The sequence below is a fragment of the Dendronephthya gigantea genome, unplaced genomic scaffold (genome assembly GCF_004324835.1).
Source record: "Dendronephthya gigantea isolate DGI-Jeju-01 unplaced genomic scaffold, DenGig_1.0 000155F, whole genome shotgun sequence".
NCBI classification, from domain to species: Eukaryota; Metazoa; Cnidaria; class Anthozoa; order Malacalcyonacea; family Nephtheidae; genus Dendronephthya; species Dendronephthya gigantea.
Window position 1 is genome coordinate 348,478 of NW_021163165.1, and position 72,089 is coordinate 420,566.

The window sequence follows — 72,089 nt, forward strand, 5'->3', positions numbered from 1 at the left end:
AAGAACAAAGAAAGTGGCCACAAGCCGTCCTTTCATTCCAATGGTTAACGAGTGGTCACTTTCGTTCTCATCGCAAATGACGTCATACCGCGTGTATCTATAACTGAACCAGTGGCAGTGAAGTGAACAGACAACGGTTCAGTGTAATCTATAGTTAGGAGCTTATTATATATCTCAGTAAAATACCCCTATCCTTTAACAATTAGACAACGAGTCCGAGTTGTTTATGAGCGAATAGTCAACGAAGGCGAAGCCTGAGTTGACTATTCGCTCATAGACAACGAAGGAAGGCGAGTTTCTCTGCCATTCGGGTGAAAACAAAGCGATCTTCTCTGCCATTCTGGTGAAAACAAAAGCAATCATAACAAAATATGGTGTGAAATGATTTAAAAGTGACCTGAATTTAGCAATATACTTTTATTTAGCGATTTATTTTGCAATTCAAGATCGCACGGCCGCAGCAAAACTAGTTGGGAGCGACATCAATTCAATAATAAACAAATTAACCAATTCAGTCCAGTCGCTTTGTAATAAACTAATGCTTTTGATGCACGATTTATTATAAAATGCGAGACACTTAGAACCATTGCTATTTGACCAAGTTTTCTGTTATGTTGTTGTTGATTTAAACTTTTATAGTAGCTGTTTAATTTTTAGGTTGCGTGAGTCAAAAACGGAAGTCAATCAATTATATTCATAAAATCCGTTTATATTAATTTTATAGTTGTTTATTTTATCAATAAATAAAGTTTTTTTCACCGAGATTATACTAAAACGTTAACATTCAATTAGTCGCCTCTGGCTCGGTGATTAAAGTATGTATGGAGCTTCTTTCCCTTCATCTAAAGGAATAGCGGATGTCTTTGAGACTTTAATGCCCGTTTACACTTGCGATGTTTGCTGCGATTTTATGCCGTGGATTCTTCCTTTGACATATGCGAACAACTAATTAGTTACGAATGTTCTGGTGTATAAGAGCCCTTATTTAAACATCAGCAACTGATTTACTCCTTCACATCTATCAAAAGAAGAAAAAAGGAACGTAAAATCGCAGCAAAAGTTGCAAGTGTAGACGGGCCTTTACCGGACAAAGTGACATACGTTTAAGATAGATCGGTCTTCCTCACGCAATTTTTAATCTCCTCAGGTCGACACAGAGCGAACGGAACGCGGTAACGCGGCGTGAATTTTCAGAGCAGTGAAAATGCCAGAGCAGTGAAAATGTAACGTTCAGTAATATACAAGTTGTATACATTACGATAGCACCACCAAATTGTTTGGATGTGTGTCCCTGGATGATGCATTTTCCCGCTGTGCTCTTTTATATTTCTTACTTAAATCCAAATTCACAAGTTTTCATAGCCATATGCACTGGCTCTATCTTCCAGGATTCGACATCCTATTATTCTTATATAGTATCAAGGTGATCAAGATACCTTTTCCACATTGCACAACCAACGCTATCTTTCCCTAAGTTGTTGCGCTTGCGATTGGTTAATCTGATAGACTTGCCGCATTTGATTGGCTCAAGTTTGTTTTTTTTTATTATTATTATTATTATTATTGGGTAAAATACACAGTTCTAGTAGCTACTACCAGCTAAATTGTTATGTGCATTACAATAAAAAGTCTATATTTAAACTATGATAACAATAAAAGACTACATTAAAACTATATATACTATAAGAAGATTACTACACCTAAGATAAAAATTCACTATACTTTAAGATTGCATAAGTAATTGGGCTGTTCTTAAATCGTTCTGTATTTGCCTTATAATTATAGTACTTTTGACTATTTAGTCTTGTTTCCCTCTTTCTAATTTCTCCAATTCTCTTTGGAAGTAACTTATGCAGTTTGTGGTCTTCATTCGACATATCCTTAATTAGGTCTATGCACATGCGGTCTCTCCGATTCTCCAAACTTTCTATTTCTGCAATATGAAGATTCTCATCATAATCATCATTCTTGTAAATTATCCTCAATGCTCGTTTTTGATTCCGTTCAATATCTCTACACTGTTCCTTAGTAATCCCTCCATGCCATACCTGAGCTCCATATTCCAGGACTGGTCTGATGACTGTGATGTAAAATTTTTTTAATTCATCAGGAATTGCACCATATGATTTTAATACTTTAAGAAGGAGTAGTCGTTTAGCAGCCTTTTTTACTATCTTCTCTGTATTTGTCTTCCACTTATCATCATCAATCCAAAGACCCAATAGTTTATACGTACTAACCCTTTCAATCGTGTGGTTATCAATTTTCACCGGTGGTATGACAGTTTTATTCCTTCTTAAATCGATGAGCATTTCTTTACACTTTTTCAAGTTTAATTCCATTTTTTGTTCCTTAGTGAACTTCGCAACTTGGCTCATGTTCCTTGTAGCGTTGCCAATGACATTACCTGACGTGTGATTTTTTATATCTATGATTTCAGAGATTGTGGTATCGTCCATAAATATTGATACATCATCGTCATCCTCATTACCTTCAAAATCTTCACCAGATACTTCTGATTGTTTCGATACTGAAGGAAGTCCATTTAAGTGCACAATAAATGCAACAGGTCCTATTTTGCTACCTTGAGGTACACCTCCATGTATAGTATATCTTTCAGATAACTCGTTTCCAAATTTCGTAACTTGACTTCTACCACTCAAATACGATGCAAGCCATGATATCAGTGCTGGTCGAATGCCAATTTTAGAACAATTTTCAAGCAATTATTATGATCAATAAGATCATAAGCTTTGCGGAAGTCTAGACATTAGCCTAATTACGAAGCCAGGGGCATCCAGAGCCTTCTGCCACTTATGGACCAAGTATATTAGGGCAAGAACGGCAGACGATCCAGGCTGTCCTCCATACTGTGCTTTCGAAATTTTTCCTTCAACATCCTCGTTTATCCATTTAACTTCATATGATTCTTGCAGCTTAGAAATTACACTTGTTAGTGCAATGGGGCGTAATTGTTCAGCGCTAGTACAAGCTACACACTTTGGGATTGGTATGACCCCAAATTCTTTCCAGGTGGTTGGGAAACACTTTGATTTGAGGGATTCATTAAAGATGTGCGTGAGTGGTATTGCGAAAGCCTCCGCAAATATCTTCAGGATTTACTGGGATCATTTAAACCAGATGCCTTGTTAGTTTTTAAGTTTCTCAATTTGGTCAAAACGGATTCTTTCGTAATTATGGGTAAGGACTCACCCGCGCCATATTCAAACCACCTTTCATGGACGTCGGGAAAATCTTCGGTCAAACTTGCAAAGAAATTGTTAATATAATTAGCAGTTTCCTTATCATTCATTGTAGCTTGACTTTCAGGGTCACTTAGGAAAAACTTTGAAGATTTGTTTCTGCCCGTTAATTGACTGATATTCTTCCACCATTTTGAGCTGTTTTTATTACAGTTGCCTAAAATCTTATCTTTATGCTTCACTTTTGCTAACCGGGTTTCACGTTTTACTTGGTTCCTAAGTGATCTGAACAATATAAGATTCCCTTGTTTAAATGCTTTGTTCCTCGCATTAATCAATTTCTTTAATTTTACGGTTATAAAGTATTTGTCGTTATCATGGATTTTGACAGTTTTTGTAGGAAAGAAATCATTTATCATAGTGTTAGTAGCTGCCAAGAACTCCTCAAGTTTGTCGTCGACAGTGTCTGCACAGATTACATTTTCCCATTCGTAAGAGGCCAAAAACGAGCGAAAATTTTCCAAAGCAGATGACTTTAATGGTCTTACAGTCACTTTCTTTGTTACATTGTTTCCTGGACGTTGTATTTGGGGGCACCAGACTACCATATTGTGATCCGCGGATGCTAGTGGGGCGATGATTTCGGGGTCTTTATAAAGGGATTTTATATTGGTAAAAATGAGATCCAAAATACTATTGTTTCTTGTCGCTTTATTAATTACCTGTTTGAGATTGCGATGGGTATTCAAAACTCTTGATCTAAACCCATTACTGCTTGGATTAAAATCTCCCGCAATAATAAGGGCAGTATCGCAACTTTCCAACATTAAGGTATCGTAACAGGACTGGAAATACTCGTAGAAGATTTCCAAGTCATTAGATGAGAGGGATGGTGGGAGATAAATACATGCTAAGGCGAATCGTTATATTTTTCTAGGCAACCACGTTGGTCTAGCGGTCATCCACAAACATTCAAATAATGAACTATTAAGATCATTTCTAATTTTCACAGAAATATTGTCATTAATATAGAGGGCAACGCCACCGCCACGAGTTCCCACTCTATCATTCCTAAAGACGTTATAGCCACCAATATGAATTGCTTCATTCGGGATATCTTCAGAGAGCCATGTTTCAGATACAAAAATCATATCTGATTTATGGTTTTCAATATGAACTGTGAATTCATCAACTTTGTTGAAAATCGATCTCGCATTGAGGACCATAACATTAGGGAGGCATCGAGGGGAAGTTACCTCGAGCCCTGCCTCAAGGGACGAGGGTAGAAGCTGTACGTAACAATAATGTAGCACTGAATTGAAAACATCGTTAAAACTTAATTGTTTTGGGCAAGCTTGTTGTAACTATTTCCATTATAACTAAAGATTAACACGAGCAAGTGGATTTTAAGATTTTTATTACTTGTTTTAGAAACGCGATAGACAACGATACAAACTTCAAAGCAGTAATGGCGGAACTGGACGCAGCCGCCGAAAAGGTGAAAAAGGACAAAGAGAAAGTTTTGCTTCATCAAGATCTTCCTCTTAGTTCGTCTTTGGCAGACGCGGGCTGGATAGCTGATACTCCCTTGAAAAGCGCGATTGAATGGTATTATTACGACTACGAGAACGCTATAAGTGCTAAATTAACGTCTACGCGAAGTTTCACACAATCTAATGGAGGTGAAATTATTGATTCCGTTGTCACAGATCGACGGGGTTATGCGTTGATAGTCCAATACCTAGCAAAGAACTTTACAGATAAAATTCGAACAGGTACCGGTTGTAACAATGTTATAGTATAGTCATTCCGATTAACCCTGGTGAATATCGTGGCTTATTGGTCTAATTGCAGGTTATCGTCCAACAGTACGTACTGCAACACATATAATCCAACAGCACTTGCTGGTTATTCATTTTCGTTTGATATTTCACACTTTGTATCTACAATTGCTTTAAAGGCGGCTTTCAACTTGAAGCGGCTTTCAACTTGAAGCGGCTTTCGGCTTGCGGCTTGAAACTCTTCGATCGAGGAAAAATTTTCACAAATGTTTTCCGCCATCTTACTAGCCAGTTGATGACATTTTTTGGCCAATAAGCATATGCTGTACTATAGCAAGTATAGGTGACTCTATGCTCCTCCTTCTGGCCGGTTGATATCATGTTTTTGCAGAAGATGTCTTATGTGCGATTTCGAGGGTGGAAAGACTAGTACATACTGCTTTCAGGGCAGGGAAGATGTTGTGTCGAAATGAATTTTCTGTCGAAAAGATTTTTGCCTACAGTAAATCATAGAAATATTCATATTTCATACGGCTTTATAAACGTCAAGATATTTATTATTAAAGATTAAGGTTGAAAATATACGACTTTACCTTCGATTAGTCACGTTCTGAAAAAAAAATGTTAATTTATTCGACCATTGTTCTTCTTCAAATTTTTAAAAGGTTGCAAAATCTGCAAATCTCACTTTTCGACACATTTTCTGCCAGGCGCGTTCCCCGCCTCGTTGTCACTCTGCGCGTGTCCTCCAGCGAGACAAAAATCACGCAATTAATTGATATAAAACGAAAACACGCGCAGTGGACGAGGCTGCATTATAAGCAATCATAGGTGGCCAATTAAATGTTGCAAGCTTTTATTTTAGAATTAATATTATTTATAATATAACATTTATAGTACGCGCGTGCTGATTGGTCGAGAAGCGTGTTTCTATAACTGTATAGAAACACGGGAATTTTCCCGCCGAACTTGACAAGCGAAGCGATGTAATGAGAATTTGTAATTGAATCGAATTATAATATTTGTACAAAATCTTTTTATTGAGTTATATTATTAAAGAAATAGAAAACATTTTTTCCTGTGTTTCTATACAGTTATAGAAACACTTGTGGGAGTTTGGGAGAACTCGAAATAACGTGGAAAAACTCGCCCTATATACGGGCTCGTTTTCCCACTGATTATTTCTCGTTCTCCCAAACTCCCACGCGTGCTTCTATAACTGTATAGAAACACGGAAAATGTTTTCTATTTCTTAAATATAAAATAAAATAATGTTGTTAAGCACAATTAATATGGGAGGATAAACATTTATGGGGAACATGCATTTAAAAGAAAAGCTATACAGGTACAAAAATCTCGACAAATTAAGGCGGTGTTACACTATACAACTTTCCTTCCAAGTTGTAATGCAATTCTACCCCTGAGGCATCTAAAGTTGTCAATCAAGAACATTTCTTACGATCTGCTAACGTTTTCTTAGCATTTCGAAAACTCTATACAACTTAACATCTCTCAAAATTATAGAATTGCATTGTAAGTAAAGTTGCATAGTCTAACATCGCCTTTAATGATAACTCAAATATTAGACCTAATTAATTCTCCCAAAACCTACATCCGATAATTGATTATTTATAAATTAATTAATAAATTATTTAATTTTCATTTACTATTCTTTTAATTTTTTACCAGGTCAAGCGGTGAGAGGAATTAACTATACTAATAATGGCGTAGCCGTTCAGACAAACGATGGTTCTGTGTTCACGGCTAAATATGCTTTGTGCACTTTCAGTACAGGCGTTTTAGCGGATCCTAAGTTTGTAAACTTTGTTCCTGAACTCCCTTCCTGGAAACGAAGAGCTATAAACAATATCCCGATGGGTTATTTTACTTTTGTTATCGTTCGTTTTGAGCACGTGTTTTGGGAGGACAATGAATATTTACTTGACGCGGGACGTATCCGTGCAAAGTTTCCCGTCATTTTCAACCGAAACAAGCGAGGAATCCAGCCAGGATCTAATCTTCTTATGTTTGTTGCTACGGGAGACGATGCCGTGCGCACTGAAATGCAACCTCAAAATACAACTGTGCAAGAGGTGATGGAGACATTGAAAGGAATGTATCCGGACGAAAATATCCCTTATCCCACAGGTGAGTACACTGATCGCTAGACTGGGACAATGCCCACGAGAATTAATAGACTAGTATTCTAAACCTCTCGCTTCCTTATTTTCCTTTCTTTCCTTTCGATTTCCCTTTATTTATGACCGCGAGACGAAACATTACCGAAACCGGGTCCGGGAAGATGCCTGGAACTAGGCTAGGGAATTAAAACAATTGAACTACCGGTAAAATTTTATGATTTTAACTTCCCCGTCTTAATATTTTATTCTCAATAATAACGATTCGCTTTGGGCAACTGTCTAAATTACAGCTGCATATTTCATCATGAAAGCATCAATCAGATTTGATTTACCGGCTCAGATTTGTAATGCTCCATTTATTGATTCTAGTTTTTCCAACATGAAGAATTGGAACATATTTAAATGTATTCTTGGCTAGGGTTATAGTTTGTCTATAGTTTGTATATTTTGTCAATTAAGGCATTTTGGAAAGGAGACAGCTAAACCGCTTTCGAACAACTGCCCCGGATTCTTGGGTTGCAGGCTTTTTTGGTCCAGTGCATTGGCCATCGCTTCAGCGGCTATTTTAGGGCTGATTAACACTAACCGATGCGATACGAGAATTTCCGTATCGTACTGTATTTAACTACACTGGCGGTCAAAAAGAACTGCTGAAAACAAGTTAAATTGCTCTCAAATGAACGTAACTGTCACTCTAACAATATATACGAGTAAATATAGACTATATTACATGCTAAGCTATATAGAATATTAATATTTTGTTGACCCTCCTTTGGCCTTATAATTGATAACGGCCTTACACCGGCGTGTCATACTTTCTGTTAAGGTGGTAATCTTAACGGTGAAAAGAAATTCATCCTATGGACAGTCTTTACAGCAACGCATAAATCATTCTTTTTTATGAATTTGTATCTAAACAGTTCTTTTTGACCGCTAGTGTACAATAAAAGATTGATTGTTACGATTCCTGTTACATACGATAATAACAACATTTGAGCAGTTCTTTTTGACCGCCAGTGTATAATTAAATGCAAGAAAACAATTGATTTCAGAGTGAACACAATAAAATATATTATCGAAGCTTTGCTTCACATTTCACAATTTATTTAACATAGGTATTATATACAATTCATGTCAGATATTCATTGCCCGAAATTGTTTCTTTTTCTGCTTCTTTCTGTATTAAAAGCCGTTTGTTCGAATGAGCGAGGCAAAATGTCATGCATAGCTGGAGTATTAGAGTATCACCATTCCACAGGCCTCATATAAAATCGTCTCAGTTTATCAACCCCCTGCAGTGATCCGGTTTCAGTCTAACTAAGTACTTATATAATGTTACCCCATGCATGCACGATTCCTTTCGACTGATAATATGTCTGTATCTTTTCTGTAGACGTAGTTGTATCAAAATGGGTGACAAATGAGTACGTACGTGGATCCTACAGCAATCCTGTCGTGGGAAGTACAAACGCGGACTTCCAACATTTGGCAGGGAGAGTTGGCAACCTATTTTTTTCAGGCGAGGCAACCTCAGAAAAATACTTCGGTTTTCTACAAGGTGGCTACGTGACCGGCCTGGCACAAGCTAAGGCAATCCTCAATTGCCTCAACGATAAAGAATGTGCTTCATACAAACCAGAACTGACTGGCGACGATGGTTGCAAAACTAGTAAAATGGGTCGCGGACCCATCGAGAACAGCGTATTAGTTTTGTGTTCCGTTTTAGCAGCGATTATGACTTCTTTAATAGCCTATTATTAATTAAACCTTTCTGCATCTGCATGTGACTTCATGCACGAAGTCAAGAAAACTATCTGGTCCACACTTTTTTACCTTTGCCGACTCATCATTTCTTACACTTTTTACTTAATTCATAAACAGAAATACTTTCGTATAACGTTTCGTAATAACTAGTTATAACACGTGCCCTCGTCAAATATAGCGAATGCACATGAAAGTTTCTTTAAGTTTAAACTTTAAAGCCGGTAAAACACAGGCTACTACCGAATAATATATTTGATATTTTCACAAGATCACCAACAAACTATAACCTCAAAAATTCAGACTTTCATACCGAGATTTAAATCTGTAAAATACGGTAAGAACTCGCTAAGATTCTTCATGGTCCTTACCTTTGGTCGAAGTTAAGCTCAGAAGATAGAAATCGGACCTCCCTATCTGTTTTCAAGCGAAGGATTAGAAAAACCAATTTGAGATGTATTGTAGCAGAGTAACATAGAAATTGAAAAACCATTCCCATCCGTATAAAAGGATAACGAAGTATAACCGACTAATGTATGATAGATCTCGTAGCACTTGTGTTTATAGTGTTTAGGTTAGATATAACATATAATAACTAATAGTAAGTGTCCTCAATTAGTAGGTCATTGCAGTAACCGGCTAGATATCTTTGACAGAGTAATAAAGTTTTCTATCTATCTATCTATCTATCTATCTACATTGTCCTCTAAAAGGCAGAATGAATACCCTTGAAACGAGGTTACCCTCTGATGTTAGCTTCTTACATTAAAACGTCTTCATTTATAACCGCTAAGACCTCCTTAAGCCTAGCGCGCAATATAGAGCTTTGTCCTATGGTTCCTTGTCAGTTGTCAAATATATCGTGCCCCAGGGCGTAAGGAGATAGCTCACTAGTATAGACCTTTCCACATGACGTCACATTCGGCATGAATACATGAATATATAATATATAATATATAATATATAATATATAATATATAATATATAATATATAATATATAATATATAATATATAAAATATAATATATAATATATAATATATATATAATAATATATAATATATAATATATATATATAATATATAATATATAATATATAATATATAATATATAATATATAACATATAACATATAACATATAACATATAACATAAAACATACAGCATACAGCATACAGCATACAGCATACAACATACAACATAAAACATACAACATACAACATACAACATATAATATATAATATGTAATATGTAATATGTAATATATAATTATATATAATATATAATACACGGTATATTGGATAAAGAGTTCGTCCTTGGAACTGGATAAGGACTATCACTGACTGATAATTTTTGAGTGTTTTTTCTTCAATTGCTTCGCCGAGTGGGTTCGATTCCTTAGTGGCAGTTACGGTATCGGGACATTATCACAGTTCCTATTTATTATATGAACATTTACATCGTGTGTACAGTTGGGAAAGGTTTTGTGCTTAAACAGTGGGAGATTTAGAAACTTTATATTGGTATATTTGTGCAATTTACTGTCTCTGAGAGTATTTTCGTACTTTTGTCCGTTGTCGCGCGTGCGTCGTCATTTTCAAAATACAGTGGTTGATTGCGCGTTTGCGCGCGTAAATGAGAACGATGTTGCAACCAAGAGGTCAAGATTTCCCTTGTCATTTGTGTGAAAGACGTTTTGGAACTGAACGCGGGCGATCACTACACCTAAAATGTTGTAGAAAAAAACACTCTTCCGGTGAATCGATGCCTGTAAACGATACAACCGTATCAAATTCTACAGCCAGTACTATTTCAACATCGTCACAGTCAACGCAGATTTGGGGATGCCACACGAACGATGACCTGAAGCAAATCGTAAATAGCATCTACGAGGAGATCGTCTTCTGGCGAAAAAATATTTTTATGCTACCGAGTGGAGCTGCCGGAAAAGCCTTTATTAAGGAAATAACTCGGATCATTGATGCTTGGAATAGTTCGGCAACAAACTTGTCTGAAATTTCCTTGAAACTAGTCATGATTATGCCAGCCGTTCTACTGCAGAAACCAAGATTTAAATCAGGATCTAAAGAACACTCACTTTGTTTGAAACGACGCCTAGAGTTGTGGGAACGTGGGGATTTTGACACATTGATGCGTGAATGTAGATCTATTCAGGCAACATTAAGATCCAACAAGAAGCCTAATATGAACCACCTATCTAAGACATTCGCCAGCCTCATGTTACGTGGTAAAGTAAACGCAGCCTTGCGCTTGCTGGATGAACAGTCATGCGGTGGTGTGCTACCTCTGTCAGATGAAGTGCTTGATGAATTACGACTAAAACATCCTAATGGGAAAGAAAGTAACCCATCTGTAATGTTGGAAGGTGAATTACCATTTGTGGATCCAGTGTTGTTTGAGAATATTGATGAGTCAATGATCACCAAGGCCGCTATGAACACCAATGGCGCAGCTGGTCCGTCAGGATTGGATGCTTTAGGCTGGAGACACATCTTGGTTTCTCGTAACTATGGCAATGCTGGGAAAGACCTCCGTTCGTCTATTGCCACCATGGCAAAGGTCCTTGCTACCAAGAAGATGGACGTAGCAAACAATCAGTCAAAAAGCCTTGAGGCCTACTTCGCGTGCCGTCTTATTCCTCTCGATAAGAACCCTGGTGTGCGCCCTATTGGAATTGGTGAAGTCCTTCGTCGCATCATCGGAAAATCGATAATCTACACCATCAAGCCTCAAATAGTAGCAAGCGCGGGACATCTGCAGTTATGTGCTGGCCAACAAGCTGGTTGTGAATCCGCTGTACATGCGATGTCGCACATCTTTGACGAAGAAGAGACGGATGCCATGCTACTGGTAGATGCTGCTAACGCCTTTAACTCTGTCAATCGCAAGGTGATGTTGCAACAACATCCAATACATCTGCCCAGCGATTGCGATCTACGCGTTTAACTGCTATGTTCAGCCATCTCGTCTCTTCGTTCAGGGAGGAAAGGAAGTCTCTTCATCTGAAGGGACAACTCAAGGGGATCCTATCTCGATGCCTCTATATGCTATCGCAATCACCCCCTCTTGAACTGATTAAGGATGACACAACCAGTTCCGTCCGACATGTTGCATTCGCAGACGACCTCAGTGGTGCTGGGAAGCTACTAGATCTTCGACGCTGGTGGGATAACATCACAAAACACGGTCCTCTGTTGGGACTATCAACGGGGTGATAAGTCTTGGTTGATTGTCAAACCACATTCGTGGAAGCAGCAGAAGAAATCTTCGCAGGAACAGATGTTCGTGTGACAGTGGAGGGCCACAAATATCTTGGTGGATATGTTGGCTCTGATGAAGGCAAACGTGATTACTTGCGTTCATTGGTGGACCGTTGGTGCAGCCAGCTTAGTATCTTGAGTGACATCGCTAAACATGAACCGCAGGCAGCCTATACAGCATTCGTCTCAGGTTTTCGCCATCGCTTCACGTACCACATCAGAACCATACCAGGTATTGAACAGGAGCTCCAGGCCGTTGACAATGTCATCAACAATAGATTTCTACCAGCCATCACCGACGGTCGACATCTATCTTCGCATGATCGGAAACTTCTGTCGTTACCTACACGTTTGGGAGGCCTTGGAATACCAGTTCTTCATGATTTGTGTACAACAGAGCATGAGAATTCTGAACAGGTGTGTCAAGAGCTTACGAGGAAAATCATCCATCAAAATGATGTTGAAGTTGTAAGCACTTTAGGAGAGCCTGTTCTGAACGTGCGTCGTCGTCTATCGGGACAGCGCGAGGCAAGGTACCGAGCCCAGCTAGAAGATCTGCGATCCATGATGACGGAGGAGGAGACCCGAGCAAATGACATCGCCCAGCTGAAAGGCTCGTCCACCTGGTTAACGGCTCTTCCGCTGGCTGAGGAAGGGTACGTGCTGAGTAAGCGGGAGTTCTTCGACGCCATCAACCTCCGTTATCGTTGGCAACTCAAGCGGTTACCATCACACTGCGCCTGTGGCAAGACGTTCACCGTAGACCATGCACTGTCCTGTCTGAAAGGAGGGTTCATCCACCGCCGCCATGATGAAATACGTGATCTTCTAGCAGCTACCATAGACGAAGTCACTCATGATGTGTCAGTTGAACCAGCACTCACTCCAACATCGGGCGAGCCCTTACCATCCGGGGCTAACACTGCTGATGACGCTCGTGTTGATATCGCTGCACGAGGTTTCTGGTTAAGAAGTGAAAAGGCATTCTTTGATGTGAGGGTATTTAACCCGTATGCCTCGACACACCGAAACCAGAGCCTCACCAGTGCTTTCAATAAGAACGAGAGAGAGAAGAAGCGCCAATATAATCAAAGGGTGATACAAGTGGAGCATGGCTCTTTCACACCTATTGTTTTCAGCGCTTTTGGAGGCTGTGGCAAAGAAACCCAACATTTCCTCACCATGTTGGCCGATAAGGTGGCGACGAAGCGACATCTGAGGTTGTCCGTCGTGATGAGCTGGCTGCGAAAACAGATCTCTTTTGCCCTCATCAGAGCACAAGTATTGTGCATTCGCGGATCACGTTCTTGGCGCCATGTAAATTCATCATCGAACATTGAACTGTCCGAACAATTATCAAATTTTAAAATGTAATATCTTTGACTATAATTGTAAACGTGTTGTGAAATCCGCTCCAGGATTACTTTTGATATGTGTAATACCTCAAGTTTGTAATTAAATATATGTCATTTAATTAACGTAGCATAAATTTTGCAAAAACGTTAATTTTGGGCAAAATAGAGAAATATTTACTAGTGTGAGAAACTGCTTCAAAATTGCTTTTGACCGCTATTTCAAGACATATTTCTATAAGGCAGTCGAATATTTCAGTTTCATTACCAAAATTTGATGGTCCAGCTTAAAACGTATATCGGTCAGTGTTGAGAAAAGAGCAGCGGATTCCGTAATATTTTTAATGTTATACTCTAGTGCGCAAACTGCCGTCAGTGCGTCTGCCCCACTGAACTATATAATAATTAATTGGAATTATTATATAGCTCAGTGGTCTGCCCCAGTGGTCTGCCCCTGGGAAAGTGGAGAATATTCCATTTGCTGTTTTTTTCTCAATCATTTTCGTTTTACGAAATTCAAGTCCTCTGTATATCATTGCTAGCACATTGTGTAAATACTGAGGGGTATAATTCGTGGAAAATCGAGTATTCAGACGTTAGGATTTGTCGCTTCAGTTCATAGTTCATAGTTCATAGGGATATAGTGGGACAATGATCAGCTTGAAGCCAACAGGTAAAGAAAGAACACACAAACTTTATAAATGTGATGTTTGTACAAAGAGATTTTCACGCCGTAGTCATTTGGTTAGTCATCAAAGAACGCACACAGGAGAGAGACCTTATGAATGTGATATTTGTAAAAAGAGATTTTCATATGGTAGTAATTTGTCCAGTCATCGAAGAATACACACTGAAGACAAACCGTATGAATGTGACATTTGTAAGAAGAGATTTTCACAGGGCGGTCATTTGGTTAGACATAAAAAAACACATGCTGGAGAGAGACCTTATGAATGTAATGTTTGTAAGAAAAGGTTTTTACAGGTTAGTGGTTTGGTTGGCCATCAAAGAACACACACTGGAGAGAAACCTTATGAATGTAATGTTTGTAGGAAGCCATTTTCACATGTCAATCATTTAGTTAGACATCAAAGAATACACACTGGAGAGAAACCGTATGAATGTGATGTTTGCAATAGGAGATTTTCACAGTGTAGCAGTTTAGTTAGACACCAAAGAATACACTCCCATTGGAGAAATATCCTAGGAACAGGATGTTGTTTAAATAGGATTTTTTAATAAATAAAGCAATTTAGGGAGATGGACATTTAGAAGGCAAGATTTCCCTAAAAACACAACAATGAAATGCATGGCTTTATGGATAAAAAATAGGCCGAGATTTACATGTGATTAAGAGCATAAATTCACTGGTTCCAAGATACCATTGCTAACCAAACTGGTAACATTAACAACCATAGGCATGGGTTGGTTTTAGCAATTATTTTTTAACAATATATTGTACCCTCATGATAGGATTAGCATCAGAAATTTTTTAATTTATCTTAAAGTGACTCTATACACGCCTAAAAACGATCAGGTTGATGCAACATTGATATGAACAGCATCGAACAATGTTGTGCTGCCCACATTGTTCAGAGTTGTTATCAACTTGGAACAATATTGTTGGAACTGAATCGGGTGTAACAATATTGTTCCAAGTTGATAACAACTCTGAACAATATGGGCAGCACAACATTGTTCGATGTTGATGCAACAACCTGATGAGTTTTTAGCCGTGTACAGTTTCTTGAATTTCAATAAAACTTCATGTAATAATGCATTATTATAATAAAGGCATATTATCTATCTGCCTGCTAAAATATTCTATAATGTGACATGTCCATATCGACATATTCTTTTGCAGAAAGGAGAAAATCTTTTCAAGACAAAAACTATTTTTTGCTCAACATTTGATTTGAACAGCTTTGATTATGGTAAGCAACAAATAAGGATTGCTTTAAATCTTACCAATATAGGATGCAATATCTCTACAAATTAGTCAAATGCGAAGCTGCACCCTCCAATCAGGTTCTAAGGATTATTTACCCCTAAAATAACTGTACAGCTCTTATTCGAAATTTGTTACAAAGAATAATGATCTAGAAATTACCATTAATCAAGTATCACTGCCCCGAGAATTTTGCCCCTAATCCAAAATTCCTCTGGGCCTTTTTCCTAAAAAATATGGCGAAGAAAAACATGTTTTACAATTAATGTATATTGCTGTGAGCTCAAAAATCGCGAAGCTTTTTTTAAAACCAGAATCGTAAAAGTTTTCTAGTATTCATACTTAGTTTGCAAACCGCGTCATCGCAGCGCTAAGAAGTGGAAAGTATACTGAGAATAGATGACTGGGTCTAGGATTTTTATTTTCCTTCAGTTAATATACAGGTATAAAAGCTAGACTCGAATTGTCCGAGAACGCGGTTATATTAAAGAGGTTCATTGTTAGAGCTATAATGAGACATGCACATTGCAGAATGTATTCTCATTAATTAAAAACATCCTTTTTTAGAGGTTCACCACAGTTAACGTCGTAAAATTAAATAAATAGATGCTGTTTTAAAGCAAAAACCGTAAGGTAAGCTTGAGCCATGCATGCATGCAGGTTAAACTGGAAAGTGATTCGTGAAATGTTTGTGGTAGATTTTTGTTGTGTTCTCCACAACGAGAGAAAATTCACCGCTTTATATAAACCAATAACTTTAATAATGAAGCTTTCTCTTTCACAGACAATCACAATTCTTTTACACTACGACTTGCTTTGCTAAGCATTATTCTTATCACCTGTCAATCACCACTAAATATAGATGTTCGATTGCTTATGTCTAATTATATTAATATTAATTATGGTTAATGTCAAATCCCTAGTTTTAACATAAATTCCCGACATGTTTATTGCATAGGATATGCGGACGTCTACTTGCTACTGAAGCTTGTGCGAACTTGTTTTTCAGCAAAAAGCGAAATTTGTATTGAAAATATTCTAAACACTACAAATAAGAGTAAATTTAATCCACTACTTTGGCCATGGATATGCCATAAGGGCTCATAATACAAATAATGTGAAGAAAGCCTTGTTTGTTGTAATATGATCAAAATTACTACTCCAATTAAACCTGGTTTTCATTATGTCATAATAATCGTAAAGTCGAAATATAGTTCGGTTTCACATTTTCTGTATTAAAATCGGTCATTGTTTACTGCCGACCCTGGTATACATAGAAACATTCCATTAAGCAAGGCGCGATTTTTTTCGTATATCATTTTAGTCGACCGATTTTAAACAACATATCAAACTGTTTTCATATATTCCGCTTGCAGTCTGCCGACTAAATTCTAAAATCCTAAAATCGTACGATCAAAATTGTTAATCGCGTCGTGTGCGCCTGGTGTTACATGCATATGTAGTACAATGGCAAAGCGACATTTTGCATGTGCTTTTCATGAGTCTAGCTTGTTCACCTTGGGGATGCAGTCGATCATTGTCTCTTCGCATTGTGGGTTTTTCTTAGACACGCTGAGTTTGGAAAGGGTCTCGCAACTGAAACTCCTCTCGCGATGATAAATAGCGAGTTTGAGCAAGGAAACGAAGTACGAAGACGAAGACGTGTTTCGGCCGAGGTAGACTGGGAGTAGTAGTCTTCGTCTTAAGTCTTCGTGCAGCGGGATGTTTGAATTGAGCAGTTCTGTCAAAGTTATACGACTACGAACACGGTACTAATTTTGTAAACATGAACAGAGCTGAATACGAGATGGCTATTTTAGCAATGTTTTCAGAAGATGCTTTGGAAGTGGAAGATGTTATGCTTCTTTACGGTTTAAAAATCTCAAACAACATATTCCATACAAGAACTATTTAAGATTTGGCTTGAATATATCTTACTTTGAAAACTTCGTTCTGACCACAACAAACTTTGTCAAAATATTCGTCCTAAACCAGGGCAACAGGACGAAGACGTTAAACCCTCACCGCTTACCTTAAGCGGAGTATGCGCAAATGATACGCAGACGTTGAAAAATTGTGAAGTTTGTCTTCGTCTTCGTACTTCGTTGCCTTGCTCAAACTCCCTAATATGCCACCCGTGGGTGTACATGACCATATCATTTCAATCGCCTGGTTTGTGATAATTTTGACGTAAGTATATGAAAATTTTTTTTAATTCCTGCCGTCTAAAATAGCACATCTGACGGCTGAAACTCCATATCATTTTTGTGGGGATGTGGGTGTGGGGTTGGGAATACGGAATGGCGGAAGCGGATTCCGGAAGCGGATTCCGCAAATGGGGATAAAACGCGGATTCCGCAAATAAGGATAAAACGCGGAATTGCGCAAGTGGGGGTAAAACGCGGAATTGCGCAAAAAAGATTAAGGAGCAGATAAAAACCCAAATGGGCAAGTTGTCGTCGACGACTCCCCTAAAGTGGTTGAAAAAGTTCAAACTTCAGCTCAACTGCATTCCAAGTTATTTCCAATTATATTTTCATTAGTTAGCCATACGATTTTAATATGTGTACAATTTTAAATCTATAAATGCGTTGAAAGTTCTACATGACATGGATATTTCGCATCGAGATTTAAAACCTAGCAATGTCCTGGTTTCAAACCAACACTAGGGACCTTAAGCATGTAGGACGGCAACACGACAACGACGTGGTTGGAATACTCCTTTAACTAAATGTTATGGTAAAGCGTTCTTCTATATTATCAACTGTACCAATTTAATGAGAGATAAGACATTGAAAACACTGTGTTTACGTTTAGGGAAAATTCTATAGAGCCTAATTCGAGGTAGCGCTCAATGGGTCCTGAAATGCAGACGTTCTACATAGGACGTAATAAACGACGTTCTGCCGTTGTAAACAGAATGTAGATCACGTCTAAAACTCCCACAGGTATTTAATAATTAATTTCTTCTCAACGAAGCATTGTATTGATAGCTGCCGTCGTCGTTTTCCCGTCCTACATGCTTAAGATCCCTAGTATTGCTACTAGACAGCGGGATCTCGCTTAGATAGAGGCCTATCTCACTAAGCGGGCCAGCCTGGCTGTCATATAAACAGCCCTTAATACTGCGTAGAATTCTATTTTTATCTTTAAAATTTCAACGTCAATAGCGTTAAAGGCGGTATGTAAACGGTGGCGGCGAATTGCTTTCTTTCAGTACAGCGCTACCCAGTAATTATTCTGCAAGAATTTGTTCGCAAAGACGACCAGAATTCTCACCATTATTTAGATTTTTCGCTCTATTTGTCAACGGGCAGGCTCGCATGTCTATAAAGTCTGTTATTTGAACACCCAACGTCCTTGGTATAGTTTAGCAAAACGCGAAACAAAGGCTTAGTCGTTTTGGACTCAGTTTCTTGATTGGCATTATTTCCTCATTTTAGGACAGGTTTGCTTTAGGGGCTGTTTACATGAGCCCGGCAAGACGGGCTAGCTCGTTTGAACGGGCTTATAGACGAGCTAGCCCGGCTTGCTGAGGCGCCCGGTAGCATATCAATTTCTTATTCAAAACTAATTTATTTTACATGGAGACCAGGCTAGCCCGGTTTCCTGAGATCTCACTTGAGTAAAGTGGGGCGCCCGTTTTACCGAGCTTAATTTTTTGCATGTAAACATGTTGGCCCGGCAAAACGGGCTAGAAAATGTGATTACCATGGTTACCAGATACGTGCACGAACAAAAGTGAACGAACATGGCGTCTCTCGAAGTCGTACCTGAGTCATTACCTGAGTCAGAAAAACGAAAGGTTAGGCCTTTTCGCTGGACAAACGAAATGATCGAGCTATTGATAAACAGCATAGAAACGTACAAAGTCATGTGTGAATACGAAGGAAAGGATTTTGACGCGGACCGTACCAAACAATATGAATGGATAAGAGGTAGGGAAAACCCTTGCATCAAGATCTTTCACGTACAGACGTACTGCATGCTTTGATCAGTTGAATTTCGTTGTTTTTGGTCTCGTTTCATGAAAAGAACACTGTCACCTTTGTCATGCATGAGGTGTTATTAAATGTACATGTGCTTTGGGCCTTTTTTTGGAAAATATTTACAAGCGCTAAAGCCTTCATCAATCACAAAGTTCAATGTTGCCAATCTTTATATATTGCATATATATTACTATATATCTCAATTTTAAATAATTTAACTAATCTATTTGTGTGATGGAGTATTATTCAGTATAAATAATTTTTGCCTTATATTTAATTTTGCTAGTTCAAATGCAGCAGATATATAGTGCTGAATTTGGACCACCAGAAGCAGAAAGTGCACTGAGTAGAGAAATGACCAAAGAAGAAAAGGATGCTCATATCAAGAAGTCAAAATCACAGCGTGATCAAATCAAAAAAGGTTATGGAAGAGTTCAAGAAAAAGTAAAAGAAATACGTCAAAATTTTAGCAGTGCAATCACCAATGGCAGGCGAAGTGGAAGCGGCAAAATTGTTTTTGCATATTATGATAGGTTGGTGAAAATTTATGGGGGATCAGCATCATCTGAACCTATCAGCACTGGTGTAGACACTGACATATTTAATTTTGAAAGAGAGAGTGTGGAAAATGAGGTTTCACCTGTATTGGATGAAACTTTTCCTCAAGATTTATTACAAGATTGTCAGGATGTGTTGGAAGATGACATCACTGCCAGTGCATCTGTTAACAAACGAAAAGCTGAAGATGCATGTGTGAAGCTCATTGATAATAAGAGAAAGAATATGGAGCGTACACTTAGTGCAGCTCAACGAGACCAAATCCTAATGAGAGAGAGCAAAGAAGAAATGAATTTTAAAAAAGAAATGTGTGAAGTTATGAAAGAGTCATCAAAAAATACAGCTGGTGCAATTGGACAGATGACTGCAGCCATTGAAAATATTGGATCTGGGATGACAAGATCAATTGAGATGCTAGCTACTGTATTTGCTCATCAGCAACAGCAACAAACTCCACAACAATGGCCACAGCATCATCCACAATTCAATAACTTTAATTTTTCAAGGCCAAATGACAATGCACAACAGAGAATGCAAGCTAGTATCAATTCTAATGTGCCTGATGAACATAGGAGGTAGCTGACAACTTGATACATGTTATATGTACAGTGACAAAATATTAAGGTAACATAAACAATTTTGATAGTTCTCAAAACCTTTTTAATTGTTCACAAAATTGAGTTTAATTTTAGGGTTAACAGTTTAATCTGTATCTGTACTAGTTCTGTTTATTTTTGGAAAAAAATATGTTATGTTTGAACAAGTATAGCCTAATAAAATGTTAAATCATAAAAATATATGACAACACAAAGTCAACTTTCTCCAGAACATACTGTGTATTCTGACATAGCTATAAATCAGTTACTAAATGATCTGGCAGATTGTACTTGATATATGTGGTTAACACATTTCTAACAATCCCTCCTTCACCTTCATTGTTGATGTATTTAGCCAAAGGATTGCAGCTTTCATTCTCCTTGTTTAACATCATTTGGTTTTCAACTAACATTTGCTCAATACCAATTCTGTTTTGTTCACAATAGTTATGAAGAACAAAGCATGAGTAGATAATTACAGGTGCATTTTCTAATTTTAAATCAATGCGCTTACTTAACACTGACCACCTAGCTTTGAGCCTACCAAATGCGCATTCAATTGGGTTTCGGACAGTCCGTAACAAATTGTTGAATATAACCTCTTCATTTGTTGTGCATGTTTGGTATTCCTTCATGCAATATGGTAGGAGGGGATATGCTGGGTCCCCAATTAAGTAGTTTGGAACTTCAGCATGCCCTGGCAATAATTTCTTATATGTGACTGGAAGCAGACCATTGCTCAGCTTTTTGTTGATAGATGAATTCGCAAAGACCTTAGCATCATGGACACTTCCAGGCCATCTGCAGTCAACGTCCATGAACTGTCCTTGAAAATCACAGATGGCTTGCACGCTTAGTGAAAAAAATTGTTTATAGTTAAAATATTCTTGAGAGTTGCATATTGGTCTTTTAATTGCTATGTGAGTGCCATCAACACAGCCAAATGCTTGAGGCATTCCAAATTTTGTCTCAAATTCAGCAGCCTTTTGTCTCATTTGGTCTTCACCTCTTGGCAAATGCAAATAGTTTGGACCAAGATGCTTTGAAATAGCATAACATACTTCTATACTATATGCTTTGACACTGTAGAAAAAGCTACACCAAAAGTGTTTGCTGTCATTGACAAAGAACCAGTGTTCTTTAAAAAATACAAAGTCATAGCCAACTTTTTTTCAGCGCTTAGTGCCATGTAGTTTGGGGATGACGGGTCTGGGGAAATAAAGGGTCGAAGTTCGTTTGTCAGTTCTTCAAATTCCTCCCGGGTCATCCGAAAATTCTTCTTCCATGCTTCGGCGGGCATTTCACCTGCTAATAGCTTAGTCCACCACGATTCTGTCCTTCCAGGTTGCACCCACACAGCCCTTCGTTTTCTTGCACCCCTTTTGTGAGATTCACGTCTTCTTTTTCGTGCAAAATAACTTCTTCCAGCGCATGCCAACAAAGCAATAGAATGGAACATATGTTGTTGTGCGCATATGATAACAATGAGAAAACTGTATAACTGTGCTAGCAAAAGCATGAAAACCAAAATAATCGCCGTAAGAACCGAAAAAAGCATACCTAGGTTGGCCATGTTTATTTTTAACTTTTCGCGCCAAAAATAGCAAGCAAGATTCCCGCCAAAGTTTCTACATGTAAAACCGGGCTGGAAGTTGGCCCGTTTAAGCGGGCCAGCCCGTCTAGCCGGGCTCATGTAAACAGCCCCTTAGATATAATGTTAATTAAGATTGGGACGTCAATTGAGGATCGCAGACAATGGTGCTATTATATCAGAATATGTTTAAATTTGTACACATATTAGAATCGTATGGCTAACTAATGAAAAATTATTTGGAAATAACTTGCCCTGAAGGTTGAACTGGCCTCAGCTGGCTCCCTCCAAACAATTTACCGGGCTCTGATTCAGCCGTACTTTGACTATTGTTCTCCTATTTGGGGTGTCTGTGATCAAAACCTAAGGGATAAACTCTAAAAATTCTAAAACCGTGCAGCCCGAATCATAACAGGTGCGAGTTATGACATTAGATCTGCTGATGTTCTTCGATCTCTTGATTGGCACAACTTAGAGACAAGACGACGTACTAGTAAATCAATACTAATGTACAAAGTCTTGTACAATTACGTAGGTCCACGTTGAAAGAATCCTTGATTAGACGCAATCATATGCAAACTAACTATGAACTTAGAAATAGTCATGCAGATCTGATTCTTCCTAAGCCCAACAGGGAATCTTTAAAAAAGAGCTTTAAATATAGTGGAGCTCCCTATCGACACCAAACTGACTGAGTCGATTTATGCATTCAACTGAAACCTAACTCCAACGTAAATGAATATCTGAGAAATATATTGTAACACCTTTTAACCATAATATCCGGGGTCACACCAACTTGTACATAGTCCTTATTTTCTTAGTAGCTTTTTGTAATTTTTAATCTTGTAGACGTCCCCCGTGGAAATCAACGTTTTGTTGTCGGGGCTGGTGTCTTTAAATAAAGTTTTACGGCTTACATACATAAAACTTTGTCAACCACTTTAGGAGAGTAGTCGACGACAACTTGCCCATTTGGGTTTTTATCTGTTCCTTAATTTTTTTTGCGCAGTTCCGCGTTTTATCCCCATTTGTGGAATCCGCGTTTTATCCCCATTTGTGGAATCCGCTTCCGGAATCCGCGTTTTATCCCCATTTGCGGAATCCGCTTCCGGAATCCGTTTCCGCCATTCCGTTCCGTACTCCGCGTTTCATCCCAACCCGGTAGGGATATTTGTTATAATGCGTTTTCAGGGACCGCGGAGCGTTTTTCGTATTGCTGGGGCTCGGAACCGCGCGCCTGCCTGCATGGGGAGTCCGGAAGAATTTTGAAATATAATCCTCTAAAAAATGGCCGCAAATGCCTCTCAATTTAAGGATTATTGAGGAAACAGTTGATACTATGTAAAGTTTCAAGCATGTTTTTAGCCCATATACAAACATTAAACAATATAACCATGCCCTTTGGTTAATGAAATCAAATATTTTGACATGGTAACCACGCTTTTTTAATGGTCAAATGCTTGTCCTATGTAAAGTTGCAAGCATGTTTCATGATCATATGCAACAATAAACAATATAACCATGCTTTGGTTATGATGTCAGATGTCAAATATTTTGATGGCTTAGATGGTGTATAAATATTTAAAACAAAAATAAAATCGATTGCACAAATTACTGCTAAATTTGCATATAACTTCATAGATTGCATTCCAAAAGTTCGACTGAAACAAACAAAACCGCAAGGCATGATCAAAGAACTCAAAATGATGAGACTGTTTATGAGACTCCAGATGGTGCTATTGAAGAAATTGAGCGAAATGAGGCTGTACGTGAGACAGACAAAGAACAGGAATCTCCAAACTACATGTCGACCGCTGAAAGACAACAAAGAACCAGCAAACGTTTATCAGGCATTGCACCTCCCTGGTACTAGTGCTAATCGATACCATACTAAGGGGGGGGGGTGGCCAATCAGTGGAATATCAAAATACTCTTTTTGATGCAGATCAGTGCAGTGGTGATTAATTTTTGAATATAAGGAAATTTTACAAATCTTATAGTATAGACATATCAATTCCTATAACAAAATCGTAAAATTTTGTAAACTATTGGTACAATTTATACCCTTTTACTTTGCTGTGTATATAATGATGACGTTTGGCAGGCTGAGTGCCAATCACGCAGTAATTCGTATCGATTATGTAGCAATAATGTCTTTGGAAGACATTACCAATAAGGAATCTTCAGATTTTATACACAGAGAGCATGCACAGCTGAAAATCGAAATAAGTAGGAAAGAAGTATAAACATAAGATAATCACTAGAATTGCCATTTTTAGCGTATTTGAGTTTAGGACTCACAGGTACTTTATTTAATCTCAAGGATCATAAACAGACCCAACCCTACGGGATGCAGCGACGCTCAATGTCTTAGTGTAGACCGTGTATTGATGGTTAATTAATTGAATCCAATCAAAATGAGTGGTTTATATGATGGAATTTTGATAGTCCCAGCCAAAATGGGGTCTTGCTGAGAGGATAATACAAAGACACGTCCCAACTTTGCTTGATACTTACCACACAATATATCGTTCTAAAACAGTTAAAGTAATCTATTGTTAGTTTGGTAATCTTCTTTACCAGACGGTAAATTCAGGTGTCTATTCAAATGCAAATATGAGCAAAACAGAGAAAAGTAAGAGGTTCAGAAAGAGAGTGATGATCATGGTCATCACGGAGAATAATATATATATTTTAATACGATATATATTTTCTCTTTTTCGTAGGATGAAACAAATAATTTTTCCACAATGAAGAAAATCGCGCGACATATATGTGTCCCTATACACATCACCATGCAATTGCATAGAAATTTAGGACCCCTTGAATCAATCAATAGACAGGCTTTTTCCCTATAGTACCATTTTCCATCTTCTTTCACCTAAATAACCCTCTTCGCCTCCTCCTTTAAAGATTCCCTGCCTTTATATGCTTGATCATGTCGATAGTTAGGTTCAGTAACACAGTACGGCGATAAAGTGAAAGACGTTCATTGCACGTTCTTTTTCTTTTAGACCTAAATTTACTGCGAGTTATTGTACCTCGTCTAATTTCACGATTCATTTATTTCTATTCAACGCAGTTACCTACAGTTTCATTATTTCTTGGACGATTGAAATGCATTTTAACTCCCAATCCAGGAGTACAGGATTTATGCTTTAAAACATAACAAGACGCCTGTTCTGGCGTTAACTCCGGCGCACGTGCCAGTCTTTAATACAGAGCTTCTGAACATGAACAATAGAGTTCATATTTGCATTTAGATGCCTTGCGCATTTGAGACTTGCGACGAGTCGACGACGAAAAAAAAAATAAAAAAAAACAAAAAAAAACAACAAAACAAAACCGGGGCGAATTTTCAACTCTGTCGCAGGCGCCGGAGTAATTAATGGTTTACCTTAGGTAAATTCTGTCGAATTGCAGTAGCTATGCCGCACATTTGCGTGTAACTAGCATCAGATTTTCTTAGCTCAACCTGTGCTTTACAGCATAAGCAACCAAACAACTCTCTCAGCCCTTCCATATAAATTCTGTTTGAGAAACAATAGATAAAGGGATTAAGACAGGAATTGACAAATGCTATGCTCTTGACGATGAAATGGGTGGTCGTACAGAGCTCCGTCAAGTTCACTAGGGACAATGCGTAATAGAGTTGATCTGGCAGCCAACATACGATTATTACGTTTGAGGCAAGAAAAGCTGTCCTTGTGACTTTCCTTAGAGATTTTAAAGCGATAGTTTGTCTGGCCTTTTCCTTATTGTTCCGAATTGTGGCGACTCGTCTTTGGGATCTTCTCATGTGGACAATAATCCGTCTGTAGGCTATCACCATGAGTATCCCAGGAACGATTACCATGCCCAGAAACGTGAATGTCGCGACGAGAACATTTTTTGAAGAGAATTCTTGTGTTTTCCACGAGCATTTGGCGGTGCCGTTGACATCAATCGCGGTTGCCCTCAATGGCGTTGTAACTTCTAAGCACATTCCAGCGATCCAAGGAAAAAGCACGGTCAAGAAGACGACAATTTTCGACTGTTCATATTTTTTATAAGACAAAGGCATAACAACCGCCAGAAACCGATCAAAAGTCAACATGAGGCAGGTGTACACAGAGGTTATCCCTAACGTGAAGATAAAGTATTCGGACCAGAATATCTTGCAAAATACCCATCGCGATGTTGCGTCCGAAGGTAACGTATAGACGTTTTCGTGCAAAATGTATCCAGGTAAAATCATGATACAGACGGCTTGGAGAATATCTTGAATCGCAAGAGCGAAAATTAAACAGTTATAGGTCTTTCTCAACCACGTTGGATTCTTGATGAAGAGCAGGACTGTTAAAGTGTTCCCAAGAGATGCAATGATTGCGATGATTGCAAGGATAACCTTTTCGTGCTGCATCTTCAGTTTTTGCTGTGCCTTGGTTTAACTTATTTCTTGTTGTGTGCTCGATGTATTCTAGCTCATATAAAGATTTAAGTAGCTAACTTAGAGAGTAGAGCCAACCTTAACTTCTTTGGTTGAACGATATTTTGTCATTTGTCAACATGAAAGGTTGTTATGTTCTGCTTACCTAATGGTTTCTCTTTCTTAATCTTTTGCACAATTTTTATATTGATTCGTTCTATTCTTGCATAACTGGCTGCATGTTTATTCATATATCAATTATAGCGCTGATAAACCGTTCAGTTTAACTGCATATGGTGATCAGCCACCTGCCAAAATTCTTTAGCAAACGCTAATGGATATGAATAAGATTTGCTCGGTTCTTCTATATCGTTCGCATGCATGCAATTCTTTGTTTGCGTGCCGGCTCACTCAGTTGGTACAATCAAGTAATTGTCAGTGAAATGTCTATATATATTGTCGAGTCATTTTCCGGGAGGGAAAATGCAAAGCGCTAATTTATGTCGACGACCATGCATGTTATTTGGATAATTGTAAGTAATTTTACTCTTTACAAAATATGCTCTGCCTCTGATATGTTTTGTGAAAATATTAAGGTAAATATTATAAATATTTCCCATTTGCAACGTAATTTAAAAGCCGCTATTGAAATTTTGATGTTAAATTATATCTTACTTCATGAATATAATCGCACAATTTGTTTCTGCAGCTTTCTTTGATAAAAAATGCTAATTTCGATAAGAATAAATGGACGATTTCACGCTTATTATTTTCAATGCTTTTCACATTTTTCGTTGCCTCTCTTCAAAAGGGATCGTCTGTGGATAACACGGATCATTCAAAGTTAAATCCATGTTCTACGATAACGCCTAAACTAACAATCCCGGTTGGCTGGAATAGTTGATTGACAGGAAAGACATTGATCAACTTCCATTCATAAATATTTAGTCTGAACTGTTGAATATTTTCTATTGCGTGCAACTCTCAAAATTATACTCACTACACGGATGCCAAGACGTTTGCTTAGATTGCAGACTGTATACTGTACTTAAATTTTTTACTATCGAGTGATCTGTTATTCCCAGTGAACTGGTTATTCCTCGCCCAGTTGTTGAAGCACATACGGCCATGCATGCAAACTCGCAGCAAGGGGCGATTTAATTATGAAGCTTTTGTCATTAGAAAGATTTAGATGGTGACACCTTGCGAATATAACATGGGCCGGTAGTACGAAAGCTGGATAGCGCTATCCACCAGATAGTGATTTTTTTTTGAATCGCTCTAAAAATGCTTGTTGTTCAGTATAACCTGGATTAAACCAGAGTAGATCCTAACTATCGAACCATAGTGGATTCTTATTGAGCTACTGTGGCAATATAACATCGACATCATCATTTTCAAGAAGCATTAGCTGTAAAACCGTAGTAAAACCTATACATTTTGGACTTGAGGATATTGATTTCTGGTTTAAACGGTGAATAGAAGCACATTATTTGTTTTAGAAATTCCAAGTGAAACTAAATTTTACGTACCTTTAGCACAAGCAAGGTAAACAACTATAAAGAATTACTTGAAATATTGGCCATAATTCATATTGAAAGTCTTTAGTTATTAATTGTTCATTATTCATGTCATTGTGCAGATATTGTTGTAAAATATGCATGAATAAATGAAATAACCACACAGTTAATAAAAGACCGTGCAAGTTAAATCACTAGCTTTTAATTTCAGAATTGCCATAAAAAGGATTCTTTGTTCAAAACGCACATTGATAGCGTCCGCGGTTGAATGAAGTCGATCATCGACTGACGATTCTGCTTTATCGTCAAAATATATCATCGCTCGATATGTATCTGAGTTGAGACGTGACCACATATTATTGTCTGCTACAAATTGCTATTTTAATTATCATAATCATATGCATGATTTTAGGGCTGATATGTCTCGTGTATGCACGAGATAAAAATAGGTACGCTAAGCGTACATGTATCTGCGAGGTGCGAATGGTGGGATCGAACATGCGATGGAGAAAAGTGAAAAACTGAGATATGCAAAACTAGAGTACAGTTCAAACGTACTGTCTATAAGCATGTAATTTTGGTACTACAAAGCAACAAGAATTGAATGATTTATAAAAGTATCAGTCTGAGTTGATAATACAATTAATTGTTTTCTGAAACTTTCACTTGAGGTTTCGTTCATTATTGTTTGAAATGAAGAAAGTTTTGATATAAGTAATGTTAATTTTTCTACTTTGGTTAAATTTATCATATGAGAGATGACAAAAGTATAATTTTAATTTTAATAGAAGATGTAGATAAGATATATGATGTACAGATAATTAAATGGGGAAGAAGACATGATAGGAACACCAGAACAGCAACTAACTAATTACAGCAGGTACCAGGATCTGTGATATAAATTCTTGCAGTTGTTGTTTAGATAATTAATGATGTAAAACGAACTATTTGGTAATTCAGGAAAACAACACTCTGTCCAGTATGTAAATTCCTCTATGAACGTTTACATAATACTGTGAAACTATGAAACAACTTTATAACAACATATAAACATTGCTATATTATAAATTGTATTTTTGCATATATGGCTTTTGCAAAGAAACAGATAATTCCTTATGCATATGTTATACAACAGAGCTTACAGAAACTGAACAAATATTACACACAATGGCTGGGATGACCAAAGTGCTAGTTTAGTGGTAGCTTGATAAAGTAATCTACAACTTCAATTCCTAACAAAGATACCAACTTACCATATCCTAAGACTACATTATAGCACACAAAAAGTTAACTTGCGAATGATGTTTATTGCAACAGTTGTTGTTTAGATAATTAATGATGTAAAACGAACTATTTGGTAATTCAGGAAAACAACACTCTGTCCAGTATGTAAATTCCTCTATGAACGTTTACATAATACTGTGAAACTATGAAACAACTTTATAACAACATATACAGACAGTATCATGTACATGTGAATGTGAAAGTCCAGCTGTCATTATGTCTAATATAAAAATAATATTGAAAACATAGATCCATTGAACACAGCGCTTAATTTGTATACTTCACAAAACACTTGTTTACATCTAGTATTATATTTGCCATTTGGTAAAATTACTATACAATACATGTCATATAACTTTATGATACTTGCTCTTGTTTCAAGGTACTTGAAAAACACTGTAAGATCCAAGAATATGTCGTAAACAACAGCGAAGTATAAAGCGAACATCCTACTAAAAACTGACAATTCAGCTAGGCTATTTACCTTAAGAAAACTTCGTCCAAACAAATTGAATGTGAAATAAACATCGACTCCTCGTATCCGCCATTTTGTAAATCTAGCCTGCGAACAGGCTTGGTGTGCAATTACGTAATTTGTGGGAATATTAGTCGCTGATTGGCTACAAGTTAACAGCTAACAGTTAACAGTTACACAGTCGATAGCAATATATCTGCGTTAGCGCAGATACAAAAATCATAGCCCTGGTGGAGCCAGCCTCCCTGTGGGGTTGTTTATGTAAGCAGCCCCTGGTCGACTAAGTCAAATATGAAATATATTCAGAATTTATTTCTTCAGAATTTAATAAATAAATATATATACTATAAGAATGATTTGGTGTAATGCCCAGTTTCAAAATCAATTAAATTAGTTTTCAAAACATATGACCACGATAGGGCGTTATAACTGTTTGATATATAGAAAATGAAGTAGGAATGCTTTCATTCGAGAGATCTACACATAAAATATCATGTTGCTTGCATCATCCACCCGCAACGATTGAAAATGTGTTTGTGATCAATATTTAACGAAAATCAAGCATTATAAACCCCAGATTATAATGCGCCATTGTGTCTTCTGCATGCAGCACATCTTTTGAACATCGTTATGAGGTCTTTGCTTTATTTGAAATAATATTCATAGCGTCTCCATCCCCAGATTGCACAAATTTATATTTTTGATAATATCTATAATTATTTTCGTAGGAATGGACATATATTTTTATGCACGACTTCAAAAGAGGGGCTCTTCAGTCATTAATTCCGCCTTCTAGCTCCTGCCTTCTCTCCCCCTGTCCAATATCAGCATTCACCCCCATGGTACTTTTTTACCTCAGCCTACAGTCGCACGCAGCCCCAAGGTGTTTCTTCTCCGAGAAATAAAATTGAAAAAAGATGATGAAAAGAATCTGGATGGTATTTTACGAGCCGGTTGCAATCTGGATTGAAGTTCACCTCAAGTAGTACAGGCTGCATCCTTTCTGAACCTTAAATTGCACAAATAATAGATTCTTATCTCCGGATTGCATGGTCTACATAGCGTTATGTTATTTCGTGTCTCGCAAATACTTTATTTAATTTTTTTTTCTTGTGGTCCGAATTCATATTTTAGCGTTTCCTGCAATCTGATTGGCTACGCGAGCGGTCCGTATGGGGCCGTACGGGCCGCGCAAGATTTAAAAGCACAGAGCCATTAACGCTCAGAATTCGGACGGCAACAAGAAAAAAATAAATCTATTATTTACAAGTTTATTCGGTTCGTATAGGGAAATATTTCCCTCGGTCTCAAAACGTCCCTCGGCCTTCGGCCTCGGGCTGTTTTTGAGACCTCGGGAAATATTTCCCTATACGGACCTTCAATCTGCTAAAAAACATATATATAGATATATATATACATATATATAACATATATATATATATATATATATATATATATATATATATATATATATATATATATATATGTATATATATATATAATAATAATAATAATATTTATTGAGGGAAATTCATTCATCTCAGGATGCTTTTCAATGAAGCCCTCATCACAATACATTATTATAATGTATAAATCTGGAATATAGTAAAACTAGCCTATAAGTTATTCTAGAAGTTTTTTAAAAATGTTAAAATTAACTAAATTCTTAATGTCATTATCTAGGTCATTCCAGGCATTCGCTGCTTGGTACACGAGATGTTAATGAATGTTATAACATAAATTTTCTTTTAAAAATGTTAAAATTAACTATATTCTTAATATGTCATTATCTAAATCATTCCAGTCATTCGCTGCCTGGTACACGAAACGTTGCTTCCCCCATTCTGTTTTAGCTTTTGGGAGGTATAGGTTTACACTTTGGCGAGTAGAATAGCTATATATATATATATATATATATATATATATATATATATATATATATATATATATATATATATATATATACACTGGCGGTCAAAAAGAACTGCTCAAAACAAGTAAAAATGCTGTCAAATGAACGTAACTGTGCCTCTAACAATATATACGAGTAAATATATAGACTAGATTACATGCTAAGCTATACGAAATATTAATATTTTGTTGACCCTCATTTGGCTTTATAATTGATGACGGCCTTACACTGGCGTGGCATACTTTCTGCTAAGGTGGTAATCTTAATGGTCAAAAGAAATTCATCTTATGGACAGTCTTTACAGCAACGCATAAATCATGGACGCTTTATGAATTAATTCCTTTCTTGCACTATCCCTTTCACATTGTCCCACAGATGTTGAATAGGGTTAGGGCCTTTTGATTGTGCAGTCCAATCCATTTCTGTCACTTTCTCTTCCTGAAACCATTGTTTGACTATATCTTGGAACTGTGGCAGGTTGCATTACATTATTGAAATATTGCTTGGAATAAGAGAATTATCCAAAATGCCTATGAAGCTCTCTACTATACTCGCTTCTTTTTTATAAATTTGTATCTAAACAGTTCTTTTTGACCGCTAGTGTACAATAAAAGATTGATTGTTACGATTCCTGTTACATACGATAATAGCAACATTTGAGCAGTTCTTTTTGACCGCCAGTGTATATATATATATATATATATATATATATATATATATATATATATATATATATATATATATATATATATACAGTACGTGCGTGCTGATCGGTCGAGAAACGTGTTTCCATAACTGTATATATAAATATATAAACTATATAACTATAATCTATAACTATATACATGTATATATAAATAGAAAACATTTTTTCCTGTGTTTATATACATGCAGTTATTCTGCTCCTATACAGTTTATATACAGTTATTCTATTTCTATTCCTTAAATACGAAGCATACGTGGACCTACCTTTATCCTTCCATTTTAGCATGAAATCCAAAGCATAGTAAGCGCGAGACTAAAAAAAAAGGAAATTCGCTCATCGTAAACATCATCGTCATTGTATGCATGTAACGGGTCTAAAATACACTCTATTTTCGTTGGATATTTTCTTATACTTTTACGTAGCCATTGAAATAGAATAAAGTCTAAAAATTTTCAACCTTACCTAGTCTTTTGTAAATAAAAACAATTTTCACGCAGGAAATGAGTTTTAGGCATTATTATTTTTCGGCGAGTTTAAACTTGAGCAACATTTACGATTTGCGACTCCTACCTTGAGCGTCCCCCCCCCCCTAAATAGTCGTAAAGCTTAGAAAATTGATGCTATCGAACGAAACTTTCACTGCTTTCACTCCTTGAAGCTCTCCCTAGTCTTTTTAAAGGTGTTTTTCTTTTGCGCGGTTCCAGCCTTAATCAACGATTAGTTTTGAAATCAGCTTCATCCATTCATAGGATTTTAGAGACTTCATAAATAGAGTTATCGTTCCAGTTTTATTAGAACCCACCGATACAGTTAGTAGATTTCTATGTAAAGCATAGCATAAATATCGAATGTTTAAAAATACCATTTTACAATGCCCAATTCCTTTAGGTGGCAGCTCTGACGTTGCTGCTTCAAAAAGTTCTTTTATAATCTTGTGAACCTCGTTCTTCAAATAAGAAAACAGTGTAAGGATGTATAATTTATGTTTTCCCTTTCATGATCAGAGGGGAAATGCCTAAATCAAAACACAAACATTTACCTCAACATCCTGCCACTTGTAACCCGGATATTGATGATCAAACATTTCCGGGAACTCGTGATGATGGACCTATCAAAACGGAAATTAGTTCACCATATAAGTTAATCTTTAATTCTAGTAAAATTGCACGCCATAACAAAGTATATTTGATTTATTGTTTCAAACATGAATACGTCTTTAACGAAGAAATAATACCACTCTTGGAGATCAAACGTGGCTACGGATCTCACCTGTTTTAGTGTAACTTCTTGACGATAATTCATTGTGGTAAAATGCTTTTCATAAACATCAAAATCATCCAATGAAAAAGGTCTGCAAGAAAGTTACACAATTGAAAATCGAATGACTTTCTTCATCTTAAAAGAAATTAAAGCCATTGGTGCAGTCTAGGTATTAGTCTTGTCTATAGGTATTTAAAGGGAATTACTTGTTAGCACAGCCAATCCAGAATACTTCGTCAATATCTATTATCAAAGGATCAACACTAGTGACAGCTGCCATATAGCGGAAGTGAAATTTCACTTTACCGACGTCTTCCCTTTCAAATAAGACAGGATTGCGGATATACTTGAAAGCAATCTATGGGATAAACAAAATATTAAAAAATCCGAGAAAAATCAGTCATGCTATAATGTTTTTTTCTATAATAGAGCTATGCGTCCGACATCTTAAATTACCAGACGTAATATGCATTGTGCCACGAAAATATTAAAGAGAATCAATTTGGGTAGAACAAGTGGTGCAATTGATACCAGTTCATTTTTTTAAAGTACATGTGTCCACTGGCTGCACACAATCTAGTCTTAATTTGAGTTCGCTTGCTTGACCATGCAGAAAAATAAACCCAGTGCTTATTCATAATCGCCTTACTCAACTTTAAGTTTATGTTAAGTAAATATTTCTGAACAGATAAAATTTGAGATAGTTTATCATTTACTGAACCAGTTTGGCACACACCTTAGGTCCAGTTTCTCGTAATCGGATAATTTGATCCAAATTGTCGGTGACGTGGGTATCTAAACTACGTCCTAGATTCCAGGGCTTTATAATCCAGACATTGTCGGCTTTTCTAAATCAAAATTAATGCTATTAATATCATCACTCTTGAATTCAGTGTGGAACCTAGATTATACATGGAAATTATAACGACAACCATGACATTAAGAGAAATTATTATGCATTACTAATGCAATCTCGATTGTGATTGGCTTAAAACCTACACAATGTCTTGCCACCTACACGACATTGAAAATTATCCGTAGGTGACGTAATTTTTACCGCTAGTTTGTTGTCAAACTTCCTCTTTAAAAAGGAAATACATAATAAAACAATTATTGAATTCGGTTTTCGCATGATATCGAGAATTATCAAGCCTCAGTTTGCGCTATCCGCCTCAGTTTGCGCTATCCGCCTCAGCTTCGCTTCGGTAAATAACGCAAACTTCGGCTTGATAATTCTCGATATGACACTCAACCTCATCCAATAATTGTTAAATGTTCGTTCAGAAGCTAGTAGAATTTAAAGATAAAATTTAAAAGTCAGCAAGCAGCTATGGTATATACACCAAATAACAAACTCCGAAGAATAACAAACTCAAGATGTGAGCTGTTGACAACAATAACACAAGAATTTTACGCTGATATTTCGACCTCTACTCTAAGTCATTGACATTGTCAAACCAGTCATGGTATCGTTAGAAGATAAAGGCATATAACAATCAAGAGCTAACAAACTTCAGCGCACTCATATTTAAAAGGAACGTGTTAAATAAACTTCCTCACCTTTGCTCGCGTTTACGAAAATTGTGTATAAAATCCGGCAGCTCAAAATTCAGGTTATACGACTCTTGAAACCATGGAGGTCGAGTGGTATCTGGACAATCACGCCTCGTGGGATAGAGTACGCCCACTCTGTTGACCACGCGGGCCAACAGATCTTTACAAGTCAGTACGTTTTCAAATGGAAACTGGTTGATATATTGTGTTTTGGCTTCCTGCAGCGAGCTAAAAGTTAAAGAACAGTGTCATTTATCCCAAATATAGTGAAATGAAAATCAAGCGACGTAACGTCGATAATGCTAGGATGTTGCTATATCAACACATTCACTCACGCATAATCTTTAAAGTGATCTTTCTGCCATATAATATCCGCCCCGTGTGGATTATCAACAAGACGATACTTGGGGGCTTTAAGGCTCTCGGAGACGACATCAACGTCAGTGAAGACATTGTAAGTTTTTTTCTTTGGCAAATAGAGCACGCCTTCTGATTCTTCGGTATATTTTTCTCGGCATCGTGACTACATACACAAACAAGTGCATGCGTATTAATTGCTAGCTGAAAGTTCGCAATAATATCTTTTCAATAATATCGATTATAATATCTTTTCACCAGAGATAGTCCAAATGACTCAGGTGTATATGAACTATTAGTATAAACTGACTAATAGGCTATCACTTTTCCTGCGTTCTGATTGGCTACGCTACTGGTAGGCTATTAGTGATAGCCTACTAGTAGCAAAATTCAAAACAATGGCGGAAAATTCGCGTTTCGCCGAAGTATCTGAAGATTTTTTGGACGACTTGTTGGACAATTCCGTACCAGAAAAAACAAAAAAAGCAACAAAATACGGAATTGCAATTTTTAAGGGTAAGAAAATACATAAAAATAACGTATACTCAATTGAATTTTTATATTTAAACTGAATTTTAAAACATTTTACGCGAACAACAATTAAAATATTTTCTTCCTTTAATATACGAAATAAATTTCAGAATGGTTTGCAAGCCAACAAGAATTTTATATTGTGTTTCCTAGTTGTAAATTAATGTTATAGTTTATACTAAAACAATTAGACAACTCGGCCTCGTTGTCTATGAGCAAATAGTCAACTCGGCTTCGCCTCGTTGACTATTCGCTCATAGACAACTCGGACTCGTTGTCTAATTGTTAATTATATTAACTTTGGCGGGCATTGCGGTGTATTTTGCGGGCTAAAATGATAAATTTGCCGAGCTGAAATATATTAGCCCGCTTATCTATGCCAATCAGAAGAATGCCTGAAGTGTTTTTTTTTTATACGTTTAAAGTTAATATAATAGTAATACAGTTGATGTTCTTGGCCAACGCGAGCATCAACTCTATTGTCATAATATTGTGATGCATGGTGCTACTCTCAAGTTACCAACCTGGCGAGCTGAAAAATTATTTTGACTATGTAAGGTGGGAATCGAACAGATGATCTTTGGGTTTGCTAGTTCAATGCTCTTCCAACTGAGTTACTAGGTCAAGACAGTTCGAATAGGTGAAATTTTCCAAGTTAATCTAGTCCCTCTATATCTATGGGTCCTAAAGTGATATAGCTGTATTATCAGGTGTATTAAATTCTCTGTTGTGATGGTGCTACTCACTACTCAGAGTTACCGACCGGGCAAGTTAAAAAATCAGCTCGACCACGGTAGAAATCAAACCCGCGACCTTTAAATTGGTTTGCTAGTTCAATGCCCTTCCAACTGAGCTACTTATTCGCTAGCGTTATCATTGATTCAGCAAATGAACAGCAGTGAAATGCAGTGCTTGCTTTTACCTCGTTCGGAAACAAAATCTCGTCAATACTATCCTTACAAACTGTGTCATCAAACACGAAGCTTTCTGGCTGCCATGGATACAACACTGTCGCCCTAATTTCAGGATCGTTAACGCCGGCAGCAAAGTCGCGAGTGACAGCAGCTAGAAAATTAACAACATACAATTATTTTCACAATGTTATTTGCATTAAAATAGAAAATATTCCGTTGTTGAACCTCGAATATTTCCTAAAATTGTACTTTATTACAAAAAACATGCAGTTTCTATTTGCAATTTATTGAAAGTCCATCTCAACGCATTTCTGCATGAATTGGCAGCTAAAATGCCTCACCATGGCCTACGCGCAGTACAGTATGTGACAGGCTATCATTAAAACAGGGAATGGGGGAGCGGGGATGTTAAAATATAACAGATATAAAATAATCTGATATAAAATACAAGGAAGCACTCCGCAGTAAATGTGGTATAACAAGAGACAAGAATACTTCTCGACGTATCGTCTTTGCCAGCGGAGTCCAGGGCCCTAACTTTGGGGTGAAGGGCACGTTTAATGGTGTCGGGCTACATCCTCACCGGAAAGCTCAGAATTCTAGGGCTTCTAAAAGTCTAAAAAATAGAAGTTACCCATCCTGGAGATTTGGGCAAGATTGGAAGTTGTTTTTTTTTGCATGGGCGACCCCCTCTCTTGCATCCTCTCAGGTAATCAGTATTAACTCTTCATACTTCCAGAAATCGTCGTTTCTATCTTAAGCAGTTTTTATACCCCATGATAAAGTTGAGTATGACGCAGGTACAAGTTTAATATAGAGTCGAGAAGACAGGAATTGAGGTTGAATACAACCGGAAAAATATAGCTACAGTTTCGAACTACAGTTTTACCCACATACAAAAGGGTACGTTTAGCATACATGCATGGTGACTGCTCGCTTCAAGCTTTAAAATTAAGATATTATAGTGCCCTCTCTTCAATTTAATTCCTAGTGTCAGAGGGGTTGTATATTGACAGTTTCCTAAAAGTTGAAACGCTCTCGTTCGCTCGTAATACACATGAACTTTTAATACTGTTACGAACGCAATATTTTTGCATTTACGCGCACTTAGGGATCCCCTTACATCGATCGATCGCCAATAAAAGTATACTTTGCTACTTTGCTATACCATCTAGTGTATAGATCAGCTAGTCAGATTTAACCATGATCTCAGATCTTTTTTAGATCTTTAATATAATGAAAATGTTACCTCCGTAGTCTAGATCTTGTATAGGAAACAAAACACTGTATGAGATTTCACGGTCGACGTAGTAAAAACATCTGACCGTGACAGTGGGTAGGTCCGAATGGCGAATTTTCGAACCAAATTCGTCCATGATATACCAGAAACACACTTGTTCTTTCAAAGAAGACGCCTGAGGACTTTCAACATTTTCATCGTCCTGTCCCTGAAATAAATAAACACATTATTCGCATAAAAACGTAAGCAAGCCATAAGCCTATTCGAATAAGAGAAAGACGTCAGTTGCGAGCAGGACCGGAACTAGAACGATAATTGGGCGGATGTTTATTCATGTGCAATAGCTTAGAAAAGAAACCGCCGGGAAAAACTGAATATATATGAATAACCCCCCGTTCTAGTTTCGGCCCTGGTCGCGAGTGACACAAAAAGGAGGATAGTCAGGTTTTCCACTGCCAAAATTCTAACATCTTTGTTTATTTCAAAATTTCAATTAAAGATACTTTGTTGTTTTTATTTCTTGTTACAGGTCCAGCGAAAAAGTGAAACTAAACATGATTTTTAAATTCCTAGAAAAATCTAAGGCCCGTTTTAGACGTCGAACTTTTCATGTGCCGAATCGAATGCAAATGAACTTAAACAAAGACTTTAGTTCATTAACATTAGGTTCGGCACATGAAAAGTTCGACGTCTAAAACAGGCCTAAATAGCATCGCTTTCGTGTACCTCGCGACAGGCTTCTTTCTCGAATAGGCCTATATAGTGTGTGAATAAAAACAGTTCATGACGGAAATTATACTTATAACGGTTTATACGGGCGGAAGTTGATCACACAGTTAAGGCGAAAATGGTAAAAAATTCGCTCAAAATGGAAAACGATACAAAACTTGCCACACTTTTTTGTATTTTTTGCAACCGAACATTGCAATTTTACTAGTTTTAGTAGGTTTGACTCTTGTGGTGATTACTATCTCCCTGCCTATAGTTAAAAAACTAGTCTCAAAGGCACACATACAACTGTCATTTATTCAGTAATGAGCTGTATACAAACCAAGAAATAACAAATATGTCATGCTTACCATGCCCATCACTTTAACTTGATAGGTTTGATTGAATCTATAGGCAGAATAACACACAAATGTCTAGGGAAAATTTTCACCGAACCAAATGTTGAATGTTACAGGAGGTTTAAAGAATATGAAACTGATGTTGACTTACTTCCACATTTTTTGAAATATAAATTCTACCACCGATTCGTTCGGAAGTTCTGCGCCTGCATGAAAACAACAGTATGAACGCTTGTAAGATTTATGCAGAATAAATATAACGGTTCCTTGAAATGATGAATTCATACAATGGGGCAATAGGGCCTATATTCTTGCTGCAGCATTAATGGGAGGGCACTATTGAAAAAAAACCCCCAAAAATATATGAAATTTAAAAACATTGCGGTAAAATATTTATAAATGCCAATGCTTTTAACCATGGTAGAACCTCTGACCTCGGTTTCTCTGATAGTGTGCACACAGCCTCAAGTTCATGTAAGAAAAACCGAACTCGAAATCGGCACCGCGAAAAACAACGCGATGACCACTTTGAACAACGCGAAACTCTTGCCTAAAGTATATAGTCTTAGCTTCAGTGTTCGACCAATAATTTCGAGTAAATAAACATCACGCAGAGCTTTATTCGCCTCGTAATTCCGCGAAGCAGCGGGAAAATGAACGCAACACGTCTCGAAACAATCAGGAAATCCAGCTTTGGATCAAAGCGCGGGATCTATATAGAGGCAAGAAATTTGATTCTCGAACAAAACATCATAGCTATTAGCTATTTCCAACCAGAATTTGCGCGTCCGCAAGATTACTGTACTACCATCGTCCTTAGAACTATGGGGAAATTATTAATTAGGGATATAATGTAGTTAGCCAAATAAGTGTCAATCAGTGTATACGTCAGAGATGTAAAAAAATATGAAGGGTGGTGCATGAGTATCTAGTCAAAGGAATCGTGTAATTCGTGATTGTGAGAGGGTGAGCTATCTGCATGTGATCCTAATAAAGAGAAAAACTAACGTGAGTGTTTTAGGCTCTAACGGCAATTCACAACGATCGGCTGTTCTCCAGGCACTGTACGGTGAAATTCAAAATCGAGAGCGATGAGAAATTTCATGATTTAGCCGCTAGAGTAGCTACATACCAGTTCGCGAATATTTGTAAACCTGATATTGCTCTCCATTTTCATTATTCATAAAAATGCTGTTTGGGGAGATGAATCCTTTGAAACTGGATTATATCGGCGACCGAGAAATATCTAGCACATAACTTCCCAGTCCCCTCGCTCTACATATACCAACTACGCCACCTACGCTACGTCAATCGTGATTTTGCATGCATTCGACTGAGTACAAATAATTCGGAATAAATGTATCGTTCATGCATATTCCTTCATTTGTACGGAAATTACAAACAATGTTTAGGTTGACCAACATGATAAGCATTTCTTAAAATCTTGATTAAAAATACAAAGGAATGTGTATTCCTCTCAATGTACCGAGAACACAAATTTTCGATGTGGTCTCCACATAAAACACGCCAAACGTCAAGTCGTTTGAAACTAAAGTGTAAGATTTGGCATAACTTATTCCTAACTTTGTGCTTTTCATGTGCCGAATTCAACAGCATGCATATGGATCAGTAAAGCGACCTCAATTTGCAAGATGTGATTCTTTTCATTGGTTCGAAAATTACATAAAAAGTAACTGTTTTCATATGTCGTGATACATGGCGTTTTTTACTAACCACTGTCGCTTACCAATAAAGAAGGTAATTTATCTGGATAAACAAAGCATTTTACGTATCATTGACTACCGACAAAAGCCATCGCCGATGTATTGCGATATGAAAGACAAGCCTTACCGTCTTCGTTTGTATAAAAGCCATCCTTCAAACAAATCTTTCGTGCTTCTTCAGAAAATGGCTTCTTTTCGTCACCATTATCGCCGTTCACAGTTTCCTCGTTATCCTCTAAAAGATCCATTAACGAAGCCATTCTTTTTGCTAATCCTGGTATTGACCTTAATTGTGCACGAGCGAACTCCGCTTCATAAGTCCATGCATGGTCAATCAGGAACACACTAGATCATATTAAAAAAAAAATAACTCAATTACACAAAATGTCAATTTAATAATGGGAAAGCAAATTCAAAATAGATGGAATATATCGTAATAAAAAAATGGCCGTATGCACCTTTCTTTTGTCCTATAAACGACCTAATTGCATGCCATGTACATGGATTCTTTTTCGAACATGCATGTAGACAAATGTGCAAAGATGTGCAGATTATTTCCGTCCCTTGTGTATCGAAATACCATCGAAAATACATAGCTACTTTAGAAAGCAATAATGTACTATAAAAGTTGCACATGCAATCTCGGATCTACTGTGTGCTAACGTTTAACCCAATAAACATTATCCAAAAAAAAATAATGACACAACGAACCTTCATCTAGCCGGTTTTCCACTAGCGATATTTTTCCCGCGAATTGACATTTTACTTTTGTTTCAGAGCTTTCATCTGGAACAAATTTCCCAAATACAAAAGAATAAAGTCGCTTCGCGCAAAAAATATCGCTAGTGGAAAAATAGCTTAAGGACTCGCGCGTAAAACGTTCTAAATTTTAAATCGTAATGCTTCTAAATTTTTATTATTTTTAACCAATGGGTCAACGAATGCATACTAAAATACGCGATAAATTACGTTCTTTCGATTTATTCGCCTAGCTTTTTCAAATATGACATATATAAGGATTTAGACTTTTGCTTTCCACTTTCGTGTTTTTCATACACATGCAACATGTCATATTTGAAAAAGCCATATAGGTGAATAAATCGAAAGAACTTAGTTATCCATATATTTTTGTATGCCTTAAGGGCTGCTTTCCGCTGTCGCGTTTTTTGTACACGTATATACGTATAAACGCACGTAAAAGTTTAAAATCAATTAAAATGGAATGGATTTGGAATGAATTCGATAAATTAAAATTGAAATTTGCAACCAAAACGGTTAAATACACCCAAGTTTTACATATATAAGATAAGCTGGAATACATCCAAGTTTTACATACATAAGTATCTAGCTATATACAATAAAACAAGAAGTTAAAACGTTCAACTGATGTATAGGGATAAAATAATTCGGTTTGTGCTTGAAAACGGTCCGTATAACACATTTAACATAACGTAACATCGTCGATAATTTTTTACAACATATTCGACATGCTCACTGCTCAGGGTTAAACCCAAAAGTTTTGCAGACTTCACTTGTTCGACCACATAGTTGTCAACAGTCAATTGCTAGAAGTTAGGTTTTTCCCTTCAGAAACAAAAGAGGATTTCCTTACATTTCTTAACGTTTAATACCATGCATGTCGTATGTATGTTTAGACCATGCATGTCGTTTAGATGACATGCACTTATGAAATCGACGATTGAATAGATGTATAGGGTTGGATTCTGCTGATGATTTGATGTGTTTTTTTCTGGCATAAAATTAATTATTCAACAATATAGAAGGTTTTAAGCTTTTACATGCGTGTACGTACGTGCAAAAAACGCGACAGTGGAAAGCCCTAAGAGCACGTAAAAGTTTAAAATCGTTTAAATGCTACTTTACGATTAAATGATACTCTACGATTGAATAAATACACAGAGTAGGATTTTTTTCTGCAATAAAATTAATTATATAGCTAACAACGTAAAAGGTTTTAAACTTTTAGCTACGTGCGTGTAGCTATACGTGCGTGCAAAAAACGCGACGGGAAAGCAGCTAAGATAAGATAAAGAAGACATGATATGACTACACGACATCTACACAATTGGAAGAAATCCCCCCCAAAATTGAAACTTATCTGAATAGCCATGATTTATGAGGCTCTCAGAAGAAAACGTGTTCAACATACAATGTACGCACAAGTGGCGAAGCACAAGAAATCACAGAAAATCGTTCTCATACTGGTCAAAATAGTAGATCAAAATATTCGGCAAAATAGTAAGTATACCTTGGCTTGGAGGTGGGAGAATCAGTGGCGTAGCCAGCATCGATAATTGGGGGGGGGACATTTTGATATATTCATGTTAACAGACTGTAAAGACAATTGATTTGAAAAGAAATTAATCCTGCGTATCAGGAATATATAAATACTCCCCCACCCCCAATTAACATGCTGGCTATGCAACTGAGGGGAATGGCAGGGAAAATAGCACAAGAGGTTTATACATAATTCTAACACTTCAAAAACCTTCTCAAAAACAAAAATATGCCAAACTACCTATTAGGATCATCTCGTTTCAGGCCTCCATCACAAGATACAACTGGATAAAGCGATCTCTTGTCATCATACACAAACGTAAAATAGCTGTAAGCATCAAACACCTATAATTAGATATCACGTTCAGAACAGCTTTAGGTCACGTTTATAATTAATTCATGCATATTAAAGCATGCTGTAATCACAAACATGAACTGAATACTATTTCACCATAACTTAAGCAAATATGTGGTATTAATTAGTTTACAAAGCTAATTTAAGGATTCGATCGGTCTGCATGAATGTATTTTAACATATGAAACTTAAAAAATAATTATTACCTCTAGCCCAGAAAAAAACTATTAGTCCAAGAGGTTTTTTTGGGCCGTTTGTACAAAAGCTAAGGGTGGTGGGGCAGGCATTTTTGTAAGGATTCAATTGGTCTGCATGAATGTATTTCAACATATGAAACTTGAAAAATAATTATTACCTCCAGCCCAGCAAAAAACTATTAGTGCAAGAGTTTTTTTTTTGGGCCGTTTGTACAAAAGCTAGGGGCGGTGGGGCAGGCATTATTTTTGTAAAAGATGAACAAATGTGGGTTTTTTAAATTCTAAACTACTTCCTCACAAGTTGGATGTACTGTGAATTTTTCAATATTTTTGGTTTGCAATACTCTTGAATTTAATTTGATCTTAATTTTAAGTTTACAAAGGTCATACAGTATACATGCACATTTTAATATTAGTCTACTTTGGTTGTCACAAGATCTTATACCTTGCACCCTTGTACCTACTTCAAAGGCAAACTTCAAGGAGAACCTCTAGTGTTATGTGATTAAATTTTACTTCCATTTGATAAAAAAATTGTATGAAACATAAATTGCCACTGTTGCAGCATACTGTTCTTGGCACTATATATATATATATATATATATATATATATATATATATATATATATATATATAATAATTATAATATATATATATATATATATATATATTGGAATTCCTGGGATGAAAGAAATCAAACTTGCCTCCTTTGCTTGAAGCTTGCAAATTGCATCTCGTTATGTTTCATATTGTGAAACTTGAGTGAATTCTCAAAGCTTTTTAAAAGATTTAGTGAATTTATGTCTTAAGTACAACTTCAATTAAATCTGGTTGGTACATATTGCAAAACCTACCCAAAAAATTGAAGTTCTTTAGCTAAGATCTTTAATATATCAAACACACAGGTCTGTTTATCACGCCTATGAGAGCTATAAAAATCTTTTGAGAAAGCTAATTTTGATTCTGTTTTCAGAAATGAAATCAGGAGAGTGAGCACTTTAAATTGAGCCAATAAAAAAGGGGTCGAAAATTTCGTTGCAGACTGCAGTAGCACTCTATAATGGCCTATAATATTATTCTTCGTATTCACCTTTTAAAAAATATTAAGAGGAGACGCTAAACCAAGCTTGTTTGTCAACTACCATTGTACAGAAGCAGTTATATCAATGGATGGAAACTGTTATAGTACACTAGTACATGAACATCTAATGTAATGTGAACTAAGCCTATTAACTCTATTTACCTCTTGCTTCAGTTTTTCGTACAACGTATTCCAGTAGATTTCAGGGACTCCACAACTTAATAATTGGGATTTATGATCGTTTATAAATTTCTCTAACCCCTCAACAGCCGACATGCTGACTTTGCTTCGCTGATTTATAGATGTTTAAATCTACATCTATTTTATGGTGTTTGGTGTAACTGTGGTGTAATGGGTGTATCGGGTACATTGGGTGCACCATAGAGATTATAAATAACACCTGTGATAACACTAAAGGGGTCATCGAGGAGAAACTGGGGAGAGCGCTAAAGGGATCAATTCCAAGTCCCGGATGTCACTCATTCATCAAAATATGTCATTTCTAAATGTTTTTTCCCCTAAAATATCATTTCAGAATATCTAAGGTAGTAAAACCAGTTCTGTTTTTCCTCAAAAACCGGCAAAGCGACCTAAAAAAAGAGATAAATTTTTAAGTACATATTTTACTTGTTGCTAACGTGGTTGCTAACAAGGCATTGATGTAGCCAATAGGCGCTTGGCTTCAATAGCATCTTGGAATTGAATTTGTCGCCCATTAACGCGCTCCCTTTTTCAACTGATGTTTCCGATACCAATGCCTCCTCTAGTGTTATTTATTACCTCTATGGCTGGCTCTATGGGCTTATTTGGTGCACCTTGTGCTGGCACTAATGTTTATAAATTCTCTGGATATACTATTCTAGAAGTGTATACCCTTGAACACCGGTGATCTAATCTCAAAGCAGAGATAGCACACTAGCTATAATGATATAATCGTCCACCAAAACTCGTAGGCTGTATTTCCAGCGTTCAGTAGTTCAAACTAGGGAGGAGGGGTGAAAATGGTGCCGGATCATTTACTGTACTTAGAGCGTTGAAAGGAGATGATAATTACGTCAGGCCGGGATGAAGGTAATGTTCCAATATACTTGAATCTGAGTGCCATTTGTGGCGATCTAGTGCCTTTGAATTTGAGCTTTTTTACGCTAGCTAGTGGCTCGTCAGTTTGTCCTCTTTCAGTGTAGGTATACCGTATACCGGTGGTTCTTTGGTACCCTACGACTGTCATACCACAATATTGCCCGGGGCCCTCTCTCTCGCCGCGGCCCCGTATAGAGAAACGTCGATTGAATACACCTGTACCTCAGTATACTCGGTTAGGCGTTCAATTAATTAAGATGGATACTCCGTCTCCGTCTTTTACACCTCTTCTAGTTTGCACAAGGATTTACACTGAACTATGTATAACTATTATATCATGCGTTAAGTACCCTAAGACTAAATAGAGTATTCATCTAAGGTAACACATTTTCTCAGGATTATTACGTCGAGATCATTAGTTCTCTGAAAGAGAACTTTCTCGGTTACTATAGTGACTATATGAGTGCATTTAAACACTTTAGTTTTTTTCTCACGTTTAAGTATAAGACTAGTAAGTTAGCATGCACGGATATGACGAACAACATCTGAGAGCTATAGCGGGCTGAGACAACAACGCGTGCATGCAGCAACAACAGGCTGACGTAACTTAGAATCGTCTGCACACGTGTTTACATCCTTGTTGGTTGTTTACCCACAAAAATATCATCTTTGCACGTGTTGTGATCCAGGGCATTTTTAACGAATTTTGACTACTGCAGTAAAGAGAGTGTCTGCCGCCCTGGTGCATGCCGGCAGAAGGGCCAGTTAGCCACGGTGACGAATATCCGCCATTTTGGGGGTACTCTCATGCAATTTTCTTAAATGCGTTTAAACAATAATAATAATCTAAGAAGTATTTTTTAAGAGTCAATAGAACATTTGAACAATAAGTTACCCCAAAAATTAACGACAGCCGCCCTGACAAGGTCTTGCGCTCACAATTTTAAAAAAACGTACCCCAAACATGGCGGCACATTCGTCATCGTGCATGAGAAAGGCTAATTCTATAAGAAAATCAGGAGAAATGCCTTCATAGTTAGTTAATTAAGAAACGCTCTTTTGCATGTGTTTGCAGGGCAGGAATCTGGCGTAATTGATCATTTATTTATTTACTAAACACTCTGCCGGTGATCAACATGATTATAGTTTATTCCAAAAAAACACCATTTGCTGGCTTGAACGGACCGAGGATTTATGACCATCTTTAACTACTCATAGCGACACTGAGGTATGCGAGTTCTCAACTCCGTGACCCATAGTCGTTTTAATTGCATGACATTTATTGCATTGATCAGCATGAGGCTTGAAAGATTGATTTGAATCAAGATGTAAAAAAAGGACATCAGCGCGCGTGCAGAAACTAGTTTGACAAGTCTCGTCATGCTATGTGTTTCAACCCGCCGCTGAATGTGCTAAGCATTACCTCTAAGCCCCTTTACCTATATGCTGTCCGCATCTCTTGCAAAGTTGGCGAGCACGCAAGCCTTCGTCAACTAGCTGAACTCCAATCCTAGTTTGACCACGCTAAGTATAAGAGAAATTCGTTCGACTTAGAAAACGTGGATACACAACGCAGATAGATATTCCAAAATTTAACCACCATGCGGCTTGCAACTGAATACCTGCATGTAATTCAGTATTTAATGTCAAATATGTTATCAATTATTCTCCAGGAAAATTCAGTTGGACATTTTTACTCATAATTTGGATATTTTATTCTACTTTGATGTAATTTCAGAAGCTGATAGTGATATTGTCGTTTCAATGCAGATTTAAACTTTAACCCTAATTAATCGTCGTCATTTTTTTGTCCCATGCACTTATTACCGGCAAATCTTAGAGGTGGGATTCATATACTTTTTTCGGGCGGATCCCAGATCTTAATTATGGTTCACCTAATCGGGTGTTTAGGAAGATTTAGGCCAGGTTTACGCAGTGAAATTTCTCGTTGACATGCAGTTGAAAATTTGGTTTCGTAAACCAAGTAGTTTTTCAAAAACTGTGACAAATATGATGCAGTGTGGTTAATTTCCATCACTAATCTTTCAGGGAATTGCATAAAAGTTGTAATAAATCTTCGTTTTGAAGATTCACCGACTTAGAGTAAACCGACTTAATTTAAAAGATTTCATAAAACACAATTTTAAAATGGGGTTATATTATAAAACAATTATACCAAATTTTATTATAACATGCATGTATAATTGTTGACTGCACTAACGAAACAGCTAGTGCCCTAATTTGCATGGGTAATCCTGATAGATTGAATTTCCGTTATGTATTGGTGGGTTTAAAATGGTTTAACTAAGCGTTTTCATAATGATTTGAGTGGGGGTCAACCTCGATTGTCTGGACGCTTATGCTGCACAGGAGTGAGCAAATGATACGAAATTTTACATATATGCTACTAAGCGCAAAACAAGTGTGTCGCGTTTTCGAGTTGACCCCCACTGACAACTGGGATGATGACGTCACATGAGACCCAAGAATTGTACAGTGAAATTTTAATTCTTAATTAAAAAATCATACAGTCAAAAACTCTGCAAGACTCAAGACTCATTTCATGCATGACATGCCTGAAATATAAGTACATGCAAATTTAACCACAGTGAAAAAAATCGTGCTAATAAGAATTTGCATCGTATCTAGATAATATAACTTATGGTGATGTATCATTAAATGCATCAGTTGAAACGCTTAACGCAGGGACTATGCATATATGGACACCATGTGGTTTGCTACGACTCCATAATTTTAACAGCAATCACTCACCTCTCTATATACATACAGTACATCGGGCAGAATTACAGTGAACTTGATCATACTGGATTATAGAAAATTTAAAACAGGACTGATTATGGTCAAAGGTCACTTCATTTCTGCGCAGTCAAGCCTATGAAACAGTCTACTATAAACATGCATGAAAGTTTACAACAATCGTAGCAAAAGCCTTCAACACCCCATTTGCAAAAAAATGTTTATGCAATTATATAATCAGTTATATATTCTTTTTAGACTATATATAGTATTTCGAGATTAATCAATTTAAAGCTAGAGTCATACTTTCAGTTTTCCCCACTTATTTTTCCTCAAAAGTCTAATCTATGCCAACTATTAATCTGAAAAGCATATAGATAGGCCGATAGATTTTCCTGTTAGGCAACCACTGTCCACTAGTGGAGAGAGGGAAGAGAGAAAACTTTATTCTAGTTTAATGTTTTCTACCCTTATATATTACATTATATAAAATTGATACGGTATATAAATTGAGCATATATAAATACGAAAGTAGATTTATCCCGAAAATTTCGAATGTCACGAAATGTATATTGATTATTGTATACGTGGTTAATCCTTACTTAGTGATGACGCTTATGTCAAAACCCAACCGCAGCGCTATATCCCATGCAAATATATGTATTCATTGTGTCATTTGAATTGGCTCTGATTCAATCGATGAAATTGATGACTTTTAATGAGTTGGGAGTTTTCTTAGTGGAGCACTCGATCAGAATTGTATTCAATTTCAAAGACCTATTAAAGCCTAAATTTGTATAGACTATATAGGTCCTTTCATATAGTTGCACTTTCCTGAATGCAAAATACAACTGCTTCTAATGCTCATGCCCAAAAATTGTACATATTAAAATTCTTTCCGCGTATTCCATCAGCCAGCAATACAATCGCTGTGAGCCTATCGAGATGCAAAGCCAAAGAAAAAGATATTAGTCTGATAGTATATATATATGCTGCATTCCGATTATAAGCGCGCGTACATATTGTGTCACTGAGTAGTTTTAATATCAGTTAATGTTTGAAACGTCATTTAAAATTTTGATAGGTCTGACCGGTTTAATATCGCATTTTTCAGATAGATTCGAAACACTGTAACGTAAACTCTAATTCTAAAGTTGCAAGCGCGAGGTACATGCATCGTGATCTTAATAAGCTTGAGTCAACTTTAATTATGTTGACATAATGACAATACGGCGTTACGGCGTTAGTTTCAGTACCACGCTGAATATATAATATCATATAAATTCCTTCTCTGTTCATGACAGAAAATCATAAACCCGAAAATGCACGCATTGATTTTGTAGGCTTCCCCAAATAGTGCGTTACTTTCGACAATATAAATTTCATGAAATAAGAGATTGGGTCTTTGAGACTTTGACAGGACCAACTATGACAGGACTCAAATAGCAAGCATTCCATGTACTTTGACAGTTCAAGTTCTAAATCCTAGCGGCTTTTGAATGTGATTTCCCGTTGTCGACGTAACGCAAATGTATATTTTGTCTGGTAATTTTTTCCCAACGGCAAATTTCACCATGTGCCTGTCAAAACAAACAAACGAGTGTGAATGCAGAATATTTTTGAGCTATCATCAGACACGGTCTAATACAAATGTCAAGTCGAGTTCTCCTAGGAGATGAAGGAAGCACTCAAAGATTTAGATCTTTGCTGCAAATTTGTAAGTCCACGTGGGCTTGTTAAGGCAATTGGGAGCATTAGCCAATAGGAATGCGAAATGATGTAAATACAGAGTGGCATCCAGCCAATCAGCTCGCTCCGATTGCATCAAATCGTATAAACACAATACAACAGAGCCGGGTTGTTGCATGGTCTAACTGTCATAATTGTCAAATGAGTGCAGTGCTTGGCTATTGAACAGGCTTAGTAAATACTCATTGCTGAAATATACAAAAGATTCCCAACTATCGAATCGTCGGTGTCCGACTGAAACAAGTTGTTGAATTGAAAACTTTATGATAACTTCGATGGCCCCACAGAATTCAAAGAGCTCAAGAGAAAGAGATCAGGTATCCAATCTGACAAGAATGACTAGCGTGATTATGTGTGTCTAATGTTTCCCCTCTGAATGCGAAACCGCTTCAAGGATCGGGTTTTAAACCACACTGTAATTCCATAACTACCAGCTGTGGCTTTCCCTTGGGTGAACAGACGTTGTAGTAAAGTCCCTTTTAGTTCGAATCAGGAGGCGCCTAGCACAGTCCATCACTCTGTTAACATATTGAAATAAGGCTCTACATATTAGACTCTACGCGGCTCGGTTGACGATATATTCCTGCGACCGCAATCGCGTGAGTCTACCTGGATCCCCCAAACCTTTGCTTTATCAGCTAGCAACGAATTATGGCCATCATATATGTGATTTTTCTTTCATTAATCCTAACACATAGAGGTCAATGCAATCTGTGGCCTGCTAAAACGTGGTCTTCACTCGCTTCGCTGCGTTTGGGTATTTTTGACAGCTCGAGTCAACAGCGCAAATTTTTCCCTAGAACTAGAGCAATCTCACACACCAAGAGCTACCAACCGCTGATATATAATAGAACATCAGACGAAACCCCATCGAAAGTGTATATATCTATATATACATATATATATATATATATGTATATATACATACTATACAATTATCATATTACATTTGAACTGTTCATTTTACAGTAGCTATAAGCGTCAAGAGTTTCCTTTTTGTAAAAGGTGTAGGAGGTCTCTTAGTTACACTCTTGTATGATATTGTTTGAAGTTTAAACATCCTAAACGATTTCGTGACTGTGAAAATTGGCGTATTTTTATAGCATTTGACATGAAGCTGGCAAAGAAGCTTGATTCTGGCCGCCCCCCCACCAGGGATGGTCTTGTTCCTTCACGTGGTCACGCTAGAAACGGAGGGTCTTCACCGAAGAAACGCCGAGGAAATTTACCGAAGGACTCAGTGAATGTCCTGAGATTGTGGCTTTGGGAGCATCGATTTAACGCTTACCCGTCGGAAAGCGAGAAGCAACACTTGTCTCGTGCATCGAACCTGAGCGTGTTGCAGGTCTGCAATTGGTTCATTAACGCAAGGCGACGTATACTGCCTGAGATGATCAGACGAGAGGGCCATGACCCAAGTCATTACACAATAACGAGAAGGACAACGAAAAGTACGGGCAGCACAAGCAGTGCCAGCTCGAGACGGAGTAGTACGAACGACGATTTACACAACGAAATATGACTCGGCCACTTTTAGCGACGTTGAGTCGGTTTCGAGTTGTGACTCCGAACATTCCGAGCATCTTCCCCACTCCCCGAGGTTTGCGAGGACAGACTAAGCGCACGTTGTATACCCGTAGCTACCACCCTGACTAACAACAGCGACGCTACATTATCCCTGCTCGAAAATTTGACTGCGAATAATCACTTGTCAAGTATGGATTTACTTGTCGAAGTCGCATTAAACTTGGACATAATACAAGGACACGGCTCCTCTCGTGAGTCAAAATTTCTCGCTTGTTAATAAATAAGTAGCTTAGGCATTCTTACTGAAATTCAATAGTGGTCAAAGACTTCCTTTAGGATTTAATAGTACCGTAGGTAAATATTCGCTGAATAACAACGCTACGGATTTTTCATTTAATGTAACATATTTCATTCAAATCATTCTAGCCCACGCCAAGCATTCACACTAAACCTCACTTAATATTGAATTTCATAGTCGAAGGCAACTGGCGGTTGCCCTACAACACACGCAAGCTTATAAATATGAAAATATCCATTTATTGTGTACATAGAACTGAAATGTAATAAATTTTCGATGAATTGAAAGCTAATAATAGCTGCTGTATATAGATTTGAGTTACGCACTTGTGATTGTAGTGCGAAATTGTCAAGCCAAGGGCAATCTCTTTCGCTGTATAATTTGCCTATATATTTATTGGTAAAACGCGTTGGAATAGCAATTATATTGTACATATTTATGCCGTGACCTAAATAAAGGAAAATGAAACATAAATATGAAGTTTTTAAGCGGTTTATAATTGTTCATAGACTGTGCTGATGTTCTATTTTTCCTTTCTAATCTGCCCATGTAGTAACGTCAGTGTTGAAAAAAAACTTTGGATAAGGTGTTACACTATATTAATAAGCTGTGAAAAGACAAAAATGGTTTGTTTGAATAGCTGACCAGCTGGTAACATAGGTAATACAAAGAACTTTTTACCTATAATTGTTTCCGTTTTTTGTATTGCAAATTGAAAAAAATAAATTAAATTCTTTAGTCTGCTAACTTCGACATATAGGGGTTTATGGTGCTCTGTGAATGTTTAGGACATTATAAAAAACAAGTCGCTATACTGAGTAGAATGATGTTGGCAACTGTGAGTTATTCACAATGTTAGCGCGTCTTTGACTTAAAAAACACGTTCATTATGCTCAATACCACTGAATTAACATTGTTCTTACCTGAAAGTTCAGTATAGACGATTATAGTATAGCGATTAAGCTAGTTTTCTTTTATTTTTTATATCAAACTGTTTGAGTAAAGCTGTGAATTACATATGAATTCGTAGTGTTTTGAATTTACATATTTTAAGGTTAATTTAATCAACTGTCAACCAAACGGTCAACCAGAATTTGCTTGTTGTATGTACCAGGTTCAGAAGAAGATAATGACACGGACCTTATCCATTCGAGTTAATAACAAACTTCTTCCTTTTTGCGGAATAACTTCTATTGTGAAGTATTTGGGTAAATAACAATGAGTAACTGTAGATATTGTGTATAAATAAATCTATATACCACAATTTAGGAATAGGTGATCACTAATCTATAGTTGGAAGTCACGTCTCAAACCACAATCGGCTTTGCATGGCCTTTATATACGAGTTCTGCAATACGTCGGCACGTTGTGAAAATGTCAGAACTGTTTGTCAGTGCTTGCATGGAAACAAGGAAGGGCGCTTGAAAAGCTGATGACATACACAACAAAGCTGCGTACATGTATAAGACACCAATTACGGAAACAAGCCAATATCTCAAACAAAGTTATGAAAACCTTAACAAGGAGCATTTAAATTTCAGATAATAAAATACCCTCAATCTTCTCAGCATGTCGTCAGCGTAAACTACAACTATATCTTTGGTATTGAGCTGTATACGTCTGGGCGAGATCACTATCAGTACGATATGGACACCGTGCAGTGATTGTATACCGCAATTTAATTTGCAATCAATTTGTCTCCGCCTGACGAAGACGCGGATTGCGGACATGGGTCACTGAAATATTACGCTATTTAAGCCTGGTTTCCATTCGATCGTAATTGTCGTAAACAAGTCATTTTCACCGATCAGAAATAGTCTAGATGTCAATTTCTCTTAATTTATGTATTCAAAACGGTCATTGTTGACTACACACACTGTCACAGTATAGAAATATTCCGGCTTCGCATCAGCCACCTTGACATGTCCACGACACTTTCGACTAAATGAAACTGACCATGCCAGGCATGCATTAATGGGTTGGTGCGACCCGAAAATCACTTTATCGAAAAGTTCGTCAGTAGCAGTTGAGAAGTAACCTCACCTTCTATTGTTGGCAGTTTTGTAGGCGAAATTGTTTCCGTGCTAACAAATTTATCACAGATTCATAGAAAACTCCCATGGTCGAAACGTTGGTCGTCTCGATTTTATTTTCGTCGAAATTTCTCCAAATTCAAAATCGCCCAGTGGAAAACAAGCTGAAATTAATTTCATTGAGTGTAATAATGCATCTCAAACTCTATGCACGACTTGTTTTTTGATGGAATCGTAGCCCATGCAAACAAACTCGTACCCATGGTTTTCCTTCGTAGGGGAAACCCTGGGTACGAGGTTGATCGTATGCATGCAACGCGGATCAAGTAAAGCTGGCAGCTTGGTATTTTGAACATGGCTTAAGTTTCTCGGCAATGCTTTTACCATATCCTAAAATTGTTACTTCCCGTAACTCAAGTTAAACCATCTCTCACGCGAAGGCTTGTTTTCGTAACTGGTAAGTCTAATTTACATTTTTTTTCCGACTCGGTCTGTTAAAAATATCTTCGTGCAATGTTGTACGTATTTGGCACAGCGTATCTCAACGCTCGCCTATGGCGGATTAACAAAATGGCTATTAGTGTATTTTCTTTGGCTCGTAAAAAATCCTTTAAAATAATAAGGTGCATACTCCGTCATTCACGGTTCGCGTTTTTCAAGAAACTCGCGTCAGAATGATCGTGTTACTGTTTTGATAGGGCTGATTGATTTTCAATTCAAAATGCTACGGGAAACAATACGTATTGACATGAATATAAAATTATCGCGCGTCTACTCTAAATTATTATTATTTGAAATTGCCACCATGACCATTCCCGTTTGAGACAGTGCACTAGTCATATCGCCGATAAGGGTCTAAATGAAACCACAAAATATGTCACACTTCGTCTTCGAATATTTTAATTCTGTTACGATAATGTCATCTTTCATTATTTTTTTATAATTTTCAGCAAAGATACTTAATTATACGAAATCGGATATCAAGACTAGAGATATGATGAAATTCTCGACACGCTGTAACAGAGAAGTTCATCTCTATCGAGTACTTGTAAATGAGGGTGTGATTCCTGGAATCCAATAATTTACTATTTATTTCACATCAAGAAATCCAAGAATTTTTTTCCAGAATATTTTGTAATAGTTGTATGCGGTCAATTTTGCACACTTGTATCCCGTGTTCCTTACACCTCAATGGGCTGTCATATACTGGCGGTCTAGTTGTGTTTATAAATAGAATAACAAAGGTTATACTTCATGCTAATGCATTGCCACGGTTGCGCAAGATGTACAAGGTACTGAAAGCTCTCTCCCTCCAATGAAATCAGACCTTTTGTTATTAACGCGTGTCGCCTTCGGGAAGTTTCATAAAACAAGTGACTGTTAAACTATTATACGGACTCGTGTTTCAATTTAAATACATATTCAGACAGTTCAGTACAACACAACGACAAGTCAACCCAACTGCAAGGTTGAATTTTCATTCACATATGTGATTTTAATTTCAGCTGAAATGATTGCACAACCAGCCCGGATTTTGGCTAAGGGCGTAGTAAGGAGCTAAACCCCATCCCTCATTATGCCGTATCTAAGTCCTCATTTCGGTTTGGGCTGTTAAAGATATTAACGCTGTTAATTCAAACTGTTGTTATTCATTTAGGCCACTACATGCACGCCGTATTCCCCACAATATACGGAAGGTGGTTTATGTGATGCAATATTTCTTGAGTGTGCAGTCAACAATGACCGATTTGAATACAAAAATAAAGATAAATTTATATCCGCGCTATATTTTCATCGGTTAAAATGACTTGTTCAGGACAGTTACGATTAAATGGAAACCAGGCCTAAACCATGCAATGTATTTGGGTTGTAAAATACAACTAGTAAAATAGGCCAACTGTAACGCACTTCAGCGAAGCCTTGCCCTGTTGCCCACTAGGTGATCTAAAATGGCGGGAAAGGATTAAGGCTAGTTGTAAAAAAAAATCCATTTAGTGGAAATGTTTATATCTCTGGAGGTATATTTTGGTTTCAAATTTATTTCAGAGCTATAGTTTTTATGACTCATAATCACAACATTTTGACTTGTTTAATATAAGATTGAATAACAAAATATATCCACACAGCAAAGTTTAGTTCAAAAGGCAAACTCGATCCAAACCTGGTTTATAGGATCCGTAGTGAATAAAAAGAGAAAAAAAAACATGCATTGGAAGGTCGAAAGTTGAGGGCAGATATGGCAGGAGGCTCATTTTTTATGATATTGTAAACTCTTTTCCAAGAACTTTGTTCGAAATCTTTCCGTTTCTTAAGAACCGAACTACAGGCTGTATTCTTTATTTGACACTGCTTAAAAGGTCTCGTATTTTTTACCCCATTTTAGAGATTTGAAAAACAACCGCCAATTTATTTGTTTATGCTTCCAAATTGTCCTGTGAGTCTTTTAAATTAATCTCATAGAGGGGCATATATTGAGATATTCTCTTCTTTTTCTTGCGTTCAATATCGTCCCATGAGGTATTTTAATGACCAGCTGAGTACCAGGCTTAAACATAACACTCGAGGACTGAACTAATACAAGCTTGCATGCTTTTACTCGGGTTTTTATGTCAGCATTACCTTGCTTCAACTTAGGCCAAGTCCTGCATTATTTTGTACTGACATGCACGATCATTTTAGGTTTAAAATCGTATAATGATAAGACCCATATAATCTTGGTCATCAAATCGGTGGCCGCTTCTCTGGCTTTGAAATGCCGGATAATTCGAGAAAAAACGGCGACCATCACTCAACTTAGGCGAACACAAATTCGCCAGTATAAATTATTTTATCTCATAAAATATCAAGCCGCGAAATACATCACCGCCGCTAAGTACTTTCGTTAGGCTTTTAGAATCAATATACACTGGCGGTCAAAAAGAATTGCTCAAATGTTGCTTTATCGTATGTAACAGGAATCGTGACAGTCGATCTTTTATTGTACACTAGCGGTCAAAAAGAACTGTTTAGATACAAATTCATAAAAAAGAAGCGAATATAGGAGAGAGCTTCATAGGCATTTTGTATAATTCTCTTATTCCAAATAATATTTCAGTAATGTAATGCAACCTGCCACACTTCCAAGATATAGTCAAACAATGGTTTCATGAAGAGGGAGTGACAGAAATGGATTGGCCTGCACAGTCAAAAGACCTTAACCCTATTGAAAATCTGTGGGGCAATGTCAAGGGGATAGTACAAGAAAGGAATTCATTCATAAAGCGTCCATGATTTATGCGTTGCTGTAAAGACTGTCCATAGGAAGAATTTCGTTTGACCGTGAAGATTGCACCTTTACAGAAAGTATGCCACGCCTGTGTAAGGCCGTCATCAATTATAAGGCTAAAGGAGGGTCAGCAAAATATTAATATTTCATATTGCTTAGCATGTAATCTAGTCTATATTTACTCGTATATATTGTTAGAGGGACAGTTACGTTCATTTGAGAGCATTTTAACTTGTTTTGAGCAGTTCTTTTTGACCGCCAGTGTATAAGCGAAGAAGAGATCTTGAAAGGTGAACTCTAAAAAAGGTTGGTGAAACTACTTATTGGGAACGCGAGCACCAGGATGAAAGGATCAGTTGAACTACCAGAATAATGTAAGGTTGCAAATGTCGCCTTCAATGTGGTGCTGCTATTTAAACAATAACAATATTAATCGGACTCTGGGCGCAGAGGTTAGCTCAAACGTCGACGAAGTGATATTTTAGCTGATTCTGAGGACAAGCCGAAGTTCAGTGGAAGCTGGAGGTACGGTTGGTATTGAAACTTTTGATCACATTTGTTACGACCTTATATTTCATATTTATTTTGATAAGATGACGTGCAATCAGGAATTATTCCAATGTGCAATGTTAACCACTTCCGATTTATTCAACTAGCTTTTTCAAATATGACATATATAACGATTTATAGACATTTACGTGTGCGTAGGCTATATATGCAAGTGGAAAGCAGCCATGTATATATATACATAATATACGGCAATCCAGGGCCGTCTGTAATCCAGGGCCGTCTGTTCGAAAGACGTTTACCTTATAAGCGGTAGATATATGTTTACAAATTACAATGGTAAACAAAATTAGGTTATTGAACAACTAAACTTAAATATATTTGGATATAAATTTTTAATGCAGTGTACTATTTAATGCATAATATGTAGGCCCAGTCATTCACAAGATGTATGACGGTAATTTTAAACTTATCCATGCACTGTAAGCTAAACGCCTTTCGAACAACCGTCCTTAGGATATTAATTGCTTCCGTAACTGATTACCATTTCCTCAACTCCCCAGAATTACTAAAAAATTACCTGCATGGTAACTTATGTCTATTGTAACTTATATAAAAGTTTATTACGCATGTAAACGTTGTCTACATGCAGTCGCCAAGCGACTATACAGTGCACAATATTAATATTAATACCGTGCATGATTAGATATTTTAATATAATAGTTCAATAAAGCTCTGCATCGGTTACGAAAACTGGGTTGGTTCTTACCGACTCCGTCACCGCGTGGCCATTCTGTTCACCGTTCACACCATTGCTTTCCTTCGGGTGAGTTCGACCATTTTTTGTCATCATAACATTACTTTTCCATAATTCAGTGGTCTTCTTCGCAAGATCTCTTTGGTCGGCACGCCATCCACGATGTTTGTGATACAGTATCTCAAGGATAATGATAATGACCCCGGCACCTATGCCTGCCAGCACCATTATGAACACACCTAAAATAAATGGTATTTCAGTTATTCAATAAACTTCAAACTTGTTTTTCCAGTCGCATATATATATACGCCTCAGATTAAACAAAAAATTAATGAACTACGCTCTATAAACTAGAAATTTCTGAGAGATGCAACTCAGATCCTCTGGTAAGAAAAACAGCCTTCATGAAATATTCCAGTAACTATATCTAACCATCTAACCCTTAATTATGTGCGCAAAGCATCAGAAACATGATCCAAAACAAACACGAGACCATGGTCCAAAAGTGAAAAAAAAAACGGTCTACCGGTCAATTTTGATCATTCGGTTCTTTCTACGGACGTTAAAAGAAGGCAGTTTTGGAAGCCAAAAATGTTAGCAGTTCATTCTCGTATTTGCATCCTACATTGTATTTGCATTGCTGAGACTTAAATTTTTTTCCTGCTTTTTTAAAGCAAATTTTTAGGCGTACGTGCCTCAAAACTTTGGGTAAGGGGTGAATATTTTCACAAAAAATTACCGAATAACAAACCATATCAAAACGTGGAAAATCATTCTTCCGGTCATTCGTCCTTGGTCTAGGGAGATCAAATTTACAGTCTACCACCATTGCCTTACCTAACATGTGACTCAGACCGAGTGTAGCTGGTGCATTGCTGCTTTCCGGGCAATTTCCAATATCAATCCAAGCCGTTTCTAGCGCTTCCATTTTACCACTCTCGTGAAAGTTAAGAATAGCCAGCGACACCTCATTTGTCCACGGCGAATCTTTGGGTAATCCAATACCATAGGCTGAGCGCCCAAACAGTTCACCTGCTGTCGTCAATGAACAGTCCTTTGAAGATTCGTGGTACAACACTGGCGAGTCCCAGATGAAAGCTTTCAATTCCCTACAATAGAATACACAGTAGATAAAGTTTTACTAAAACTCTGTTCAGAACCTGTAGTAACAACGGGAAGAGTGTGTAATCGCTGGCACTTTTTGCGGAAAAGTATCAAATATAGGGCGTCTCTTCTATCAGTTCTATGAACTATAAATCACCTGCCCAAATAGGTTACCAACAAAAAATGCCATTTTCATTCATATTTTTGCCAGCAGTATTTACTATATGTAGGAATTTGTGTTATAATCGTATAACAGAACTGAAAGCCACAAAGATTGAGAGGGCAGGCGGGTACCATTTTATTTTTCATGCAGATACACCGCCTGCGTTTTTTTTTCGGGAAAAGCCCTGGAAACGAGATCGGAGTCCACTTTTTGCTAATGTCATTAACTTACCCATCGCGCACTTTTTCAATCCCATCCTCGGCAGAATCCACATTATATTTGCTCATGAACGTGTACATTGTGGAGAGTTCAACCTGACGTCTGAAATAATCATCAACACTGCTGTTTGCTACTGTAGCATACGTGAAACTGCTCGTAGGATTTCGTAACTACAAAAGTAATAGAGTAAAAATAGAGGCAATAGTAAATAGAATCAATAGTAATAGAGATTCAATAGTAAAAATTCAATGTATGGAAATTAATTTTGATGTCTGCAAAACCATTACGAGAAAGTCAGTCGACCTATAATTTCCAGCACCTCACCCCCCCCCGCCCCCGCCTGGCGCCGCCACTTATCTTGCTTTTATGATAAAGTAAAAAGATATTCCATCTCATGAAGTGAAACGAACTTTACTGATAGTCCTTGATGGATGATCGGGGAGTTTCAGTCAAAACAATTGATCCATCCCCAGCTAAAAACGGGTTGGCGCTTGCGTTAATCCATGCGAATTTCGAAAGCTCTCACGAAAGTTTCAGCTGAACATTTTGAAAACGATATGAACTAATGAACAAAATAAATATTGCACACTCTTGAAATGTTTTCATAGACATATACATGCGGAGCATCAAGCTTTACTAAAGTTCGAATGCGTACATACGTGTGGGTCGTCAATACCAGACACGACTGCCTTTGGTCGATCGAGAACCAAGAACGCTGCCAAGTTGGCAGTATAACTAGCGACAATTATCATAGCAAATCCTGCCCAGACCATCCCCAGTACTCTAGCACTAAAACTTCTAGGTGTACCTATATACAAAAGCATCTGGCATAGTACATTTTATGGTTAACGCTAACGAGAAGAAAATATTAAACGAAACGAGTTGTCAGCCGGAGGTCTAGCCTATACACTGCACCCAGTGGCGTAGCCAGCCTGACGATTTTGTCCCGCTATGTAAATTCGACCTATTATAATTATTCATGTCTTTAGAAATTAATTGTTTTCACAGTCAATGAACATCAAAATATTAGCATAGCGGGACAAATTGTCAGGCTGGCTACGTTACTGACTGCACCCCTAACATGACAGAGCGTTTCCAGTTATTTACAGTCAGTTTGCACTGGAGTGTAGAGTTGTTGAGTGTCGTGCTTATTATGCACGAATTGCGCAAGTTTGAGTACGGCGAACATGTTTTGGTTTGGACCTTTTTGTAGCAGTTTTGAAAAAGAATCGTGGTTAATGAGCATCAAATGAAAGGGTCTTGTACCTTCTCCAATCCCACTATTCAGCAAGACTCCCCAGGAAAACCACATTGCGCTCGATAGATTAAGCGGTGTTTCATCTTTGTCAGACTTGGCAAGCTGAAATCTACCAAATGGACTGAATCTATCCAGGAGGTACAGTATTACCGCCACCACGTGAACAGACAACAAAACTAGCAGCCATAATTCAATTTGAAATGGTCGAAGGAACGAGCCCAAACTGCTCGGGTTCTCACTCTAAAAAAAATAAAAAGCATGCATATTTTCATATTTGGCATCGTTTGAGCAATAAATGGTATCATTTTAATTTAGAACTAGACTTCCCAGCCAAAACTGGTATGACTCCTACCTGTCAATGATGGCTAAAGTCTTGTAGTGATCAAACGGCTCAAGATGCAATTTTTCTAACTATACGTCCATCTTCCTGCCTTACCTTCTTCACTAAAAAGTGATTCCTTGATATTTAAAGGGTTTTGAGAAGTCAACGACCCTAGCTCTTTCATTATTGATTGTCAGAGAGGCGATGATCATGTCTGCTTTGTCTTCCAGTATTTCTCCCACCATTCCATTCCATCTTTTCTCTTCGCTTCCCGGTTTCTGTCAAATTGATCGTCATAGCTAAATTAGTAATTGACTTTGGCAATCATCAAAGTGATGTTACTCAAACTGATGTTGAAAAAGCATTTTCTTATGGAAATAATCCGTTTAAAATACGGGAGTTGAGTTTGTAAACTTTTACCCACTTTAACAAAGGAACCAAAACGTCCGTCTTCCGACAAATGCACGTCATATGTGAAGTTGATCTTTTCCGAAAGCAGTTTCAGCAAGCCAATGCAAAAACCTTTAAAACATAACTTCATGAGCTGAGCATCACAGCCTCAATAAAAAGATTGCGAAATCATACCACTTCCCTTAAGTTCCTGATGTCACCTTTCCTCATGGTGCATAATAACCGATACTTACCTGTCTTCATGGTATAGCAAAGTTCATGCAGCACAGTACAAAGAGTAAAATTTGTATTTCTTACCAGAACAACAATGAACGCCATATTCTTTGTCATGGTCCTCGTGTAGATCAAACACCGTTCCAGTGCACTCCACGTAGTATTTATTCCCCTTATTTAGATCAGAGCAAGTGCCATTTCCTGGTGGGCGATCTTCTACGTACACAAAGGGATGTTGCTTGACTGTAACAATCTAAACATATATTGATTTAAAAGGTTACATACAACACTAATCTCACTAAAATTTGAAATAGAACTGATCTTTTCACAAATAGAATTCTTTTAGCATGAAGTAAGTCAGAACAGTCATGTCAATAGATTAATCAGAATTGTTAAATATGATGAAAAATTTCTCAAGAAACTGACTAAATTCCCAAGGTCAATTTCAAAACGAATATAGTTTCATGAAGGTTAGCAAAAACTATTAGGAAAACTATCCACCGGACCGTATCGGACAGAAGAGTTTCTTATTCCATGTGTTTTCAACCAAAACTAATTGTTTTAAGCACAAAAAAACCATACTTATTGATCAGGAAGATAACTTTCCTGACTGAAAACCAGCCCTTAGAGAGTACATACCCTCAAATGTTTAGATAAGTATGTGCCCTTTGGTGTCTCATTGGTATCTCCTAACCATACAATACTGCCAGTAATCCTGACAAGATCATCTTGATAGTCACCAATTTCGTGAACACCCGACTTTTGAACGTTCACTATTCTGTATCTGTTGTGTTTTCTGTCACCCAAATCATTAAACTCGACATTTCCTGTGAGACCGTTTTGCATTGATGTGTTCAGTAATTTCCTGTAGCAAAAGTTAGGATTCGTATTGGATGAAATTGATGAAAAATATACGGAGAGAAGTAATCAATATGATTTTGAGCAGAATTTCGTCATAAACTTGTAATAAAATACTATATTCTGGATATTCCAGATTAGGATTTTTAAAAATTGCGCAAAAGAGAGGGTATTAGGGGGGCATGTGGAATGATCAAGCGTCATTTAAATGAGACTTTACACTTAATTCTAAACTTGGTTTAAATTTGCACGAAGAACACAGTTGCCAGCCAATTGCTCTTTCAAATGTTGCATGGATAATACACTTTGAACGAGTAAATAAAGTACATACCACAGGCATGGGCGCGTCATTTGATACTGACAAACTTTGATAACGTAAGATAATTTTCCTTCCGCGTACATGGACTACGCTTTTAATAGGTAATACGCGGGTAATAGTTGGTGAAGAGTGAGAAAATCCTCTAGATTTTTGGAAACAGGCTATTTTGAATATGACTAATCCCTAAATATTGCATATATAGTTGTTGCTGTATTTTCTTATTTATAACAAAGTATTTTTTCTTATTGTGAATTAGGGGTATCACATCCGTTAACACACCCCTGGTTGCCACGCCCCTGATCAAAGGGAAATCTAGTTTACATTCAGAAACAGGCACTCTTACTCGTAAATGCTTCTACCGGCAGACCACGGAGTCGAACTATGGCAGCCATTGTCTAAGAATTTAATGTTCTGTAGGCCATCGTCTAGTTCCAAAGAATTTATTGTCCCGGTCACAATGTCGAGAGAATCAAATAAATGGGCCTTTTCGTCTGATCCCTGGACTAGTTGAATGCTGATTGATCCTATAGAAGGAGAATGACTGTTACTGCATGATCAATGTGGGCCGAGGCTAGTTTAATAACAAGATTATGATGCAAAATTCTAAAGTATGTTTAACTTTAACGCTATCAATATTTTGAAGAATTTTATGTACAAAAGCCTTCCAGGTGAGAAAAGTTATTTGTATTCCTACTCACTGTAACTAGACCTAAACGGCTGGAAATTATGCATTTCGCTGCGACATTTTGGAATTTTTCTTTTGAATTTCTGGCCCTTAATGCAAGTCGCTTACGGTCTACATTATATTGTTGGTGATGGTTAAGAAATATCGACAAAAGATTTTGTTGAGACATTTACCGATCGGAGCCAACAAGGTGCCGTCATGTCCAGTCAATGCTTGTTCTGCCACCAACCACACGTAACCTTTTCTGTCCAGCAAAAGCTTTGATGAATCACGATAGATTACTTTTGCATCTTCGTTACTAAGAACAAAATAACACTAGAACTGTATAGATATAATATAGCGGGCAATTTTATAGGATTCGTTTAATTCTGCAAAATCATCTTCATCGATTAATTTCTAATTACTGCAGTACTTTCGTCATGAATCATATGAATGTTATCATTGCGATAGGTTGGTGGGCGACAAGTGGCAAAGTCTAGTTATAATGTTGGGGTCAGGTGTCAATTGGGACGCAAGTCCTGTTCCTTTCCTCTGTCACACTTATGTCCTCTGACCTCTGTTATTGTACATGTATGTGCGTAATAATTGTATTGTGTTGTGACAAATGTCGTGAAATAAAGATTTCAACGTAAAATATTAAACGTAGTCAGAGTTTAATGTTCACATAGGCCATATCATTTTCAGTTAATTCCATGCTTTGAAAATGTTTGTCACAGGCTGCTGTAGGAATGGCAAATAGTTCATGCAGGGCCGTCCTCAGGATATTTTACAGGGGGGGTGTAAGGTAATCTAAACCGACTGATCGACGGACTTGTACCGACTACACTCTGGATGAAACTTTGTCAAGTTTATATTGGATCGGTCTATAGTGTCAACAGTATGTTTGTCTGCCGACTAAAATAGCAATTTTACCGACTAAACCTCAGAATAAACTTTCTGGGGGGGTGTGACACCCCCCTAGACCCCCCCATAGCTCCGGGCCTGAGTTCATGACTTGGATTTTAATTCCGTTACAGCCAGGCTAAATGAAACTGAATTTGCTTAAAAATGCATGTTAAAAAAAATGCGGCTGTATCTTAGAAAAAACCTAGCTGATATAATAAATAATTTATATAGATATTTTTTTATCAGTAAATCTCGATTTATCTGGCACACATTATCCTATCCGTGTGTTTACCGCGGTGCCTTCGGCGAAATGTTCCACTTTCCCATGCATTCCCATCACGTTCCTGATAGAATAATTTATACTGGTCCGTGAGATGATAATCACATACACGTATCCTATATACTTACTTTACAAAGAACAGAATCACTCTGGAGATGGTTTTTGATAGTTTCTTCAGCTCCGCAGTTACGTTCAACTCTCCAGGTAACAATTGAATGGATTTTTCCACCTATACAAATGAATCAGTGATCCAGTTTATATATTGAACATGCACGTGAGTAACAATTATACAGCTTGAATATAATTTTCTCCTTCCTGATCATGGACCAGCTGCACATGCCAGAGATTATCAATTTTCGCCAGACTGTAGCACTCTCTGTGGGAAGTACATATGTCAAAGAAAACTTAGCCTTATGATTGCTTACAAGTACTGTCTGGGTTTTTTTAACTTTTTTAAAAAATCAGACAATTGGACAAAACGTAATTTGCATACAATACAGACAAGAAGGGACTAACCACAGAAGTTGGTTAGCATTGTGAGGTGCAAATTAATCTTTCATTGAGTTACAAATCTTGGCACTATTTAAAATGAAGATTTCAATGTAAAATATTAAACATCAGAGTTTAACGTTTATATAGTGTGCAATTTGCTCAATTGATGGCCAATCCTGATTGTCCAGTTCACCATCTTTTTACACAGGCCGCTGTAGAAATTTCAAATTACTACTAACTACAGAAGTTGGCTTTTTCCCAGGTTATAAACATACCTTTAAAGCTAGCAGTATATGGAATGTTGAAATTCAAGACTATTATAACATAGTCTTGGCTAATTTTCACGAACATATTTTATGCAAAGAGCCTCTGTAAATGTTAGAACTACATGGCTAATAGTTCATGCATGCATGCACTTGGCAATCAAGATAGACAGATATAGAACTGGTTTAATAACATGCATAATACAGTTTTAAGAAATCTGGGGCCGGTTGTAAGAAAGCTGGATAGCGCTATATCAACCGGATAGTGGTTTTTTTCAATTGCTTTAAAGTTGCCCGTTGTTTTCTATAACTTAATTTGATTAAATCTTACAGTAATCCTAAATTGAGGATCCTCTTTAATAATTGTTAGCTCCAAAGATGAAATTTTCAAGCATTTTTAAAACGGGCAAAAAATCACTATCTGGTGGATAGCGCTATCCGGCTTTCATACAATCGGCTTCAGAATTACCTACTTGCTGTATATACGAATTAAATTCTATTCTAAGAATTTACACTGAGATAATAACAAAGCAGAGTTAAGTTATCTCAAGTTAAGTTATCTAGAGTTAAATGTTCAGTATCAGTGTTTCAGAAATAAATATAGGATACAGTACCCACCAAATATGGGAGATTATGGGCCCTATTTCGCTGTACAGCGTCAATCAAAGAGTAAAAAAGTCTTCAGATCAACACTTGTTTTGCGAAACGCGTATGTATTTAATGTTGAGCTAAGCTGTACATAGGCAAAGACATAATGATTTTGAGTGGACTAATCTCATAAAGTACAGTGTGAAATAATTATCTAAATTCAATGAAGTGAATGTGAAATAATTATCTAAATTCAATGAAGTATCATTGCTTATAGTCTAGGAACTGTTAAAGAATTTGTATGCATTTCATTTAGGACAGATTATCTCACTGTTTTAGGATAAAATGATCATGGCGGTCAACATGGCATACGTGCCAAAATCTGAATACGGGATGAAAGTCCTGAAAATGACCACACCCAGAAAAGGCATAGTCGACATAGCTCTAAATCCTGAATTATCAAAGCTACAGTCTTTCTGAATCGTTTATATGGTTCAGAATGGTTCCTTTAAGGGGTGGTCACTGGAGGATGAAATTAGCCTAAGTTTCATATTTTACGAGAAAATGAATGTTTACCATTCCAGGTCAACTGCTAATTATGCATAAAATTACAGATTTACCTGGCAAAGTCTAATTTTTCCTATTTTCTAAAGGATTTTGCCTATGATGAAAAATCATGCTTAGTTTAGTATATTTACGATAAATTTCCTAGGAAATAACAATGTTTTGTTGAGATATGACATATTTCATTTCACTTACCCCCCGCCAGAACACGATTTCAGCCATATTTTGCAAATTTGTTCGCCGTTTTTCGCCATCTGTCGCAAGCACCATCCAAATACTGTACTTTATAGCACGATTCTAGTTAACTAAAGAATTATTCAACCAATTTTCGATGGGTTTTGAAGTAGTGCCATGTAATATTTTTTTCATTTTTGTGTCCCTTGACATTTGACATTTCATCAATTATGTCGCCATAATTGCAATATATCGCCGCATTCTGCACGATAAATGCCACTTCTTTGATCCCTAGCTGTATTTTTTTCACAGCATCGATAAATAATTGATAGTACAATAGCAGCTATCTAAAATTTAAAAGCATTTGTCCCATTTGTAAGTAAAAAACCTCCCCTCGTTTATCGGGAGTGAAATTTAAGTGCAAAGATTCAAAATAATTTAAAAGTCTAGCGCACACTGTGCGACAAACGCTCGTGGGCAACATTGCAGGGGGGGTTACATTTTCACGACACGAATACATTTAATTTATTTTTCAACTTTGTGAAAGCAACTAAGCAAGAACACACAATTTAAACGCGGAGACTTGTTAATTTTGCCATTAGAAATATTAACAGCAAAACGGACAAATTTTACTCGGGTTGTTGACTGATTGTGGTTGTGAACAAATGTATGCTTGAATTTTCGTCCCCCCGTAATGCTGTCCAAGAGGACTCGTAGCGGTCTAGCGGAGTTTGAATCTTTCGCACATGAACGTCATTCCCGGATAAACGAAGGGAGGTTTTTTACTTCCAAGTTGGACAAATGCTTTTAAATTTTGGATAGCTGCTATTGTACTATCAATTATTTATCGTTGCTGTGAAAAAATTCAGCTGGGGATGAAGAAGTGGCATTTATCGTGCAGAAAGGCGGCGAAACATTGCAATGGCGACATAATTGATGAAAATCATGAAATGTCAAGGGACACAAAAATGAAAAAATATTACATGGCACTACTTCAAAACCCTTCGAAAATTGGTTGAATAATTCTTTAGTCAAGTAGAATCGTGCTAAAGTAAATATTTCTGGAAGGCGCTTGCTACGGACGGCGAAAAACGGCGATCAAATTTGCAAATTATGGCTGAAATCGTGTTCTGGCAGGGGTAAGTGAAATAAAATATGTCGTATCGCAACAAAACATTGTTATTTCCTAGGAAATGTATAATAAATATACTAAACGAAGCATGATTTTTCATCATATGGCAAAATTTTTTAGAAAATAGGAAAAATTAGACTTTGCCAGGTAAATCTGTAATCTTATGCATAATTAGCAGTTGACCTGGAATGGTAAACATTCATTTTCTTGTAAAATATGAAACTTAGGCTAATTTCATCCTCCAGTGACCACCCCTAAAAGCAACTATTCTGAACCATATAAACAATTCAGAAAGATTTTAGCTTTGATTATTTAGGATTTAGAGCTATGTCGACTATGCTGTTTCTGGGTGTGGTCATTTTCAGGACTTTCGTCCCGGATTCAGATTTTGGCACGTATACCATGTTGACCGCCATGGTCATTTTACTCTAAAACAGTTGAGATAATCTGTCCTAAATGAAATGCATACAAACTCCTTTACAGGACTATTACCTTAATATCGCTGTTTGAAGTTAGAGCAAGAAATTTTGCAAGGAGAGTTTTGCTTTCATACTCATTGGTTGTAATGGTCAGCACTTTCTTCCACTTGAAATGCTTTAAAAACTCCACCCAGACTTTTGCTTGATTGTAAAATGGAGGCACTGTTCGGAGAAATGAAGGGTGAACACTCTAAAACAGGAAAAATACTGTGGTTGATGATTGGCAAAACTATAAATAGCAGTAAAAAACCTTGGTCAGCAGACAATTTGATGAAATGTAAGAAAAAATATGTTTTGAAAAACAAAATCTTATACAAAACTCAAGATATGAGTTATATATAGCTATAAAACAAGGCAACAAATTGCGATGCTATTTTGACTTTATTTGAAAGACATTAATTCTTTAGACTATATAAGCAAATAGCTATAGATTATAACTAATTATTTATGATGATGTTTACATAATGTAGACTTTGAATATTTGATGATAAAAATGATTATTTAGTACAATGCTTCTATTAATCTAAAAACTCTTATCGTATCAGCTTGAAACTCCAATAAATTCGCGATGCATGCCAAAGTATTTTGTTTTGACGGCGTAAAACAATATATATATATATACAGCCTCAAGATTGATAGAAGTTTTACTAAATTATTCCACAGTAACCAGTTCTACAAATTAAAGGGTTACGACGAAGCTTTTAGATTAGACATTTCGTCAAGAACAGCAGAATGTTTGGTTTGCCGTTATACATATAGACAGGGCATAGCAACGCCTATAGCTTCTGCATTAATTATTCATTCATTTTTTTGCTGGTTCTCGAATTATAATTATTAGCCGTCGCCGTTAGGATTCGCGTTGTAAACTGATCCTAAACGGCACGCGTTTTTTTATAATATGCAAAGTTTACGCGATTTACGTCTCATTCATGCTGTTGAAACGATAAAAATTGAAACGATAAAACTTATGAATAACTTGGAGTCTAGAAACGCCGCCGTTGCCATTTCCTGACGCCTAAAGATATAGCATTTTCGTAGCTCCTCGACGATAAGTCAGCAGCTGCATGCATGCTGAGTGCTTTTATAACGTTAATGCATAGAGCAGTATTGTCAGTTAAAAACCCGACAGAATTTTTTCGTTTGTCGAAACGTTCATTGAAAAATTGAGGCCTATATATATATTTGAAGCTTAAAATGCGGCAGCGTCGTTTCCGCTGTCGCGATTTTAGCACGTACGTACACGCACGTAAATGGTTTGCAAACTAAACTACGCGGAAAACTAGGACTAAGTTCTTTCGATTTATTTACTTTTTTAAAGATTACTTACTGATAAGGATTTAGATTTTTACGTGCGTGTACGTGCGTATGAAAAACGCGAAAGTGGAAAATAGACCTTATAATATATATCGCATCGTATATGTCGTAAACTCCCGGAGCCGAAGCGACAATACTCGTCAGCTCAGCACCGTATAAACAGCCCTGATGTATTGCAGAATACACATACAAGGAAATCTTTGAGGAAAATACCATACACTGACACACTCGAGGAGTTGAAGCTAATTTCGTGTTATGAGGGTAGGATATGAATTTATATATCTTCTTTGCCGATCACCTGTTCGAAGTAAGTACAACCGTTTAGCGTTTCATGCAAAACGGTTGTATAAGAATTTCATATGCAAAAATTCGTCCACAAGCTCACAACGGATGATCGAGTCTTTATTGCAACAGTGGCTCCTTTAGCGATGCTCAAATGACTTCAAAAAAAAATGTGTTAATATCAACCTTCCCCCCATAAGACAATCATGCTCAAGGCGGTATTCAAAGCGCGGGAGTGATATAGCATTATAAAGTTGTTTCGTGCAAAATGGTCCAACTTTATGTCGAAGACAAATTACACCTGCCTTATTCTACACTCACCTTATCAGAAAATATTGCATCCCTCACATCGATCCCAACAACAGGAACGTCAAAAAACCCGCACGTGTAAGAGATACCGATGACCGCATCGTTCGCCGCGGAATTGTCCTCGCTCACGAACACGGCAAAGACCTGCTCATTCAGAATGTTTTCGCACACGTCTAATGCAGCACGAATCGGATTGTCGTTCATGGAGTAGTTCACCAGCTTGTATTCCAACGATCGGTTCGAAAGGGTCAGGTTTTTGTTGATCAACCACAGGCGATCGCGAAGGCAATTTGTTAAATTTTCCGTCGAAAACATAGCGCCGAGTTTTATCACTTTACTCGACCTCGATTCGACCGGAAAACAGCCCAGTATCGCTACAAACGTTACGTAAAACATGCACACCTTTGCGATGTCATTTTCCCTTTGAATATTTGCCATGCCGGGTTTACTTTTTTACGCCGCTCGTCTAGCAACAGCAGCAGTAATTTTGACATATATATCTTTATGCGAATTGCGCAGTTCTTCAATTTAAGAAGATTCCTATCAATATTAATGGTATAATACAAAACTAATTTTTTTTACTGCGACCCTTGTTAAAAATTTAAGACTAATGCGAGTGCCTTTTGGCTGGTAAGAATTTGTACGAATATATGCCGCTTGAGTGAATGCCTGTATATTAAAAGGCCGCGGGGTAATGATTTGGCGGGCTTATAGAAACGA

At 37.1% G+C, this 72,089-nt stretch overlaps 5 protein-coding genes and 1 pseudogene across 9 annotated transcripts in view; 3 read left to right on the forward strand and 3 right to left on the reverse strand.

Moving 5' to 3' along the window:
- LOC114537291 (polyamine oxidase 6-like) overlaps window positions 1-9,440 on the forward strand; it is a 15,696-nt gene extending 6,256 nt beyond the window's left edge. For all 5 annotated transcript variants that reach the window (XM_028558436.1, XM_028558433.1, XM_028558434.1 and 2 more), the window contains exons 6-8: window positions 4,635-4,978; window positions 6,674-7,132; window positions 8,519-9,440. In XM_028558436.1, coding sequence (XP_028414237.1) covers window positions 4,635-4,978; window positions 6,674-7,132; window positions 8,519-8,886 — 1,171 coding nt within the window. In that variant the 3' untranslated portion in view covers window positions 8,887-9,440. The remainder of the gene's footprint in view (window positions 1-4,634; window positions 4,979-6,673; window positions 7,133-8,518) is intronic.
- A 4,559-nt stretch (window positions 9,441-13,999) lies between these two features.
- Window positions 14,000-15,516, forward strand: LOC114537278 (zinc finger and SCAN domain-containing protein 22-like). Its single transcript, XM_028558419.1, has 2 exons — window positions 14,000-14,501; window positions 15,382-15,516. The coding sequence occupies exons 1-2, from the start codon at window positions 14,169-14,171 to the stop codon at window positions 15,514-15,516; spliced, it is 468 nt and encodes a 155-aa protein (XP_028414220.1). The 5' UTR covers window positions 14,000-14,168.
- Window positions 15,517-19,027: 3,511 nt separating this feature from the next.
- On the forward strand, window positions 19,028-20,777 carry LOC114537269. Its single transcript, XM_028558410.1, has 2 exons — window positions 19,028-19,403; window positions 19,741-20,777. Exons 1-2 carry the CDS (start codon window positions 19,217-19,219, stop codon window positions 20,589-20,591), a joined length of 1,038 nt encoding a protein of 345 aa, XP_028414211.1. The 5' UTR covers window positions 19,028-19,216; the 3' UTR covers window positions 20,592-20,777.
- Window positions 20,778-25,412: 4,635 nt separating this feature from the next.
- LOC114537279 lies at window positions 25,413-28,482 on the reverse strand (annotated as a pseudogene).
- Window positions 28,483-30,260: 1,778 nt separating this feature from the next.
- LOC114537294 (tubulin--tyrosine ligase-like protein 12) lies at window positions 30,261-45,479 on the reverse strand. Its single transcript, XM_028558440.1, has 16 exons — window positions 45,245-45,479; window positions 43,691-43,794; window positions 41,279-41,496; window positions 39,579-39,633; window positions 39,440-39,476; window positions 38,370-38,568; window positions 37,129-37,271; window positions 35,654-35,841; window positions 35,325-35,546; window positions 34,501-34,612; window positions 33,971-34,122; window positions 33,774-33,855; window positions 33,544-33,612; window positions 33,367-33,450; window positions 32,768-32,816; window positions 30,261-30,895 (listed from the first exon to the last, which is right to left on the reverse strand). Exons 1-16 carry the CDS (start codon window positions 45,356-45,358, stop codon window positions 30,747-30,749), a joined length of 1,977 nt encoding a protein of 658 aa, XP_028414241.1. The 5' UTR covers window positions 45,359-45,479; the 3' UTR covers window positions 30,261-30,746.
- Window positions 45,480-58,733: 13,254 nt separating this feature from the next.
- The window catches only part of LOC114537259 (glutamate receptor ionotropic, NMDA 1-like), a 13,504-nt gene continuing 148 nt past the window's right edge, over window positions 58,734-72,089 (reverse strand). The window contains 15 exon segments of the mRNA XM_028558397.1: window positions 58,734-59,294; window positions 59,893-60,164; window positions 60,554-60,711; window positions 61,201-61,349; window positions 61,808-62,039; window positions 62,236-62,249; window positions 62,252-62,399; window positions 62,546-62,643; window positions 62,830-62,998; window positions 63,385-63,610; window positions 64,266-64,446; window positions 64,781-64,905; window positions 65,901-66,001; window positions 69,478-69,654; window positions 71,382-72,089. The exon segment at window positions 71,382-72,089 is cut by the window's right edge and continues 148 nt beyond it. Coding sequence (XP_028414198.1) covers window positions 59,023-59,294; window positions 59,893-60,164; window positions 60,554-60,711; window positions 61,201-61,349; window positions 61,808-62,039; window positions 62,236-62,249; window positions 62,252-62,399; window positions 62,546-62,643; window positions 62,830-62,998; window positions 63,385-63,610; window positions 64,266-64,446; window positions 64,781-64,905; window positions 65,901-66,001; window positions 69,478-69,654; window positions 71,382-71,807 — 2,748 coding nt within the window. The 5' untranslated portion in view covers window positions 71,808-72,089 and the 3' untranslated portion in view covers window positions 58,734-59,022.

Excerpts from the sequence above, each read along its gene's own strand:
- LOC114537278 (XM_028558419.1), top strand. The coding sequence starts at position 14,169 with ATGATCAGCTTGAAGCCAACAGGTAAAGAAAGAACACACAAACTTTAT. Across the intron at positions 14,502-15,381 it reads GTAAGAAAAGGTTTTTACAG|AAAGGAGAAAATCTTTTCAA; the intron begins GTTAGTGGTTTG and ends ATTCTTTTGCAG.
- LOC114537269 (XM_028558410.1), top strand. The coding sequence starts at position 19,217 with ATGGCGTCTCTCGAAGTCGTACCTGAGTCATTACCTGAGTCAGAAAAA. Across the intron at positions 19,404-19,740 it reads ACAATATGAATGGATAAGAG|TTCAAATGCAGCAGATATAT; the intron begins GTAGGGAAAACC and ends TAATTTTGCTAG.
- LOC114537294 (XM_028558440.1), bottom strand. The coding sequence starts at position 45,358 with ATGTCGGCTGTTGAGGGGTTAGAGAAATTTATAAACGATCATAAATCC. Across the intron at positions 37,272-38,369 it reads ACAAGATCTAGACTACGGAG|CTGCTGTCACTCGCGACTTT; the intron begins GTAACATTTTCA and ends TTAATTTTCTAG. Across the intron at positions 34,613-35,324 it reads TTTCGTAAACGCGAGCAAAG|AAAAGCCGACAATGTCTGGA; the intron begins GTGAGGAAGTTT and ends ATTTTGATTTAG.